General features: G+C 39.3%; 3 protein-coding genes across 4 annotated transcripts; 2 read left to right on the top strand and 1 right to left on the bottom strand.

The window, feature by feature from the left end:
* The first annotated feature begins 20,545 nt into the window (after positions 1-20,545).
* Positions 20,546-43,094, top strand: LOC124383204 (ankyrin repeat domain-containing protein 10-like). Its single transcript, XM_046845662.1, has 5 exons — positions 20,546-20,819; positions 23,137-23,289; positions 24,484-24,575; positions 41,528-41,760; positions 42,071-43,094. Exons 1-5 carry the CDS (start codon positions 20,622-20,624, stop codon positions 42,346-42,348), a joined length of 954 nt encoding a protein of 317 aa, XP_046701618.1. The 5' UTR covers positions 20,546-20,621; the 3' UTR covers positions 42,349-43,094.
* A 1,641-nt stretch (positions 43,095-44,735) lies between these two features.
* Positions 44,736-52,183, top strand: LOC124383208 (ubiquitin-conjugating enzyme E2 A-like). The gene is made up of 6 exons (XM_046845665.1): positions 44,736-44,894; positions 45,419-45,499; positions 49,731-49,756; positions 49,873-49,962; positions 51,367-51,455; positions 51,547-52,183. Exons 1-6 carry the CDS (start codon positions 44,851-44,853, stop codon positions 51,673-51,675), a joined length of 459 nt encoding a protein of 152 aa, XP_046701621.1. The 5' UTR covers positions 44,736-44,850; the 3' UTR covers positions 51,676-52,183.
* Positions 51,559-56,605, bottom strand: LOC124383206 (inhibitor of growth protein 1-like). 2 transcript variants are annotated; one of them, XR_006925238.1, is made up of 3 exons: positions 55,583-56,605; positions 52,978-54,222; positions 51,559-51,694 (listed from the first exon to the last, which is right to left on the bottom strand). XR_006925238.1 is itself a non-coding variant. In XM_046845663.1 (2 exons), the coding sequence occupies exons 1-2, from the start codon at positions 55,722-55,724 to the stop codon at positions 53,429-53,431; spliced, it is 936 nt and encodes a 311-aa protein (XP_046701619.1). In that variant the 5' UTR covers positions 55,725-56,605; the 3' UTR covers positions 52,496-53,428. The 2 variants fall into 2 exon arrangements, 1 of the variants encoding a protein (XP_046701619.1); XM_046845663.1 differs by lacking the exon at positions 51,559-51,694 and having other exon boundaries at positions 52,496-54,222.
* Positions 56,606-72,089: the final 15,484 nt, after the last annotated feature.

Below are 72,089 nucleotides of genomic sequence, written 5' to 3'. Positions count from 1 at the left end.
TATAAATCCTCCCAACAGAGTTTTGGGCTGATGGTATAGTTAAGTTTGTAATCTAGTGAACCAGTGTTTATTTAGGGTATTCACTGAAAGAGACTTTGAAAAGCCCTTTTGTACTGTACATCGCTCTGGATAAGGGCATCTGCTAAATGTAAATATTTTATTCACAGTAAAACATAGAAATTGGTGCATTTCCTTGGTAAACCATTTGATATTTTTGGTTTTCACTCTGGTAAATATTTTCACACCATGGTGAAGATAAGCCAACAATCCTTGGATTAGTTTCAAGAGGTATATTATTTTGCATATATGCAAATTATCAGAATTCTAAATGGACAGAGTTAAATGGGTTTGAGGCTGTTTTCTTTGGGAGAAGCCAGGTGATAAAGAGTTTTGTTTGCAGGGCTCATGGCTCAAAAAAAAAAAAAAAAAATATATATATATATATATATATATATATATATATATATATATATATATATATATATATATATATATATAATATATAGTATGACAAACACTTGTGCTCACTTGGACCATCTTCATTGCAAAATGTAAAACCAAGACAGGAACAATAATTAACAAAAGCATACCAGTTCCAGTACCAGGACCACTCAAAATAATGTCAGAGTGATGACGGAGCAATACTACTGACCAAATTCTGTCCCTGTGACTTATGGTTTGGTCTACATGATTTCATTTCAAGGCAGAAAATCTAATTTAGAAGAAAGAAAGAAAGAAAGAAAGAAAGAAAGAAAGAAAGAAAGAAAATGAAGAAAAACAGGTTTTGATACCTAGACTTCTAGCAATAATGTCAGGGTTGCCAAATGTCATCATTAACATGATTATACTGCCAAAAGAGTCCTCACCCTTAACATACATTGTCAAAAGATCATCTGAGCCTACTGCTGCTAAATTTTTAGAAAGAAATCCACTGTACTCTAGGTCCAATTCATAGTGGGCCTGTTGGGATTATGGACCGAAACTATTTATTTCTTTTCTTAATACCTGTGTTTAAGATACTTTAATTAAATTAATCTGCCCTTGCATTTGCTTGAAGGTTTGCAAACCCTTTAGAATGTTCTATATATCTGCATATAATCCAAAACATCATCAGATTTTCACACAAGTCCCAAATCCAAACAAACAAGTGCCCCTAGAGGACTAATTTCACATGCCCTAGAATAGAGTTTCCTATAACCAAAGCTCTTTCAGGCTTTTTAGCGAGTGAATCACTGAGGAGACCAAATCTGTTTGACAGGTGAAGCTGAGAGTAGTGGTGGTCCCATTGGCAAGCCATAGTGTTAGCTTTGGTTTTGCTAATACGCTGAGTCACTCTAATGCCTAAGTCTGGGGATTGCTAACTCCTGCTAAGGATTTCAGTCCTTCCCCTGTACTGCTCTCACACTCACTAACCCTTTCTATAATCTGAACGTGCTTCTCTAATGCTATTATCTTCTTTATCAGAAAGCTAACTAATTCACATTTCTCACAAAAAGGCTCAGTGTCTATTCAATAGTCTATACTAACAGATAATACAAATAAATTAATAAAATTAGTCTAATAAGACAAAGTACATTAGCATTAAACGTACACATCTAATTTAATGAATGAATGAATGAATGAATGGATGGATGAATGAATGAATTTTCTTCTGAGTGGTGCTCTTTCATTTGTTGTATAATACATAAAAGCTAAACCTTGCCAACCAGTAATGCAGACTGATGACTGATTCCTATTTCCTAAATCCTTTTAAATATTGTGTGCAATTTCTTTAAGATTTAAAACTGTATCTTTATATGTACAGGAAAGTCTGTTACTCCATACAACTAAACTTACTCTGTGAATCCTCCAAGCAGCCAGTGAGCTAAAACATCAGGAGAACAGACAGCACAAGACATATAAAACAAATGTATTAGAAATTGTGATTTAAGAGGTCAGGAGCTACAGATTTATAAAGGATCTAAATTTGTCATTGAACCAAATGTATAGAGCAGGTCCAAGTGTGATGTTCAAGCTTTCAAGTTATTTTTATTTTTTTTTTTGTTGAATGGATGGTGACGCTATTAGGTTATTTTGCATGTGCTTTTAATATATTCAGTCAAACTGATGTCAGAAAGCCGTAAGAGAATTTGGCAGAGATACAAGTAAAGGTTTACAGAGATTAGACGCACAACAACGAAGATGAAATATCTCTTTTTTATTTGGCTCCTGCTTGGATTTTACGGGATGGCTGTAAGTCTGATAAAACAATACCTTTATTTATCACAGACAGTCCCATTTTCTACAGGTCAGGGTTATTGCAAACAACAGTACGGGAATCTGGCTAGCATCACATCTGTAGAGGAACTCGGAAATGCTTTAATTGTTATGGGAGTGAATTCTAATTTAGCTTGGATTGGACTGTATAGAGGTGAACCACATGTAAACATCTGGTACTGGTCTGATGGAGAACAAACAAACATCACACTGTGGAGCACCAATGAGCCTGATGACCGGAGTCCAGGAGAAAATTGTGTTGTTATGAAAAATAACTGGTTTGATACGAACTGTGGGGACAATTTTCTACTCTTTGTTCTCGGAGGTTCCTTTTGGTGAAGGAGAAGAAAACATGGGAAGAGGCTCTCAAGCACTGCAGGAGTCATTACTCTGACTTGGTCTTTGTGGATTCTCAAACACAGCTAGACCTGCTTAAAATAGAGACTGAACAAGCTCAAACAGCCAGTGTGTGGACAGGACTGCGTTTCCTTGATGGAAAATGGTTCTGGGTGAATGGGATGCCACTGGGGAACCTGGTACCACTGCGGTTATGCCCAGTCCAGCCCTATCGCTGTGGTGCATACAACTTCAACACAAACATCTGGGAAAACAGAGACTGCAATGAGACACTTAATTTCCTCTGCTATTACTGAAGGTGAGTAATAACCATCCGAATCAGGATTGTGTACTTTTGATTATTAATATTATAATGGTAATTGATAGGTCTTTGTACAAAAGCAATACATTTTTACATCTCATTCACTTTCGACCTGAACTGTATCTGTTTGTTTCCCTACACAGATTTCTTTCGAATGGAATAAGAAGTATATCTCCTTGATGAAAATTCTTCTAACATAACAGTAAATTACTACTAGAAATTACTACTAATAACAGTAAAATTAGCTTATTGGCCGGGTTTTATGTAATTATATTCATTTAAATAATTTCCTGTTAAAACATTTTTTTTGTGTGTTAGTTTTTGTTTTTTGTAATTTGTTTGTTTTTTAGAAATTGTTAAAAGGTTAGGAGTAGAATTACACTATGTTACATTCATAAATTTAAGCAAGAATGTTTTTTTTTTTCTTGCTGTACTACAATCAATAAACAATTGTTTTCCCAGCAGTCTTTTCATGATTCTTTTTTCAGAAAAAATGTGATTAGCCTAAAAATGCACAGCTTTGTTTACTTGGTAACTGTGTGGGGTTGTGAGGTCCTGGAGAACCCTGAATTATATTTAAATTCACAATCTTTTTGGCAGAGATGGATGTAGATTCAGTTTTTTTCACCTAAGAAGTTTGCCCTTAATCATGGCCTAGGGAATTCAGGGTGTCTGGCTTGTGACCCCCAGCACATGTTAGGGTTGAATAAATCATATGCTGGGAACAGCATCCACCTTAATTGTATCACTAAAGAATTCAAGCCTTTTAGACTTGGTTATTGAGAAAATTTTTTTACCTTCGCTTCACCACTTTGTTTGACCACACCCCAGACTTTGCTTTTGACAACAGAATCTTCCCCTATATAGGGTTTCAAAGTTTTCAAAGAATTTGAGAAGTATGTTTTGCATTTTGTGCAAATTAGTAAAGTAAATCTACAGTGGTACTTAAGTTTGTGAACACTTTGGGTTTTTTTGCACATAAAATCTGCATATGACCCAAAATGCAGCTTTTCTCAAGTCCTAAAAGTAGAAAAATAAACCCAATCAAACAAATTTTAAAACAATTTTATACTTGATCATTTACTCATTGAGAAAAATGATCAAATATTATGTATTGATGGGTGGCAGATGTACAGGAATCTCTCGGGTTAGCAATTATTTGAAAGTTTAATTAGAATACATCTGTTTTCACTGAATTGGATAAAAATCAGATGTCATTGGGTTCCCTGTTGATCTTCACAACACATGTTTGTGGAAGTGCATTATGGCATGAACTGAAGAGATTTTAAGGATCTCAGAAAAATCAGGCTGAGTTTGTACTTCACACATCTGCAGACAGTTTCTGTACCCTCCTTACGAGTGGCTATTCAACAAAGATCAATCCAAAAGCAAACCATGTAATAGTCTCCAAGGTCACAAAGGCACCCAGGGTAACTAAGCAACTAAAGGCTTCGGTTATGTTAGCAGATTATAACATTTATGAGTGCATCATCAGCAGAGCACTAACCAATCTGATTGTGCATGACAGAGTTGCAGGAAGCAGTATCTGGTCTCCACCCTGACCTGTCATTGGTTCTATATGTTCATGGTTTCAAATCTTTGATCACTAATGACCTGTTTTTAGTTTCAGACCGAGGCTACATCTCTCTGTTAGTTTTACAACATCTTAGTGCTGGATTAGACACTATAGACCATGATCTTCTCCTAGATCACTTACAAAATTACATTGGCATTCAGGGACAGGCATTAAGCTGGTTTAAATCCTACCTGTCTGATCGTTACCATTTTGTAGACTTAAATGGAGAGCTATCCAGGTTAATGCAAGTTAATTTTGGGGTGCCACAAGGTTCAGTTCTAGGACCCCAGCTTTTCACAATATACATGCTCCCTTAGGAAATATTATTAGAAGGCAGGGGATTAGCTTCCACTGTTATGCTGATGATACTCAGCTATATATCCCAACGAAACCAGACAATACACTCAATTAGCTCGGATAACTGAGTGTGTCAAAGAATTAAAAGATTGGATGACTCATAACTTTCTATTATTAAATTCTGATAATATGATAATGATAATGATGATCTCTTAAGGTGAATGGTGTTTCTTTGGTTTCTTGTTTCTTGCTCTCATTGTTGTTGTTTCCAATCGCCCAGTCATTGCCTGTTTAATATTTACAATTTTGCGATTCAGATTACCTGCCTGTAGCAGGTAATCTGAGCCAAGTAGCAGGTTTAGACAGGTTTAAGATGGGAGATGTGTAAGCTAGAGTGGATCCTCTGGAAAGCTTAAGACTCTCTGATACTGGGTTGATGACCTTGGAAATTGGAAAGGGTACCATGAAATCACAGGGTGAGCTGCCTACAGGGAGGCTTGAGTGTTAAATCCCAGGTGGAGATGCGGTCTTTCTGGCCTTCTCCACCTAAATTAGCTTGGAGGCCCTATACATTGCAAACATCTCCAGTTCCTGGTTATGATGTTCCAGCTGGCAATTGGTCTGCAGGTGAAAGCCTAAGGACAGACTGTTTGAGATCCCTTGGAGCCAGAAGTTGGCCATAACCTGGGGGCCTTGGTTCAAGACTATGTTAAGTGGAAGGCTGTGCAGGTGGAGGAGCTAGGCTGTCTCCTTGGCAGATGGCAGCTTGGCAAGGGGGACAAAGTGAGCCATTCTGGAAAATTTATAAACCGAGAGGATTTTGGTGTGTCTAGTTAAAGAGGGAAGGCTGGTAACAAAGTCAAGCAATGTGGTTACAGGTGACTAGGTATAGGGAGAGGGGAGCCAGGGCAACCTTGTGGCTCTTCTGTCAAGCACAGGTGGGTAAGGCAGTGACAAATTTGCATATGTCCTTCTGGAGAGTGGGCCACCAGAAGTTTTGCTGGAGTAGGGCCAAGGTGGAGGTGGCAAAGGTGGCAAAATAATGGGGAGTTGTGGCACCACTGGAGCACTTGCAGCTGGAGTGCAGCTGGACAGGCACATGTAGTCTTCGTCATGGGCAGGCCTCCGGGAACAGGTTGGTCCAATTTGGCACACTGCACCCCCCTCCTGATGTCCAAACTATATGTGCAAACCGGAGGAGGGGCATATGCCCTTTTCTTCAGAGGAGTAAAGTGGGGAGAGAGCATCAGTTTTGCCATTCCCGCAATCCAGGCGATAGGACAGGGAGAAGTTTAATTGCCCGAAGACTAGCCCAAGCAGGCTAGTAGTCTCAAGGAGTGGTGCCACTTGCTGGATGGCTCAAAGCTTCCATTTGTCATGTGGACAGACCATTGCAATCTTGAGTATCTGCAGACTGCCAAATGCCTCAACCCCTGTCAGGCCTGCTTGGGCTAGTCTTCGGGCAATTAAACTTCTCCCTGTCCTATCGCCCGGATTGCGGGAATCCACCTGCTTTCAGCTTGTGCCCACTAACACACATGCATGCACACATAACATTTAATATGACATATTTGTAGAATTTGTAGAAAAGATTTTCCCCATTGGGGAGTGGGGAAACTCTATTCTGCCAGGCTAAGGCGATGGGAGATGAATGCACACAAGCAAAGGTAGTTATCTTTGGCACTCTTCTGCATCTACTTCAATGATGAGCTGGTGTGACAGATCTGATAGCACAAGGACAGGGGCAGATGTAAAGAGGGCCTTAAGCTTAGCGAAACCCATTTGGCTTTAGAGTTTCAGAAAAAGGGCCAGTGTGTGAAGGTTAACTGGTGCAGGGAGGTGGCGACAGAGCTGTATCCACGGATAAAAATCTGCCGGAGCACCGACCACGCATGATAGATGTGTTCCCCAAAGGACTGAGAGAAGATGAGAATGTCGTCCAGGTAAACGAATGCAATATAATTTTACTGACAATATTACTTTGCTGACTACATTGATGCAGTGGGTAAATGTAAGATAATATTTATGTCAAAGTTGTTTTTTATCGGAATCCCACAATGGATGTTTTTACCATCCCCACAATGCCATGCTTCGACCACAAAGATTTTTTATGCAATGTCAAGTTTATTTCGAATGTTTGCTGGAGCACAAGCCTAATAATAGCAAATGATTTTCAAGCTCTCTGGCCCAGCTCATCAGTGGACGGAGCTCCTGATAAACCAAGGCAATGTGGAGATTGGCACTGTGACTGTGTTTATCAATCTATTCAGTAGGGTTTTTTGGCAAGAAGGACAGAAGTCCAACCTGATAACCTCAGTGAGGTTTAATCTGCCTGCTATCAATTTTCCACTGTTTTATGAGGTAAGGAGAGACAAGCTTTAACCTGAAGTCAACCAGACAGCCTTCCAAGCTATGATTCATGCCACACTCCAGCCCAAAACTAAGCGCAAACCAAGGGCCCAGAAGAGGACCCCTTAATCCAAGTTCAAGTCAGAAGTCCACATAGAGCCATGTGGAACTCCTTATACCATGTGCAAGTCAGGAGCCCACAAAACTGCTCTCGGGCGAGAGCTTGGCCCCTCCACAACATACTCATGCCATCGGGTAAAGACGTGGCCTCCTTTAAAAAATTTGTCCCCAAAAAGCCTCTTCTAGAGGGTTTTATGTCCGTGAATGCCCTTTCATACTTTATACAAGCCTTCTCAAAATGCATGCTGGCTGCATGCCTTGTCTTTGTTCCCGTGTTTATGTTCCATGTGCTTTTGTTTTGATTACATATATATATATATATATATATATATATGTGTATATACAAACCCGATTCCAAAAAAGTTGGGACACTGTACAAATTGAATGATAAAAAGGTATGCAATAATTTACAAACCTCACAAACTTATATTTTATTCATAATAGAATCTATATAAACTATTAAATGTTAAAAGTGAGACATTTTGAAATGTCATCCCAAATATGGGCTCATTTTGGATTTCATGAGAGCTACACATTCCAAAAAAGTTGTGACAGGTAGCAATAAGAGGCCGGAAAAGTTAAATGTACATATAAGAAGTAGCTGGAGTAGCTGGAGGACCAACTTATTAGATCAATAAGCAACATGATTGGGTGTAAAAAAGATCCTCTCAGAGTGGCAGTGTCTCTCAGGAGTCAAGATGGGCAGAGGATCACCAATTCCACCAATGCTGCGGCAAAAAATAGTGGAGCAACATCAGAAAGGAGTTTCTCAGAGAAAAATCGCAAAGAGTTTTAAGTATCATCATACAGTGCATAATATCATCCAAAGACTCAGAGAATTTGGAACGTCTCTGTTCGTAAGGGTCAAGGCCAGAAAACCATACTGGATGCCCGTGATCTTCAGGCCCTTAGACGGCACTGCATCACATACAGAAATGCTACTGTAATGGAAACACAACATGTGCTCAGGAATACTTCAATCACAATCCACCGTGCCATTCGCCGTTGCCGGCTAAAACTCTATAGGTCAAAAAAGAAGCCATATCTAAACATGATCCAGAAGCACAGGCGTTTTCTCTGGGCCAGGGCTCATTTAAAATGAACTGTGGTAAAGTGGAAAACTGTTCTGTGGTCAGACGAATCAAAATTTGAAGCTCTTTTTGGAAAACTGGGACGCCTTGTCATTGGGACTAAAGAGGACAAGGACAACCCAAGTTGTTCTCAGCGCTCAGTTCAGAAGCCTGCATCTCTGATGGTATGGGGTTGCATTAGTGCATGTGGCATGGGCAGCTTACACATCTGGAAAGGCACCATCAATGCTGAAAGGTATATCCAAGTTCTAGAACAACATATGCTCCCATCCAGACGTCGTCTCTTTCAGGGAAGACCTTGCATTTTCCAACATGACAATGCCAGACCACATATTGCACCAATTACATCATGGTTGCGGAGAAGAAGGTTTCGGGTACTAAAATAGTTAATGTGGTGATTAAAAGTAAATATGTTTTTTATAAGTAAGTTTGTTCCTGATGAGTGAGCCGCTGTGGTGAAGGAAAAACTCCCCGAGATGGCATAAGGAAGAAATCTTGAGAGGAACCAGACTCAAAAAGGAACCTGTCCTCATCTGGGTTGCACTGAATGTATGTGTATGAGACAAATAAAATTTGATTTGATTTTAATGAAATGTCCAGCCTGCAGTCCAGATCTTTCACCCATAGAAAACATTTGGCGCATCATAAAGAGGAAGATGCTACAAAGAAGACCTGAGACAGTTGAGCAACTAGAAGCCTGTTTCAGACGAGAATGGGGCAACATTCCTATTCCTAAACTTGAGCAACTTGTCTTCTCAGTCCCCAGACATTTGCAGACTGTTATAAAAAGAAGAGGGGATGCCACACAGTGGTAAACATGGCCTTATTACAACTTTTCTGAAATGTGTTGATGCCATGAAATTTAAAATCAACTTATTTTTCCCTTAAAATGATTTTGATAATTAATTTTTTCAGTTTAAACATTTGATATGTCGTCTATGTTGTATTCTGAATAAAATATTGAAATTTGAAACTTCCACAATATTGCATTCTTATTATTATAATTTTTTTTCTTCACATTTCACATTTTTTATTAATGTGATTAATTATTTTTGTAAGTTTTTTTACTCTGCCTCAGTCCATTTTAATGAGCTTTAGCCCAGATAAGGCCTAACATGTTCAACATTTAGAGTTGATACAGGGTCTGGGGCTTCTCCCTTTCCTCTCCACAAAGAAGAAGAAATCTATTAAAGCTGGAGAGGTGGATTTATGATATAACCTTAAATTAGGGCTTTCTCTAAGTAATCCTGCATAACCTTTTGTTTTGCCCTAAAGGTGTAAATTTGACCATGCAGAGGCATGAAGAAGGTCGATTGCACCATTATATGACCTGTGAAAAGGAAGGTCTTGAAATACCCCTGCCTTGGTGTTAGAAAACACTTCTCTTTTCCGGTGTTGTGGGGAAGGGGCAGTTTGTCCATGTTGGTCCAGTTTCCTGGTGAACAAAGTCACAAAATATGTATTCTTGCAGAACGATTAAACTTACAGGGAGCAATGCTGTAAAAAAATCTTTAAGTTGAATACAATTTAAGCAAAAATCTTTCTGGGGTGGGAATTGCAGCTGTGTGCTGGTAGACATGGCTTAGTGGCCACCAGTCTTCCTCTTCATCACATCTTTCCACTACTATGGATTATTGCTCTCTTGGTTATCTTTCCAACTCTGTTATGGAGAATTTCTCTTGTCTGATCCAAGAAAAGAAGAGGTCTGCCTTGAGAGCAAACTATGTAGAGCTGAACATAGTGCATGATCTTTAAGTCCCTTATCTAGGACATATTTGCCTTTGCTAACAGACACACTACTGCCACTAGATGTCCCCAAATCCTTTTATATTAGCAGTTCCCAAACTTTTTTGAACCACAGATTTTATGCGACAATTTTTCCATGGACCGGTGTGTGTGTGTGTGTGTGTGTGTGTGTGTGTGTGTGTGTGTGTGTGTGTGTGTGTGTGTGTGTGTGTGTGTGTTGTTGTTTTTTTGGGGGGTCATGGATTCATGCAGGCTTGATTAATAATAGGCAACCTGCACCATTACTTTGCATTTAATTTATTTTTTATTTGTGGTCTTTGCTGTCCATATCATTTTGCAGAGTATAATATAAAATAATTTATTATAAGAATATACAGTAGCGGGCTGTCAGGGCTAGCAAAGCCTTTTCTGCTGGACTATCACTAGTAGCTATCACTAGACTAACACTATCAGAAGCACTGACCTACATTTACAACCTAAATTGTAATATTTGTTCAATGAAATTGTATTAATTTATTCCCAACAGTTTATTCTCTTCATTTTGTAGCCTTTCTCTTGGCTGCACTGCTTCCAGTACGTGTATGTTCTCCCACACCACCCCACTGCTGCGCTCCCTTCACTGGCTTCCAGTAGCTGCACATATCAGATTCAAAACACTATTAACAATCAGGCCATGCTGACATATAAGAGTGGAGGAAGGAGCACACAGGTGGACTATGTTCGATTAAGGAGCAACCTGAAGTAGATTGGACACTGTAAGGTGTTGGCAGGGGACAGAGTAGATAGACAGCATCGGATGGTGGTCTGTAGGATGGTTTTGGAGGTGAAGAAGAAGAGAAGGAAAGTAAGGACTGAAAGAATAATAAAATGCCGGAAACTGAAGGAGGAAGAGTGTAGTGTGAGATTCAGGGAAGAGGTCAGACAGGAGCTCGGTGGTGGTGAAGAGGTGCTGGATGATTAGGCAACTACTGCAGAAGTGATAAGGGAGACAGCTAGAAAAGTACTTGGTGACATCTGGAAATAGAATAGAAGACAAAGAGACATGGTGGTGGAATGAGAAAGTGCAGGAAAGCATAAGGAAAGGAGGTTGGAGAAACAGAACTGGAATCGACAGAGTGATGAGAAAAGTAGGCAGGAGTACAAGGAGATGCAGCAGCAGGTGAAGAGGGATGTGGTGAAAGCCAAGGAAAAGGCATATGGGGAGCTGTATGAGAGGTTGAACACTAAGTAAATGATTTGTACCGATTGGCCAGGCAGAGTAACCGAGCTGGGAAGGATGTGCTGCAAGTAAGAGCAGTAAAGGATGGAGATGGAAATGTGTTGACTAGTGAGGAGAGTCTGTTGAGAAGATAGAGGGAGTATTTTGAGCAGCTGATGAATAAGGACAATGAGAGAGAGAGAAGGTTGGATGATGTGGAGTTGGTGAAGCAGGAAGTGGATAGGATTAGTAAGGAGGATGTGAGAGCAGCGATTAAGAGGACGAAGAGTGGAAACTCGGTTGGACTAGATGACATACCTGTAGAAGCATGGAGATGTTTAGGAGAGATGCAGTGGAGTTTTAACCAGATTGTTTAACAAGATTCTGGAAGATGAGAAGATGCCTGAGGAATGGAGAACGAGTGTGCTGGTACCGATCTTCAAGAATAAGGGAGATGTGCAGACCTGCAGTAACTACAGGGGAATTAAGTTGATCAGTCACACCATGAAGTTATGGAAAAGAGTAGTGGAAGCCAGGCTGAGAGAAGAGGTGACCATCTGTGAGCAACAGTATAGTTTCATGCAGAGAAAAAGCACTACAGACATATTATTTGCTTTGAGAATATTGAGAAGTATAGAGAAGGACAGAAGGAATTGCATTATGTGTTTGTGGATTTAGAGAAAGTGTACGACAGGGTGGAGAGAGGAGTTGTGGTATTATTTGAGGAAGCCAGGTGAGTCAGAGAAGTATGTGAGGGTGGTGCAGAACAGGTGGAGGTTGGATTGCAACAAGGATCAGCTCTAAGCCCTTTCCTGTTTGCAGTGGTGATGGACAGGTTGAAGGACAAGGTTAAACAGGAGTCTCCATTGACCATGATGTTTGCAGATGATATTGTGATTTGTGGTGAAAGTAGGGAGCAGGTTGAAAAGAGCCTGTTGAGGTGGAGGTATGTGCTGGAGAGAAGTGGAATGAAAATCCAAAAAGAAGGAAAGGGGTGATTTTTGATAGAAGGGTATCTGCAAGAGGAAGGGAAAGTTTATAGGACTGTTGTGAGATCTGCTATGTTGTATAGTTTAGAGACAGAGTAAAAGACAGGAGGTGGCGCTGGAGGTAGCAGAGCTGAAGATGCTGAGATTTGCATTGGGAGTGACGACAATGTACAGGATTAGATACGAGTTTATTAGAGGTACAGTGCATGTAGGATGTTTTTTGGGACAAATTGAGAGAGGCCAGATATAAAATGGTTTGGGCATGTGCAGAGGAGGGACATGGGGTACATCAGTAGAAGAATGCTGAGGATGGAGCCTTCAGGAAGGAGAAAAAGAAGAAGATCAAGGAGGAGGTTTATGGATGTGGTGAGGGAAGACATGCAAGTAGTTGGTTTGAAAGAGGCAGATGTAGAGGACGGGGGGGTATGGAAACGTATGATCCGCTGTGGCGACCCCTAATGGAAGCAGCCGAAAGAAGATGTAGTCTCAGTCCATGCATTTTACACCTAACGCTAACCCTAAATCAAAAGACAGGAGGTGGAGCTGGAGGTAGTAGAGCTAAAGATGCTGAGATTTTCATTGGGATTGACGATGGACAGGATTAGATACGAGGGACAGTGCATGTAGGATGTTTTGGGGATAAATTGAGAGAGGCCCGATATAAAATGGTTTGGACATGTGCAGAGAAGGTACATGGGGTACATCAGTAGAAGACTGCTAAGGATAGAGACTCCAGGAAGGAGGAAAATAGGAAGACCAAGAAGGAGGTTTATGGGTGTGATGGGGGTGGACTTGAGGTGGTTGGTTTGAAAGAAGCAGATGTAGAGGACAGGGGGGTATGGAGATGTATGATCCGCTGTGGCGACCCCTAATGGGAGCAACCGAAAGAAGAAGAAGTCGTCTCAGTCCATGCATTTCACACCTAAGCTTTCAGTGTTGTCCCACCTTAATCACTCCACTGCTTAACACACCACATCTAAAAAAACGATCAATTTTATAATGTAATGCAGTAGAACAGAGCACTGCATCACTGACAGGTATCTCATGCAGTGTGAATGAATGCCATTACTACATTTACATTTACATTTGTGGCATTTAGCAGACGCCCTTATCCAGAGCGACGTACAAAAGCCTCTGTTCACTGCAGCCACAGATGCTCCACTCAGATACATCATTTCTAGCAGAAAGCTCAAGAAATTTTTAAAGAAACAATAAGGTCATTTTGAATTTGTTCGCTTTAACATGTCTCATGACAAGTCATGATGGTGCAACAAACGTCTGGAAAAAGATTAAGTGTTATTATAATTAAACAGTTGGAGAAGCATTTTGTAACTAATAAGGTTAATTGACAACAGGTCAGTAAGATGATTACAATTTAGGAATAATGTTGCTCAACATCAAATTGCAAAACAGTTGAATATCATCATTTTCAATGCATAGTATTATCATTAAAAACCCTAATGATTCTGTAATGGAAATCACTGCATGGGCTCATTAACACATTTCTGTGGTCAGACTAATCAGATTTTTTATTTCTTTTTTGGAAACCATGGCCAATGCCCTCTGGACTAAAGAGAAAAGGGATCATCCGGCTCACTACAAAGCCGTATCTCTGATCATTCTCCATTCAGAAAACATCTTTTTCAGGGAAGGCCTTGCATATTTGAGCAAGACAATGCTAACTGCATAACTGCATCTATTACAATAGCCTAGACTTTTGGCATTTTTTTGCTATTGCTATTTTGAATTTGGACTTTCATAGTAAACATCATAAACTTTGCTTTGGTTTCTAGAATGTCTCTGCATGTGGGTTTATATACACCCCTGTGGCAGACCACCAGTGATGGTCCCTGCTGCTCCAGATAACCAGCCTTCTTGGCAGAATTTAGTCTCCTTTTTGACCACCCCAGCAGTCTCTAAGCTCCTGCTGGAGAGGTTGCGTGGTCTCTGAGCACCACTGGTGGCATCACGCAATCTCTGAGTGCTGCTGGGGGTGTTGCCCAGTCTCTAAACACCATTGGGTAAGCTGCCCAGCCTGTCATCTGTGGCAAGAATGGTGCCCATGCAAGATGCCATTCCAAGAACACCGCCCAGCCTGACTGCCGCACCAAGAACTCCATCTGGCCCGCCTGCCACACTGACAATGCCGCCCAGTCTGTGTGACATGCCAAAAATGCCACCCGGCTGGCCTGCCATAGTAAGAATGTCACCCATTGTTTCCATCATTGCTCTAATCTCTGGCCTTGCCGCTATCATTGCTCCCTCCTCTGTCATTGCCATTGACGTTGACCAACAGGGAACTGTGAAGGGGCTTCCGAGGAAGCTCCACCTTAATTGGGGAGGGGGTTGGGAGCCACGCGTTAAGGTCAGTATCCGGAGGATTCTCTGGGTTTTGACTATGGGTTTGTTTTTGACTTTCCTGTTTAATATTCTGTTTTGTTCTTTTTCCTACCCAAGTGCTTCAGTGTAAGTTTGACTTGTGGTGATTGTTTTGTTTCAGCCCTGACCACTTGTTTTTGTTTTTTTGGCATCTTTCAGATTTTTGTTACCAGCATTTTGAATTATGGATTCAAATTTTATTTTGCTCGTTTGCACACTGAATACTATTTTTGCGGGGTTTTTTTTACTTTTGTGGTTTTGGATAAAGATCATAAATTTTACTTTGGCTTTTAGTATATACACTTACATTTATGGCATTTATGGCACTGAGTTACCACCTGCCTATGTCTCTGCATGTGGGTTCACACACTGCCCTGTGGCAGACTCGTGCGTGGCCAGTCTGGGTTTGAGCTGCATGCCTACTGACAAATATCAGCTGCCGTAGACATAGGCCAAATAAAAAAAAAAAAAAAAAGGAGAATAAAGACCGGGTGACTGCACACATGTCTTTCTTCACCCATAATAATCACTGTCTAAAGGTACACTCATTTTAGCTTGATTGAACTTTGGTCCTTGACAACAGCTATTTAAACTTAAACCCAACACCAATAAATATAAATAGCACAGGTTCAATAGCCAAAGTTAGGCAAACTATGATAACTATTAGAGGGTCACTATAAAATACCAGATGAAATCTGGTTGGCTGATGGCAACCATGTTTTTATTTCAAAAGGTCATAGTTAAAAAATAAATTTATAGATTAACATAAAGATACACTATACCAAATTCCAAGTTTGCTCAGACTTGTGGTTATTTAGAGTTTCATGATCTAACCTCTATTAGTTTATGTTTGCCCACACCCCAAATTTTGCATATGACCATGTAATCTACTTCTATGACTTTCAAGTTTTTTGTGAATTCATGCAAGTATTTAACTTTTTAATATTGATTTGATCTTTTCTTTTCTTTTATTTAGGCTCACACTTTGTTGAATTGTCTTAAACCAAAGCCAAAGATTAACCTAAATCCTTGTGCATATGTTTGAGTTGCATATTATGCAAGTTTGCAAAACAAAATCTAAGTGTGCCTAGTTAAATTTTTTGGAGACTGTTTTGTTTGGGAGACGCCAATGAGAAGCCAAGGAAAAAGGTTTTGTTTGTAGTATTCATGGTTCAAATTTTATGGAGCAAAACAAGCTGACCAAGTTTTCTTGTCCCTATAACTTATAGTTTGGTCTGCAAAATTTGTATTTTTAAGTTAGAAAAACTAAAATATATATTAAGATTGCAAATAATAATAAATATAATACGAATAATGATAAAGGTTTCCTGGTGGTCTAGTGGTTAGGATTTGGCGCTCTCACCGCTGCTGCCCGGGTTCGATCACCGGTCAGGGAACCAACCCCAGCCATTAAGGATGCACAAGCCAGTGCACTCTTAGTGCCGGTCCCAAGCCCGGATAAATGGGGAGGGTTGCATTAGGAAGGGCTTCCAGCGTAAAAACGTGCCAAATCGAATATGCGGATCACGAATACAGATGATCCACTGTGGTGACCCCTAATGGGAGAAGGACCCCTAAAAATAATGTCAGAGTGGTTTCAATATCAAGCCATCCTCAATTTCAATAGAAAGCAGATAAAACTGATTTAGGGCCCAGTAATGGTGCTGTCTGAGTTCATCTGAACCTAGTGCAGCCCACCAATATATAACCCAATGCAGAAACAGTGTTAGCAATAAGCCCTTGGTCAAGCAATCAGCAAAAAGACTTCATAAGAAAGATTTTGAATCATTAAACCAGAGGAAAAAAAAGAGATCATTCAAAGGGTCCACGATAAATAAAAGACCTGGTATTTCAGGCTTGTTAAAACATGGGTGATACTTTGCATTGGCTATAAAATATTGTTTCTACTAACAGATAGAACTTAATCAATACAATCAGTCTAATATATTTACATTTATGGCATTTGGAAGTTGTATGACTGAGTAGCTATGATTTTAAGGGCCTTGCTCAGGAGCCCAGGAGTGGCAACTGGGTGCAGGGATTTAAACTCATGACCTTCGGACGCAAAGTCCAATGCCTTAACCACTAAGATACCCATAGCTCTTTGCATGCAAATTAGCACTCACTGACAGAAGAACTGTGACGCTGTAATGATGTTTTACTACAGTGTAAAAAAACCTACTCAGAAAAGGGAGCTCTGCATATTTATTATATCTAATTCAATGAACCTTAAGACAACCATGATAATGGTAATATAATAATTTTTTCCAAAATATTTTTTAATACTAAGAAATAGACAAAGATTTAAAAAAGGTTAAAAACACTATGTTTTCAATCTTTTAGGATTCAAGAGTTCATCGTCATAGGTACAGGAAACATTTCATACAATGAAATTCTTACTCTGTGAATCCTCCAAGCAACCAATGACATAAATAAAGGACATCAGGAAAGCATTTATTACAAATGTCATCATTGAACCAAATTATAATGTATATAGAAAGTCCAAGGATGATGATGTTCAAGCTTTCCACACTTTGGGGATTTGGTGAATGGATGGTGACGCTATTGTGCTTTTCTGCATGTGCTTTAAATATATTCAGTCAAGCTGATGTCAGAAAGCCGTAAGACAATTTGGCAGAGATACAAGTAAAGGTTTACAGAGATTAGACGCACAACAACGAAGATGAAATATCTCTTTTTTATTTGGCTACTGTCGGGATTTTACGGGATGGCTGTAAGTCTGATAAAACAATACCTTTATTCATCACAGACAGTCCCAGTTTCTACAGCTCAGGGTTATTGCAAACAACAGTACGGGAATCTGGCTAGCATCACATCTGTAGACGAGCTCCTGAAAGCTTTAATTGTTATGGGAGTGAATTCTAATTTAGCTTGGATTGGACTGAACAGAAGTGTACCACATGTAAACATCTGGCACTGGACTGATGGAGAAGAAGTAAAGATCACACTGTGGAGCACCAATGAGCCTGATGACCGGAGTCCAGGAGAAAATTGTGCTGTTATGAGAGTAAATAACTGGTTTGATACGAACTGCGCTGGACAATTTTCTACTCTTTGTTCTCGGAGGTTCCTTTTGGTGAAGGAGAAGAAAACATGGGAAGAGGCTCTCAAGCACTGCAGGAGTCATTACTCTGACTTGGTCTTTGTGGATTCTCAAACACAGCTAGACCTGCTTAAAATAGAGACTGAACAAGCTCAAACAGCCAGTGTGTGGACAGGACTGCGTTATTGTGATGGAAAATGGTTCTGGGTGAATGGGATGCCACTGGGGAACCTGGTACCACTGCGTACATGCCCAGTCCAGCCCTATCGCTGTGGTACATACAACTTCAACACAAACATCTGGGAAAACAGAGACTGCAATGAGACACTTAATTTCCTCTGCTATTACTGAAGGTGAGTAATAACCATCCGAATCAGGATTGTGTACTTTTGATTATTAATATTATAAAGACATGGTAAGGGGATTTTAGACCAGCACTAAAGACAAATATTTTACAACGCATTCGCTTTCAAACTAAATATGCTAATGTTTCTTTTTTGTTTTTAAAGACAGATGACTTTCCATTGGAATAAGAAGAAAATTGTCCAACAATTTATTCTGATCTAGATGTTAGATATTATACTTAACCAGAGATCAATACTTTTAAACTGTAATGCAACAGCAAAGTAACTGAAATTATGGCATGTGTTTAATTATATACATTTCTCTTATTAAAACATTGTGTTGTTAAAATGTTGAGAAATTAGTAAAATGTTGGTGGTTGTTTTTTAGTAACTAAAACAGATAGAAAGCTTGTGTTAAAAATAAAATGGAATAAAGTGTATCGGTAAGGCTTGATATCAGTTGGCTTGTAAAAGAATACATTAAAATCCAAGACATTTTTAAAGCTGGGGGTAAAATGTTTTTAAGAGACTCACTTTCTTAGTTTGCATTAAAAAGTTTGAATGGGAAATCTATGCAAATCTACACCTTTAAAGTGCTTTGTATTGATTTTCTATTTATTTTCTCTGACCCAGACGTCTAGACGTCACAATTTGTCAAACTCACTCAAACCCTTACTTTTGTCTTTGGTTTTCTGCTTCTAATATCAACTTTGAGGACCAAATGTTCACCTGCTGCCTAATAAATAAATCCCCCCACTAACAGGTGCCATGATGAAGAGATAATTGTTTCATTTCACTTCATAATGTTATAATGTCATAATGTTCTACCTGGTCAATGTAAACCACAATTATTGTTTTATTGCTGTACTACAAATATCAATAAAACACTCCTGTGCATACACACTTTGCGTCAATTTCCTTTTTTTAGAAATTGTTAAGCTGAGAGTACACTTAATTTGCATAGCTTAATATTTTACACTTAATTTGCATATCTTAATATTTAATATTTAATAAGGTTTTTCAGGTCAAGGTTCCCTTATGCCAGTGGTCCCCAACCTTTTTTGCGCCACGGATTTAATGTCGGACGATATTTTTACGGACCGGCCTTTAAGGTGTGGCAGATAAAGACAACAAAATAAAATGATACGACCATAAAAACTGGTGTTTTCTTAATATAATAATAAACGTGAATCCACTGTGATGTTTTTTGTTCATTTTGCTCTCTTGGGGGTTTGAATTTAGCGGTAATGTATTATGTGTTAGCGGCCGGAGCCCCTTTAAGAAGGTAGTGGATGGAGGAGAGACATGTGACTGAGGCATCATGACATGCATCAAGAGTGAGTCATAGACAGATGTGGAGGAGAGAATCTGGTCATTTTCCAAAATAAAACATCGTTCAGAATCAGATCATAAATAAAACGTAAATGATGTAAGGTATGTATTATTTCTGTGCGGCCCCGTACCAATTGACCCACGGATCGGTGTCTGTCCACGGCCCAGGTGTTGGGGACCACTTATAATCTTACACTCCAGTGCTCATGTTAGTTCTCACTCTCCAGTGTTCTGTAGTGTTGAAAGATTTATGATCAAACTCTTGATGTCACCCAAATGAGGATGGGTTTCCCTTTTGAGTCTGGTTCCTCTCAAGGTTTCTTCCTCATAACATCTAAGGGAGTTTTTCCTTGTCACAGTTGCCCCAGGCTTCATCATCAGGGATAAATACACACCATTCACTTGAATTCTTTATTCTTAAAGCTGCTTTGACACAATGTCTGTTGTGAAAAGCACTATAGAAATAAACTTTAATTTTAATATATCTTTAATGTAATAATTGTAATATTCTTTTTAAATAAAATATTTTATCTGCAAAGAAAACCGGGGTGATGTGATGAGGTGAATATCGACACTTCTGCTGGAGATGATGTATGTGGAGGTGCAGCTGTGGCTCCAGTGAAAGGAGAAGTGTTGAATTGTGTTTATTGTGTTTCTTGCTTCAGTGATGAAGTTCTCACTGTATGAGATCCTGTGTGTGATGCAGCGCTCTGTTCTACTGCATAATACTGATGGTGTCTGTAGTCGTGACGTCATAATGATGGTGTTAAAAACTGGACTGATTCAGGTAGAACATCATTGAAGGTCTAGAGGTGAAATGCACGGCCTGTCACTGATACACACGTGCTTGTGTTTAGTTGTGACACGTGACTCATTGAGATAATCCAGTCCAGGTTTATGTTTTCTCCGTGACTCTCCAACTCCGGTCGTGATCCGGTTCTGGTTTTACTGGAACCCCTGGTCCTGCTGCTCGCCTCTGGTTCCTGCTGAAGTTCCGGGTCTGAGTGCAGATCTCGCGCGCATCTCTACGGATTTATTATCATTTTAATCCCGGGTTCCGGTGTGTGTGGGTCGTTGGTAGAGATCGTTCTCGGTGTGTGTAAGTGTGTGTGTGTGAGTGTGTCTGTGTGTGTGTGAGTGTGTGTGTGTGTGTGTGTGTGTGTGTGTGTGTGCGCGTGTGTGTGTGTGTGTGTGTGTGTGTGCGCGTGAGGGAGACAGAGGGATGTTGGCGCCGGGAGAGTGCGGTTTTTCCAGCGAGGAGGTGCTGAGCGCGCGCTTCCCGCTGCACCGCGCGTGCCGTGACGGCGACGTGCACGCGCTCGGCGCGTTGCTACACGGCGGCGCGCCCCGGGCAGAGCTGCTCACCGAGGACTCCTTCTACGGCTGGACACCCATACACTGGGCCGCCTACTTCGGCAGGGTACACACACACACACACACACACACACACACACAGCTGTAGAAGGCCGAGGACCGTTAGCATGATTTGCTAAGCGCCAACGGTTCCCAAGCTACAGATGTGATTACAGCTGGATTCAATTCCTAATGACGGATTTTCCCAAACTTTAAGAGGATCCACGTTTATAAATTTAACCTAAAATCCAATAGAAACGCTTTTTATTTGTAATTCAGAAAGATTAACCCTTTCAAACCCTTCCATCTATATTATAACATTGTAGTTAAGGCTGAAGATGATGAGTGATGAATGAACACCACAGAAATGTGCTAAATAACTCAAAATAGAGTTTATATGTTCGAGTTTTTCTCAATTCAACAAACTGCTTTAATGACAACTTTGCATTCTCTCAGTCAGCCTCCTGGAATGGTTTTCCAACACTCTTGAGGAGTTCCCAGAGGTTTTGAGTGCTTGTTTGCTGCTTCTCCTTCACTCTCTGGTCCAATTAATCTCTCATTTGGATTTAGATTGGGTGATTATGTAGACCAGATCATTTGTTTCCGCACTCCATTACTCTCCTTTTTGAACAATGATCTTTTAACCTAGAGCTGTGTTTGGGGTTATTGTCCCGTTGGAAAACAAACAATGGTCCTTCAAAGTGTAAACCAGATAGGATGGCATGTCTCTGCAAAAGCCATGCTGGTTAAGTGCACCCTCAATGTTGACTTAATCATCAACAGTGTACCAGCAAAGCCATCACACCTCCTCCTCCATGCTTCACAGTGGGAACCACACATTCAGGAAGCATGCGTTCATCCTACATCAGACGGAGACATGATGGTTATTTGGACTTGTCAGAACAAAGGACACTTTCCCACTGATCTGAGTGCAAGTCTCTAAGCAAGTCTAAGCAAGTCTCTTCTGTTTGTTGTTGTTGCTCTGGTTTCTTTGCTGTTATTTGACAGTGAAGGCCTGATTCACACATTTTCCTCTGAACACTGGATGTTGAAATATGTCTGCCACTTGATCTCAGAAAAGCATTTATGGAAATCAGTGGTTTCTGAGGCTGGTAATTGTGATAAACATATCTTCTGCAGCAGAGGTAGCTCTTGGTGTTTCTTTTCTGGGACAGTCCTTCTGGGATCCTGTTTTATCGTAGCATTAAATGGTTTTGGAGATGTATTTAGGGATACGTTTAAATTTCTAGAGATTTTTCAGATTGACAGACCTTCATTTTTAAAGTAATGATGGATCTTTTCTCTTTATGTAACAATGTTTTTACCATAATATAGACTTGTACAGTAGTTGTAGTAGCACTAATAGGGCTATTGACTCTGTACTCACCCTTTCCTCTGCACAGGACAACTGATGGTCTAAAGCACATTGAGAAGGCCACTGATTCCTCCGTGACACACCTGTGAATTTTATACACTTCCAGGTGTCTACCTTGTGAATCTGATTAAAGAATGCTACGAGTTTGCCAAGCTGGCATCAAAGCTTAACGTAACTACTTTGGATAATCTTAAATATAAAAGATATTATGGGGTGTTAAACACGTTCTAGTTTACTACATAATTTCATACCTGTTCTTTCATAGTTTGAATGTCTTCAGTATTAAAATACAGTGTTTAAAATAATACTAATAAAAATAAAACACTGAAGGGGACGGCAAACTTTTGACTGGTACCATATTTTTTAGGTGTGAAATGAAAAACGAATACTATATATATGCTTTTATTTCTGGGAAAACAAAGAGTTCAATACAAACAAACAAACAAACAAATCCTATTTTCGAACGTAAAATGTCCGTCTGTGCAAATGTATGCAAATGGCGCATCTACATAAGTGTGCATAAATTTGCATACTAACTAAAACAGGGTCGATCCTGGAATGTAAGCGTGTATTTTTTGTTTTTGTTTCCCCAAAGATTTAGCTTTCTTTTGAAAACACTTCAGGACGTTTTAGAGAAATGATCAATGACCTCTGGATGGTAACAGTTACTGTGTTTAAATCCTCAGTTACCATATGTAATTATGTAATTTATGCGTGTTTTTGTTAATTAGTAAAATTTGGAGCTTTATAGAAACACCTTTTGTTTTTTTTTTTTTTTTTAAGAGAGTTTGCAATAAACATACACCCTGGCAGTCGAGTAGTAATGTTGACTTTACACAAACACACATTGGGCGTAGGTGTGCAACATTGTGTGTAAAATATTTCACACATCACAAATCAGACTTCCTGCATGGTTTGTTTTGAACTCGTATCACTTGTACTAAACAGTTTTTTTACTTGCTTCTCTCATGCCATGCTTTTAATGAATCACGTGTCTGATTTCGCACAGCTGGAGTGTGCAGTGCAGCTGGTGGAGGCGGGTTGTGACGTGAACTCCTCGACGTCACGTTTCGCGCAGACCCCGGCTCACATCGCGGCGTTCGGCGGGCACTCGCAGTGTCTAATGTGGCTCCTGCGGGCCGGCGCTGAACTCGACAGGCAGGTGGGTCACGTGTAAAAGCCACGCCCGAGTCGATGAGTCAAAGCAAACTTATTTTACGCAATGGATTCTTTCGAGTTTTATGTCCATTGTTTTTAATGGAATACACACACACACACACACACACACACACGTATATACACATCTGTATTACCCAGATGGGTCATTCAAATAGGGTCTAACAAAAGTCAAATATTTGATTAAATATTTACATTTATTTATTTGTTATTTAATCAATTTAATTTGTGCCAATTTAATCAATTCCTTAATTTAATCAATATAATAAAAATGCATTGCATTAATAATTTTTTATTTATTTATTTATTTTTTTATAAAATATTATTTTGTAGATTATTTATCCGAGGAGGCATTTTCTTTTTAATCGTTTAAAAAATAAAATGTTAATGTTCACAAATGTTAAATAATAAACCAGGTTAATAAAAACAGGACAAGCAATTTAATGTTTTGCATTTTTTCCCTGGACCGTACCGAAATTAAAGCAAACCATGATTCAAATACTGAGATACATTTTATTTTAAAGAGCAGTTAAGAGGTAAAGTGTGGTGAGAAGCTCAGTGCAAATGTGAAACATGTTGAGCACATATTCAGAGGCATTGCACAGAGCAATCAGCTACATATTGTAGATCTGTTATCATCAGGTGACTATACAGATCTTATGTGCTAATTATACGGTAATGTACAAAAAGGCGAGCCAGAGAATGAGGTATAAGGCAAATATCCGTATGGTGGAGCAGATTGACATTTAAACTTAGGAGTTTTCGATAGGAAGACCAATATCTAAACCACTGAGCTACCACTTCCCCCTGATCAGACCCACAAACCCATTTTCACATTCTCTTTCTCTATTTCTGGAAAATCCAAATTTTAGGGTCCAAGTCCCTCAATCCCCAAACACAGGACAGGAGTGTGTTAAATGAACTACAAGGCTTTTTTCTCTTCTTGTTTTCTGCCATTTAGCTGATGGATATCAAGCTGACCTACATGAATTTTTTCTATATATACACTCATCTCTCAGTGAAAGGGCAGGAAAACCTTTCTTCATCTGGCTTTTTATAGCACTGAATAAACAGTAGCATTGGGACATGACCTCTGCTATGGTTTCATCTGTTAAATATCAGAGGTCAATGCTCTCTCTCTCTCTCTCTCTCTCTCTCTCTCTCATCTTGTTGTCCTCAGGACTACGTTGGAGAAACCCCCGTTCACAAGGCCGCTCGAGCGGGTAGTGTCGATTGCATTAACGCTCTCCTGATCCAGGGGGCGAAAGCTGAGTAAGTGTAAACTCAAACTTGCTCCACACTTCATCTTTCTTTCTTTCTTTTTGTTTGTTTTCTTTATTTATTTTTTATTTTTTTTTACGCTGCCCTCAGCATTCCTGAAAACACTCCACTGGCACTTACTTTTCACTCAGGACTCTCATCAAAAACACGCCAGCCTTCACGTTCAACACACTAAACTCACAGCAGACAGTGAGGACCCTCGTGTTTCTCATCACCTGAATAAAAGCCTTTTCATTCAGCTATTATACGTTATAAGAAAAATAACTGGATTATGTACATTTTTATTTATATTAAAACAACATATTTAATTTATATACAGTTCTGTGTAAAGTCCTAGTCAAAGTATTTATGCTATCAATGTGCACATATATCACATTTATTAAATCAGCACAGAAAGTTTCAGCAATGAAGCCTAGCCTAAATGTAAAAATAAGCATTTTCTGTATAAATCTGAGATTACTCCTGTTAATTAAACAAGAGTTTAAGACTATAGTTATTCATTTTATAATAGTTTCTATAAGTTTTTTATTCTTCACAATAAATAGCTGTTATACAGGTCAAATATATCTAGTGTATATATTATATAGGTATTGTATATCTGCGTATCTACCTGTTTTATATAATATACATGTGTAAGCACAAGTCTTTAATATACGCCTGTTTAAACATGCGAATATTAAATACTTAATTTGCATAACACTCACGAACTATTTATAGTTTAAATACATAATTCTTATAGTAAATACTTTGTATAAATGAATAAATATCTCTTTTGCATCATTATTAAAGTAAACACATACATTACAGGTTCTGCATTATTGTTACAATAAACATTCAGTGTATGTATGTTAAATATAATATGGTAAAACAAAAACACACAACTTTATAATTAATTGATAAATAAATGTTATGATTTATTATTATTAATATTAGAAGGAGTACCGTAATTTCCGGACTATTAAACGCACCCATATATAAGCCGCACCCACTGAATTTGACAAAGATGTTTATTTTGAACATAAATACGCTGTTTACACTGAATCTAATGAACTTTACACAGGCTTTAATGAAAGACAGTGTCTGTTACACGGCTTGTATCTAAACAGTAGCCTACTAAGAAAGTCATTGTTCACTGTCTTCCTCCTTCCTTTCACAACTATTTCTCTCTTTATCTTTTGGCATCGTCGTGCGTTTAAAAATCACCATCGGTGAATCTTTTCTCCCGATGCCGTGCAGCTCAGAACACAGGTGAAGTGTGTTTTCATGCCCGGTTGTTTTCAGCGTGACGAATGATTCTCATTTCCTGTAGACAGTCCGAGTGAGCGGCAGGTCAAGCGTCAGAGGAACATCATCCATATTTATGATGTGGTGCGGCCCGATTCAGTGGGAGCGCATCTGATTTAATATAAAGAGTTTCATTGGTTCACCTGAACCCGTTCTGCAATTTCATTGGTCTAATGTTATGGGGCTCAGTTTATTGGCTTGAAGTTTGTGAAACCGGGAAAAACCCAGGAAAAATCCATAAATTAGCCGCTTCATTGTTTAAGCCATGGGGTTCAAAGCGTGGGAAAAAAGTAGCGGCTTATAGTCCGGAAAATACAGTACTTGTAATAACTATCAGCGATCAATTAATATACATAATTCTCAGAACACATTTACATAAAATATATTTATAATATTGTCAATTTTTTTTACTCCCAGACACTTGTCATATATTTATATTTAACTGTTAGCTTTTATATTTATTTACTTTAATCCTTCATCATGTTAAATGCATTTTTGATGAGAGTCCTTCTTGAATCTTTGTCCAGATGAAAGTTTGTGGGGTTTTTTTGCCCCCATTGTGACATTGGCTAACTGTTGATCTCAATTGGAAAATGTGATTGTTTTAATATTGTTTGTTATAATGTTCTAATGTTATACTGCGCTGAGGAAATGCTTCATTTGTTTTCTTTTTTGTTTGCAATTTATATATTTATTTTTTTTATTTTGGTAAGTATGGTGGTTTTTGGTGATGATGAAGACCTGCAGAATGAAGTGCACATTTATTTATGGTTTCATGAATTTCACTGTGTTATTGGCGTTCCATAAAGTAATTTACATTGTCGAGAGATGCAAAATAGGTGGCGCACGCTTGAGCGGTTTACACAAAGTAATGTTTTTTTTTATGCTTATTAATTAAATAATTATTTAAATTAGTAAAAAGTTAATTAATAATGATGGATCAAGATGAATTCAGCATTCAATTCATAAATTAACATAACAATAGATTCATAATAATACATTTTTTATTACTTATATTGTCTTAATTATGTATTTATTAGTTCATTATTATTTTAATGTATTAATTACTGCGGAATTCCTTGTTTTTTTTTAAAAGTTTGCCATTTAAAGTTTTAGTTAAATACTACAATCTTTAAGTGTCAACATTTTCTCCTACTTATGAACTCTGAATGAGGAAGTAAAGACACTTTAGGAAGTATTGTGCCTTATAATTTTTCATAATTGAGCATATGAACGAGAAAACATCCTGCAGAACCTGATCACCTGATCAACCAGATTATTACAATCCAATAGTGTGTGTCAGCAAGGCATCCATTATGTGATGCCTGACACTGATGCATTACAGACACACATGTTTACTGTTGACATTTTAGTGAATTATATGTAGCTCGAGATTTGTCACTGTTTTGTATCTCTTCACAATCAGAAATGACCCAAAAAAGACTGCTTATACATCTCTGTAATACTGTTGGATTTTTCCCAGATATGCTACTTCACAGAAGTGTTTATGCCAATTGGTTGTTATAAAGTCTTTTATAAAAGAATTTCTTCACTTTAACTTGTACATTTGTCCTAATTAATTCACTATAATATAGGCTCTGTTAAATTTCTTAGCACCACATAATTCAACTGAATATGAAATATCACTCTGAACATTCTGCTTTGATTTTATACAAATAATGGCTAATACACACAAGTTTAAACAATAAAAGACATACACAATTCAACATTTCTTAAATTAACCCAAAAAAAATGAGACACAATATATTTAGCACTTACATTATTAACAATAGAAAAATGCATAATAAAAAATTGGAACTAAAATACACAAAATCTTTTACATAAATTTAGAATGAATTGGCAATAATTATTAGGTAGATATAGGTAAAAACTAAATATCTACACAATCTACAATGAGGTAGATTTTTATATTTACTATTTATGACAGAAACAGTATATAGTTTCATAGACTAACATGAATATATACAACTAATCTTAAGTATTTAACTTAAAAAGAAATTAGGAAATCTACACAAAAACTTGATGTATACAAGTGTATAGTGTACATAATATTGTCTATCTGCATGTTTATTATATTCTTTTGAGTTATTACTCAGGGCATTGTACAAAATCTTTTTTTAGATTTACAATGTAAGATCAAATGATTAATAAATAAATGTCAAAACAATGCACATAAAACACACACACACAAAAAAAAAATCCCAATTTCTTACATTAAAAAATATGTGTACAGAATAAAAATATAATGTAAATTATACAGATTTAGTGTGTATCATATTTTTTTTTTGTATTGATATTAATTTTTTTATTTTTTTTACCTAGATGTGAAACCTTGGTCCATGGTCCCATAGTATGGTTGAGATCTTTAAAACTGTTTTTGTTACTTAAAATACAGTTTTTCAAAAGTGGTCTCATTTGGGATTTTGTAAAATGCAACATTAACTATTGTTTTTAATTCACTAAAAAAAAACATTTCACCTCGTTATTTTTTCAGAAGTGAAAATTCATATTATGAACAATTGAGAAAAGCAAATACTTTTTCATTGTACTTTGTTTATTGTTTAATATCATTGATTTTTGTGATGTCATCTGTGAAGCAGCATATATGTGAAAATAAACACTTGGTCCTGATATAACAGTGTTCAAAATTCTTACATCTGCTCAGTAAACTAAACACAAAGCAAATCTTATGCTGACTTTGACTCTGAACGCCAAAAGTTGGTCATTTCTATTTATTTGAAATGAAATTCCTGAGTTTTCTGTAAATGTGTTGGAGATAAGTATAAGTAAAATGCATGAACATTTGTTCTGTAACTCAAGATTTTATCTGGATTTATATTAATTCTATTAATAAGCTTATTATTCTTATTTCTGCTTCGCAATACTCAAGTACTCTCAATCAGAGGTTAAAGTGTGGAATATGGCACAATATTGTAGGCCTCAATATTGGATTGAAATAAACTCAACTAATATACCAATAACTATACAATATTTCTTCCTTTCTTTCATTGAAAATGTTCCACAACATAAAGAAAATTTGCCTAATTCTACTTTTAATATTAATGGCATGCTGCTAAAACGGCCATTGTGTATCGAACAACCTGGCATTCAGACTCACTGTCCACTAAAAAGTTCACTGCTATATCTGTATTCTAAATATTCATTGTGCTGTTGAGGCCATGAAGAAATGTGCACTCTGCTGTCTCTCAGACAGGATGTGTTCAGATTTGTGTTTGTAATTGCTGTATATTTTAGTAGTGCTAGTAGGGTTGCTGCAGGTTAAGGCAGAACTGAAGAATGTTGTAAGTATATTTTCCTGTGACAGGCTTAGAACTTCATAAGCACCCAAATTCAGATACTACTTTAGGTCTAGAAGAAATGTACAAAACCAGGTAGGAACTGGAGGAAAAAAGGGCTCTTTTTGTTTACATTATTAAAAAATATATAAATGTACATATTTTATTTGTAGAGATTTAATAGGCTCAATCTAATTTACAGCAATTATTTTCAAACCAGTAAATTCTAAAATAGGAAATATCATAGCATAAGACAAATAATAAGTAAACATTGATATAGGAACATAAATGTGAGACAAAATATCAATACAAAATTTGACAAGACTGAATTTCTTTACTTAAACTTAAAACCATGCTTGTCTTAACTACACATACCAATAAATGAATATCCAGATATTTCTATTAATTTTTTTTCCTTTTTTTTCCCAAACCTCCATAAATGCATACTGCATCAAATTTGATCGATTTGTTGTTTTTGTGAATTTGAAATAAAAAAAAGAAAAAAAATCAAATGATGAAATTGTTTTATATGAATAGACAAAAGTGAGAGAATATTAAAATAAAAATATAAATGCTAAACATTAACTTTATAGTGCAATCCTTTAAAAACTTAAAAGAGATTATGTAAAAATAACAAACAATATAGATATTTATATATAGATTATATACGGTACCGTGCAAAAGATTATTAATTAAAAAATATTAGCAATCAACAAAATAGAAATTCAATAAAAAGAAATCTAAATTAAATCAGTATTTGGTGTGATCACCCTGGGAGTGCAAAACAGCATCAGTTCTTCTAGGTACACTTGCACGCAGTTTTTGATGGAACTCGGCAGGTAGGTTGTTCCGAACTTGCAAGGAACCGCCACCATGCTTCACTGTTGCCTGCAGAACATCATCATTGCACCACTCTCCAGCCCTTCAGCAAACAACTTGCCTCAAATAACTTTGCTACAGCCAGATATTGCTTATTTTGACTTATCAGTCTGGAGCACCTGCTGCACCCCGGTTCCTGTGTATTCATGCATCTTTGAGTTGTTTATCCCTTGTTTGCATGTCGGCGATGTGGCTTTTTGGCCACAATTCTTAAATGAAAACCACTTTTGGCCAGATATCTCCAGACACTAAATGGGTTTATCTGCATCCCACTGGTTTCTACAGTGTGTTTCTGCTACTTTGAGTTTCCTTGGCCAGCCACTGCATCTGCGATCCTCAACATTGAACATTTCTTTGTACTTCCTCAAAATATTTTAAACTGAACATCTTGAAACCTCAGTCTTGCTGATGCAGTAAGCCTACCATGTCTTGTTGCAGTGCTGAGTCTTTCCTTGGCGAATGACATGTGACAGGAAAAGGTCTCCCACAACCTCACCTTGGTAGCAGTTCTTCACTCAACATTTAACCCTCCTACACACCTGTTTCATATGAAATTGACGATCATCAGAATCTGCTTGGTATCATTTTTTTAACATCCATCTGACTCTGATCCTACAAACGTTTGTGCAAAAGACAAATTATTAATTTAATTTAGATATATTTTTTATTTAATGTATTTTAATGTAATCTTTTTTTTTTTTTATAAAATTGTATTTCATTCACTTTCCATTTTGGTAATTAATAAAAAAAATATATTAACACATTTTTTAAAGCATTCTCACTTTACAGCTAAACACATGCACAGTAGTCTGTATATACAGTGGAACCCGGTTATCTCGCCCTCGGTTACCTCGACAACCCTATTAAGTTGACGTTTTTGAAGTGGAACAGCCAAATTCTCGCTTTGTCTTAGCATTTTTTATCGGTTATGTCGATTCTTTTATGTCGCTGAACCCTGATATCTCGAGACAAGGGGGAAAAAATTTGCCATTTAACGGTTATCTCGGTGCAGCCGCAGAAGAAGTCGCGGAAGTGGCGGAAAAATCAAGGCTTACAGCTGCTACAGGTGTTGTATTGTATACTGGTGAATCTCTGCTGTTAGTTAGTGCACATATGCCTTTTGTTGTTAAATGTTATGCGATGAACGGGAGGCGAAAGCCGCGATTGGCGGTGCGGAACGTGGGATGAGCAGCAAAAGCATAGAATGAAGCAGGATCAGGGGGAATCCACGATGCGCTTTGGGAAGAAAAGAGCAGCCGTTGAGAGAGTGCCGGTGGGAAGGCACATACCGGGATTCACATGAGCGACAACAACAACCACCGTGAATCAACATATACCAACAATAACGGTCAGTGAGAGTGTGGAAGTTTAAATAGGAGCTGGTGATGATGATAAACGAGCACCATATGTGCGCGATTGAAGCCGAGAGCTTCAGAGAAAGCGGCAGAGAAAACACCTGACACGCTGAAGGGGGCCGAAGGGGCGTGGCAGGTGGATTCCTGACAGATAAACATGTACTGTATGTATTTTTATAGCATGCCTTCATCAAACAAATCGCGGCAACGCTGTTGTGTAAAAAACCCTTCAAAAACACGTGCATGTACATTCTCAATTATTAACGCACATCATGTACATAAAGAAATTTCAAGCACGTTAATATTTTGCCGCCATTTTGATTTTCGTTTATCTTGATCATCAGTTACCTCGATGCTTTTTGGCGACCCCCTAGGACATCGACATAACCGGGTTCCACTGTATATAGATAGATATTTAATATAACATTTTTTTATTTTTAAATATTTAAAAGTTTTTAACTTGCTTCATGAACCTGTAGAGAAGCTGAGCCTCTAAAGAGGTGAAGACATGAACTCTTCATGAAAAGGTCCCAAAGAACAGATACGTTTGGGTTTGTTTCTTGTGATAAATCTTTAATTATATTACATTAGATTTTAATATTCAACTTTGAGGCTAACTGTTCTCCACCTACATTACATCCATATCACAACTGGAAAATTTGTCCCTCTACAGAGACAATCATAAAGGAATTTTTATGATAAATAAATATATCTCACTGTAAAGTAATGTTGAAAGCGGCCATCGGTTTTTCTTTATATTCCTTTCTGGATCAGACTTATCTTAGTTGAATTCATTAAGGGAAACATTCTAACGCCGGCTATTCCACAGGTAAACTTATTTACTCTCATACTTATTACTACTTGGAATTTACAGAATGACCTTGATTTCTGTTCTTCTTCACATTCTTTAAAGAAGAGTTTATCAGCAGTGTTTTAGAAACTCATCCTTTCCAGGTCAGAGTCAGACATGTCCTTTTTCTGGTCTGGGCACAACATTGCTGTGCAGGAAAAGAAGAATTAAAGTTTTCCTTTTTGAAAAATACATGTAAAAATAAAAAAGTTTTTTATCACCAGTCCAGCTTTCTCTCTTTCAGGCTCCTCCAGTTCTTGGAGATCCTCATCCTGGTTTTAGTTATTGCACAATTCTTTCCATACAGTTTTATATCATCGATTCCTAAATGTTGTGTCTAAATTTGAACACTCAAAAAAAAAAAAAAAAGTGCAATTTTAAATGTTTAAAGTAGTAGATACTTCAACATGTGTTAGTTATACTAAAGTCTAATTTTTCAAATTAACGCAGTGTACTGTATAAACGAACAATTGTTTTTTAGTAAACATAAATACAAATATGCTAAAATAATTATTTTGTTTCTTTTTTATGAGCCCTTATTCCTCCATGTAATACAATTTAGAAATGCTTTCTTAGTAAAAGCATTAGGGGGTAAAGAAGAAACTCAGAACTGTACGTTTGCCTTAACGCTAATTTATCCTGTCTTCTTTAATTTTTTTTATATATATTTTTATTTATCATAATTTTTGTTTTCATTTGTTTAAAAAGAAAAAAAAATGTCATCTGCAGAGTTATTTTTCTTGATTCAATGGTTTAAAAAAATGATAAGAAAAAAAAATGTTGTTTTGTTAATCTTGTCACTTCTATCCTTAGGAAAGTAACACAGTGACAAGTCAAACCCTGCAGATTGAACAAAGTTCATATTGTTAACTGTTGCCATGAAAAAAAAAAAAAAAAAAAGTTTAGAGAAAATTTACACGTCTCAATGTTTTTCCAGCCATTGAATTCGAATTGACTTGACTTTTTTAAGTAATCCTAGAAAAGGGGGAGAGCATTCCAAATAGACACTGCTGACTCACTCCGAGTTCCCTCAACGAAACTGCACTGTTGTGGCATTAGGAGTGTTCTCACTATCGCTCCCTTCAGTATCTACACTGGCAAACTGTTGAGGTATTTCTTGCGGTGATTGGTTTTACTGATAGGACGTTTTTTGCACATAGACTTTGTAAAAGTTTCGAAAGAAAAGCCTTTTTTTGAATGTAGCTTGTAGTTTGTTTCTTAGACCTGCATGTTTTGCTAAAGTTATGCCCTTAAATCGAAAGCTGTGTTTTTATTTTGATTTTTTTCCTGTGTTTTTTTCTTTCTGTAAACTAACCATAGGACGTTTTTAATGTGTAGAACAGGTCTAATCAGTTTACTTTTTCATGTTCCTGAATAAAAAAAACTAGCATGGTTTAAAGATGCTGCTAGTGTCTAAGGTGCGTTAGGGGCTAAGATGATAACAGCAGGAAGTTTGTCCGAATAGTGAAGCAGACATATTTCTGAACGGAAGAAGAAAAAAAAGAAAAAAAAAAAAACAAATGCGTCCATCATCCAACTTCATTCCAATTCTAGAAATCAAGTTTATTGTTATTAAACATAAACACAGCTTGGTGGGTTTCGTAATCCTGAAATATAGAAAATAATTGTTTTTCATGGTAACATTATATTGCATTAGAAACAAACAAAACAATGTATCTCCCAGAAATAGGAATAAAGATTACTGCTCCATTCCACTTAACCTGCAAGATGATCTATATCCTGTGGCTTGTAGATAGATTAATATCTATATCTATATCTATATCTATCTATATATATCTATCTATATATATATATATATATATATATATATATATATATATATATATATATATATATATATATTATAAAAAGAAAATTCCTCTAGGGACAAGGAAGCAAACCTAGCTTTTATACTTTTATTTTTATATATATAGTATAGTAAGTATAAACGCTGGGTTTGCTTTCGTGTCCCTGGAGGAGTTTTCTTTTATAATATATATATATATATATATATATATATATATATATATATATATATATATATATATATATATATATAATGGTTACAGATTTTTTTCCTCCAGAGACAGGGTAAACCTAAATTCAGTAATTCTTAAGTTAAATTTAAGTTCAAATATTTTACTTTAAAAAATTCAGGCCTTTAAAGTCAGTAGATTTAAAAATCCATGTATTGTACTTCTAATGTTATGTTATGTTATAATTGTAATAGATTAACTGGTTCGTCAGATTTAATTGAAATTAGCGAATTAGTTTATATCTGTTTTGTATTATGCAGTAAAAAAATGGTTGTACAGACATCATGATACTCAAATACTGAGTCTCAATGTACAACTTAAAAAAAAAATAGCTACGAAGTTCAATATTTAATGAATTTATGGCAGAAATGTCAGCAAAAATGTTTAGTTTAATTGTAAACATAGAATAAAAAGAAAATTGTGCCTGTTAATCAGAATTAGGTAGTTCCTTTGTACTAAATTGCCCATTAGGCTTGATGTAAAGCTCTGTTTTATATCCATAACCATGTGGTATAATGTGGTTATTCTAATGTTAGATAAAAGTGTGATGTGTTGTAATGTATTTACCATATTTACATGGATTACACTAAAAAATATTTTTAAATTATAGTCAAATAATTTACATTAACATTAACACAAATTTAGTTTTTCTGTAAATATTTTTTATCTGCTAATGTTGCAGAAGCAAAGATTCAAACCATGCAGAAATGAAAAAAAAAAGTGCTTTAAACTACAAACAAATGAATCCAATAGAACAAGCATCTGTTCAAGATGGCGGAAATCTGAGAAAAATGTGTTCAGTTCATCAGGTTTGTGTGTAGAAAATACACATCTGCGTGTGCAAGACGTGGTTTTCAGAATGATGTGTAATCATTCAGGGCATATTTTGGTTTCAAATGTTTTAGCCGTGTAAATATATGAAATTTAAATGGAAATTGCTTTATTTATATAGATAATCTTAAGTAATGGCTTGCAGGAAATCACCTTGAAATGATAAACATTCAGGTATTGTATCTTGGGAAAGCAATACATTAATAAGATTGTATTAAACATGTCACTGACAAAACAATAGCATGATTTATAATTGATAGCTAGTTCTATTATTTTATCAGTTAAAAAAATATATATTTGCTATGAAATACAATCTGTGAAACAACAAGCTCAAAAATATTCTATTTGGGATTTTAGTTATTAAATGCTTATTTGCATAAAAAAATTCACAAAAAATGTGCAAATTAGATAAAAGAATTCAACAAATTTTCAATTGTCAATATTTCCATGTAATGGACAAAATATACTATAAAACGAAACACAACCTGTGTTTTAATATTCAAAGTTCTTTAGATAATATCCTGCGTTATCTAAAAATGATACATTCTAAAGCGGTATATAATGAATTATTTTGGTGTATTATTTTAACATTTCTTATTTTAAAAATGATATTTGTTTATTAGTAAAAAATAAAAATTAGTTGAAATTAATTATATTTCTGATACAAGTAAATCACCACTAAATTACCTAAACTAATAATAATAAATAATAATAATTCTGAAATTAAAATAAAACCAGCTTAATAATATGGCCTGTTTTTTGTTTAATGAATGATTTATGATTAACAGCAACTTGTTATTAATTACCTTGAATTTTTCAAATAATGTTCTGTATTATACTCACACCTACAGGATTTCAAAGTTCATTAATTAAAAAAAAAATAAATATTTAACTATAATTTTAAATTTTATTAGCTGAAATAAATAAATAAATAATAATAGGAATGAATGCTTATTGATGCGTTTATAGTTGAGTGGTTGGCGTTGGACTCATCTTGCACAGCACATGTTCAATTTAAACAAACAAATGCATTTAATTTAGTAAAACAATATTTTCCTCGGATTTCTCACATCTATGAATCTGCTTTTAAAATGAAACCCACCTCATGAAACTCTACACCTTTCAAAGCTCCCATTTGATCTCTCTGTGGACGCATTCGTTTTTTTGAATGATTGTTTTTTATTTTGTTTCTCACCAGACGTGTTAGGAATCGAGTGGGGAAAGACTAATCAAGTGAACAATGTTTAAGGTTTTTTTTGTTTTTGTTTTTTTTAATTCCATTCCAAATGTTTTTTGTAAGATTTGTGTGATCTGATGATGCGCTGGTGTGTGTGGGTGTGTGTGTGTGGTGATGAATGTGTGAGATGAGGTTTTAGAAAGATGGATATTTTTTAAAACATAAACAAGGATAAAAAATTTGGATAAATAAATTCATGAATGAGCAAACTTTCCTTTTTTTTAAAAAAAATCTGGCTTTTATCATGTATTGAAGTGTCGCTGAGTGGTTGCGCTTCACAGATGTCCTTTATTTAAATTCTTAAATAATTACCAAAAATTGTGTGTATTAAAACGCTAATTTCCTCGCAGAAATTCTTCTCGTCCACTTTCCATCTTCACGGAGATAAAATCCTGACACGTTGGTGTCACAACAATGAAACTTTTGTTTGTCTCGCACAATAAAACAATAACGCAACCTTTAAACCGCAAGAGCCGCACGGTTGAAATGTTAGACATGTCACAGCCAATCTGTTTTAAATCATTTACTTGATTCATGTACATTTTTGAGAGGAAAATATCTTGGATACGCATTTTATTTCTGTAGTCATAGTATTCTGGAATGGATTCCAACGTACAATGCTTCCAGAAAGCAGACAAAAATACGATTAGATGAGCACTCAGGCAAAAAAGGGCAACTAGAGTCCAACAAAAGGGGTTACAGAGCTTACTGGCTGAAATCTGAGAACTTGTACAGTACAGACTTTATCATCATCATCATCTGTTCTTCATGGATATCGGAAAGCAGCAAGCAAAATCCTGATTCAGAGAACATTTTGTGGTGGACAACATCCACTTCATCCACTGGAGAACATAATATGGACAAAAGGTTGTACCATAAGTTTGGTATGTGAATACATTTTTGTAGATCCCCTTCCACATTTGATCCCCTTTCGCTGTTATTTTAACCTTCCCTCCTCTGGGAAGATGTTCCACTAGATTTGGGCGTGTGCTTGTGTAGATTTGTGGGAGATTTCATTCAGCTATAAGGGGGTTAGTAAAGTCAGTTGCTGATGATGTAGAGATGAGGAGGCCTGGGGTTCAGTCAGTGTTTACGTTCATCCTAAAGGTGGTAGTATTGAGGTCAGAGTATCAAAGTATATCTTCATAGAGCTGACCAAATATGTCTGGGAAAGTCAGGTGTCTCAAAACTTTTGTCCATATAGCATGTTTGGTGCAAACCAACTCCAAACTGACACCCAGGTAACATGTTCCTGTGATGAAGCACGGAGGTGATGGTGTTGGTAGCTCCCTGTTCTGAAATGGCTTTTTTAGCAGGAGGAAATGGAACTCATGTTACCATCGCATAAAACATTGATGGTGCAAATTAAAAGCAAGACCAGACGTCTGCATTTATTTAAATAAATGATCTAACAGGACAAATAAAACAGGAGGAAGAGTTTGGGAAATAAGCGGCTGAGACAGATGTAAAGATCATTTGCACCAAAGAATGGAAGACGACACAAAGCAAAGAGACTCACCCAAGAACTCAAAAAATCTCACCTGAGAGACAAACCAAAACAACTCAAATCTCGCCTGAGATACACAACCAAGACAACTCAAATTCAACCGAGAGACAAACCCGAGACTACTGAAATCTCACCAGAGAGACAAACCAGAGACAACTGAAATCTCATCAGAGAGACAAACTAGAGACTACTGAAATCTCACCAGAGAGACAAACCAGACAAATAAAATCTCACAAGAGAGACAAACTCGAAACTACTGAAATCTCACCAGAGAGACAAACCAGAGACAACTGAAATCTCATCAGAGACAAAGATGAGACAACTCAAATCTCAGCAGAGAGACAAACTCGAGACAATCTCAAATCTCATCATATAGCTCACTATAAAGCTGCAGTACAACTAAAGGAGAAATAATCATTGGGGTGAATACTTTCTGAAAGCACTGTATATTGATTATAATAAAGAATTTTGCATTAAAAAATTGCATTCATAAAACTCAGTATCTGCATATTTCATAATTATATTCTCATAAATAAATAAATATTTATATATATATATATATATATATATATATATATATATATATATATATATATATATATATATACACACACACACAAAATGGCTGTCAAAATAATCGTGTTAACACAAATTAATTTCAATGTCACCTTTTTACTTTTTGACCATTTTTATTAAATAATATCATTATTCACGATGTCCTTTTCCTCAGATAAAAAAATTAAATTGAATAAACTTCAGTAAAAAATTATTTATAATCTCTAGTTCACTGAGAAACGTTTAGAAAAAACTACGCTGAATAGTCTCAGCGTGCAGAAAAGTCTGTGATGCGTAACCATGGACGCGTGACCTTTTATGGCTCAGTTTTGGATACTGGTGAATGGTGGGGTCAAACCCTGGAGTCACTGAGTGTTGGGGTAAGTGAAGAAACTGTACAGTTTGTTCATTCATGTGTGGTCATTTGTTCCAGGACTGCAACAGAAAAAAGTTTTTATTTTAATTACAAGCCTGAACCATGTTCATTCTCATGTCCTTGTTCCAGACACATCACAAAACCAGACTCATCAGTAATCACTTCACATGTACCTTGTTTCTGCCAGAACATTTTCCACCAGACACATTTAGTTTTTTTAGATGAAATTGTCCTTGAAGTTTATCCTTCTTCTTCAGCAACTCTTGTTCAGTCCATTATACTATTTTTCTGAAGTACTTTATATTTATATCTATGGATATTCTTATGCTTTTATTTATTAACCCGAGCTGTGAGGACTTCAGCCAAGACACAGCTATATCTTATTTCTTTATTACTTGGTTCCTTTTTGAAGCCCCTACGTCCACAATAGCAAGTGATACCAACAGCGTTCATATCTAATTGGATGTAGCATGGAATATTTTTCTGTCGCTTGAACTAGGAGACCGAAACTTCTGTGCCCAAAGCCAGATCCATGAAGATCTGCTTTACATGGGTTATAGAGCTCCAACCCTATTGAACGCCTTTGGGATAAACGCTGACTGCACTTCAGACCGCACCTCACCCACAGTATTCACATCGCTTCACTTTTTCCACATTATATGTTACAGTCTTATTCCAAAATAGATAAAATTCATTATTTTCCCCAAAATTCTACAAACCTCATCTAGGACTAGTGATCAAGGATATCTTACACCCAATAATGACAACATGAAAGGAGTTTGTTTAAAATCTTATCAAATTTATTAAAAAATTAAAAATGAAAATATCACATGTACATAAGTTTTCACAGCCTTTGCACAATACTTTGTTGAAGCTCCTTTGGCATTAATTACTGCCTCAAATGTTTTTGAGTTTGATGCTACAAGCTTGGCACAGCTGTTTTAGGGCAGTTTCTCCCATTCTTTTTTGCTGAACCTCTCAAGCTCCATCAGATGAGAAGTGTAGGTGCACAGTGATTTTTCAGGTCTCTCCAGAGATGTTCAGTCATGTTCATGTCTGGACTCTGGCTGGGCCACTCAGGACGTTCACAGAGTCGTCCCGTAGCCACTTGTTTGTTATCTTGGCTGTGTGCTGAGGGTCGTTGTCCTGTTAGAAGATGAACCGTCCCACCAGTCTGAGGTCCAGAGAGCTTTGGAGCAGGTTTTCATCTCTGTACATTGCTGCATTCATCTTTCCCTCGATCCTGACCAGTCTCCCAGTTCCTGCTGCTGAAAAACATCCCCACAGTATGATGCTGCCACCACCATGCTTCACTGTAGGGATGATATTGGCCAGGTGATGAGCGGTGCCTGGTTTCCTCCTGACATGACTCTTGGCATTCAGGCCAAAGTGTTCAATCTTTGTTCCTCATGCTCTGAGAGTCCTTCTGGTGTCTTTTGGCAAACTCCAGGCGAGCTGTCATGTGCCTTTTACTTCCTTCTGGCCACTCTACCATAGAGGACTGATTGATCAAGTGCTGAAGAGATGGTTGTTCTTCTCGAAGGTTCTTCTCTCCACAGAGAAATGCTGGATCTCTTTCAGAGTGACCGTCGTGTTCTTGGTCGACTCCCTGACTAAGGTGCTTCTCACCTGATCACTCAGTTTGACCGGGCAGCTACACTCTAGGATGAGTCCTGGTAGTTCTAAACTTCTTCTATTTATGGATGATGGAGGCCACTGTGCTCATTAAGACCTTAAATGCTGCAGAAAATTTTCTGTCTCCTTCCCCAGATCTGTGCCTCAATACAATCCTGTCTCGGAGGTCTACAGACAATTCCTTAGACTTCATGGTTTGGTTTGTGCTCTTACATGCCTGAAACTGTGGGACCTTCTATAGACGTGTGTTTATGTCCAAATCATGTCCAATCAACTGAATTGACCACAGGTGGACTTCTATCAAGTTGTAGAAACATCAAAACAAAATCAGTGGAGACAGAATGCACTTGAGCTCAATATTGAGTGTCATGGCAAAGACTGTGAATACTTATGTACATGATTTAATTTTTTTTTATAAATTTGCCAAGATCTCAAACAAGCTTTGTTCATGTCATTATCCTGGGTTTTTTTGTAGAATTTTGAGGAAAATCTTTGTCACTGTATTAATATTACGGTACATTACAGATATGGTACATTGGACTATGTCCTGAAGACTATAAAAATGCTGGATGGAAGATGAAGACTTGAACGATGGAACTCCTTTTATGACTTCAGAAGAAATTCCACTTCACATGCAGCATTTCTGACAGAACCTTGGATCAGAACTTCAGCAATCCACCTCCTCCTTTACAGATCTTGGAGTTCATACGTTCCTATTTGGAGAATGGAGGTCTTCTTGTTCATATTTAACCTCTAAAGGTACACGACACACCCTTCTAGGCACAAGACTCATATTTTAGGTACATATGGTGTTGTTATTACACCCATTCTCGTCTTTTTTTAATACATTTTCCCAGTTTCGACTTGTTCGTGGTTTCAGGCTCAGTGTGAACATTTCTGTTGCAGTCACAGTTCTTTATTTGTTCAAAGTTTTTTTTTTTTTTGAACCTCCATGTTACGAAAAGGCAGCTAGGATGTGTGTATGTGTATGTGTGTGTGTGTTTGTTTGAGTGTGTGTGTGTGTGATTGAGTCGCCTGTACAGTAGATCAGCACTAACACATGAATTTTATCATTGTGCAGCTTGAGGAACGCTAGTGGACTGACCGGAGCTGACCTAGCCCGTGCCCAGGGTTTCCCAGAGTGCGCTCAACTGCTGTCCAACGCCCTCAACCAGCAGCAGTTTGGACGTTTCCTTGCCGCCTCCACCTGTAACTCTGTGGAGCAGAGGCGTGGCTTCCTTAACAGCACACCCAGTAGAAAGCGCTCGCTCGATTGCATCCAGTCCGGTCAGCTTAAAAAGGCCAGAACCAGTGGTAGGTCTGAGGCAGATCGTGAACGTTTTGAGAGCCGATGTCTGATTACAAACCAAATTGATTAGACTGTCTGTTTCAATATATTAGATGTCTGACTCTCCAGCAGTCGGAACACATTAACATCAAATTTACAGAATTTGTCTCTTTTCCCTTTTCCATTATTGTTTACTTTGGTTGTTTATCGATGCTCTTTACCCTGCTTATTCACTCTGGTTGTTCACCCTGATTGTTTACTCTGGTTGTTTACCCATGTTGCTTACCCTTATTTCCTACCCTGGTTGTTTACCTCCACACTCTGTTTGGGCTGCAGATCTGGACCTTCAAATGATGATGATGAACGAGATGAACGGCTCTGGCGGGAAGAACCCGATGGACACCGGGCACGCCGGGCTCGGACCGGTGGCGAACAGCACCACAGGTGGGAACGGATCCATAACCCTCCCATTTGCTCCCGTTGGCTTTGTGGAGCAAGACGATGGGCTGCAGATGGAGGATTCCTCGACCTCGGCTCCTAAAGAGATGGAGATCTTCACCGTGGCTGCAATGCAGATACCCTGCCGCTGCACTAACTCCTATGCATACCTGTAGTGGCCTTGGAGCTGTGCGTGTGCTCGTGCGCGTGTGTGTAACACTTCTGCTAAAAGGGAAAAATGGGTTCTTTTTATTTTCATTGTATTTTTTCTATTTTACAATCGTCAGTCCCGCACACACGAATGAGTATTGAGAGAAAGACATTGTAAAACACACACCTAATTCTGACACAAACCAGACGAGCTGATCAAAGAGTACAAACGTATCGGTGCTCTACAAAAAGACTCGAGGCTTCTTTAAGCTTCATTAACCCAGAACGCCAATAAAACTAATAGCACCCATTAACTGTGTAGGAGACCATAGGAGGCGCTCTTTCACCTTCAAGTTCCCATTTAGTTGTATTTTGTGGGCGTGGCTATTCGTAAATACAGAGAACTTGGGTTTTAATGACAAATTCTCTTTAGCAGAACATCTGTATCTTTTTTTGCTTTTTTATAAGTCTGTGTGTGAGGAAAATGTGTGCTTTTATAGCTTTAATCGTCATGTAATTCATATACAGTATATATATATATATTCCTATATAAGGCTAATTCCAGATTGTTCCACAAGGTCATAATAATAGATGATTTGTATGTGAGCATGAGGTTCAAATGGTAGATAAATATTTGGTACCATTAATGTGTGTGTGTGTGTGTGTGTGTGTGTGTGTGTGTGTGTGTGTGTGTGTGTGAGAGTGTCATATTTAATGAACTCTGTTTTCTCATTAAAATGTCTCAGCCTGGTGTGGGACACTTTACACCCCTTTTTCTGCCCATCTTTGTCTCCTTTGTTTCCTTCCTTCCTTTTCCACCATCATGGTGTTTTTTGAGAAAGCGAGAAAGTGCTGATTGAAAATTGCAATGAAATATTTCTTCATTCGATCACCGGGGAGCTCTGGTGTGAGCGAGAACGTGGCTGTACGACTCGCTGGGCTCGGAGACACTGAGGACATGCAGGACGAGAAGTCCGGCGGTGCTGAGGAGAACAACCACAACACCTCCTTCCACAACGTGTACCTTTTTTATGGGTCAGAGAGAGAGAGAGAGAGAGAGAAGGAAGCATCGACACTATTGTCTGATACCTCCAGATGTCTCACTTACAAACAGATGACAGGAACGAATGGAGGACATCAATGATCCAGATGTGTTTTTATTTTAAATGAATGAAGTACAACAGGGCCTGAGGGAGTGTAGAACAGTGTCCCCATCAGAGAGCAGTTCACATCAGCAGACACGGAGACTCTGAGACACGGAGACTCTGAGACACAGAGACCCTGAGACACAAAGACCTTGAGACACAGAGACCCTGGAACACGGAGACCCTAAAACACAGAGACCCTGAGACACAGACCCAGAGACACGGAGACCCAAAGACCCTGAGACACAGAGACCCGCTTCACCTCGTGTACTAGTAAGACTCATCATCGTCATCGATGCGTCTTTCTCTAAAGTGCGCCCTTTCTTTCTTTCTTCTTACCCTGTCTCTTTCTTTCTTTTTTCTTTCTTTCTTCTTACCCTATCTCTTTCTTTCTTTCTTTCTTTCTTTCTTTCTTTCTTCTTACCCTGTCTCTTTCTTTCTTTCTTTCTTTCTTTCTTCTTACCCTGTCTCTTTCTTTCTTTCTTTCTTCTTACCCTGTCTTTCTTTCTTTTTCTTTCTTCTTACCCTGTCTCTTTCTTTCTTTCTTTCTTTCTTTCTTTCTTTCTTTCTTTCTTTCTTTCTTTCTTTCTTCTTACCCTGTCTCTTTCTTTCTTCTTACCCTGTCTCTTTCTTCCTTCCTTTCTTCTTACCCTGTCTCTTTCTTTCTTTCTTTCTTTCTTTCTTCTCACCCTGTCTCTTTCTTCCTTCCTTTCTTCTTACCCTGTCTCTTTCTTTCTTTCTTTCTTTCTTTCTTTCTTTCTTTCTTTCTTTCTTTCTTCTAACCCTGTCTCTTTCTTTATCTCCCTCTCTGTGGATGAATAAATGGGGGAAACCCAATCTCCATTTGTTCCTCTTTTTCCGCTCTGTTTCTGTTTTCTTTCTACCTTTTTGTTCCCTTTTCCTCCCTCTCCCTCTCCCCTCCTCCCCATCACTTCATCACTGTTTGGAACAGAAGCTGAGCCCCGTGGCCTTTTCCTCCACAGCACTTCCGCATTACCAAAAGAGAGAAAAAAAAACACATTGGAGTACACGTCACTCCGGCGTCGCCCATACAGACTGTACCAAGCTGAAGCGCAGGGGTTTGGGCCTCGCAACTGATATAATATCAGGGATAGCTTTTACTAATTTCTGTTGATAAAACTCACATATACAAAATTTACTATATTATACATTAATATAAAATCGCTAACATCTGATTAAAGGAACAAGTTATTTATTTATTTGACTACAGTCGCCTCGAGCACCTCTTTGTAAACGCTATGGTTCAGTCCGACCTCTGACGTTCGCTGGTCAGTGTGCGTGTAGCGGCTGTAGTTTTCTCACACGGTTATTTATAACATACCGTATATATTTATTCATTTTATTGAATCTTCGTCCTTAATCATGTCTACTCCTGCCAGACGGCGGCTCATGAGGGATTTCAAACGGTAAGATTTATATAGAATTGTGTAAAGCGAAACCGGTAGAGGTATCCGGCTTTATTTCAATACGCCACTACCCGTATTCGGGCAAAATCCCGCCTTCTTTCTAGTGATTAGTCAGGCCGGAGAACGCAGCACCAATCCGGAGCTCGTCTATGAAGTACTAGCCTATCCTAAAGCAGAGGGCGGGACTTGCCGGAATAGAGCTGGGAAGTGAAGTGTAAATCGAGCGAGCTTTATAATGAGAGAAAAAGAGGTATATAGTGATTATAAGCAGGTATATCATGTTCATAGGATGAATCTGAGATCTGTGGTGTGATGATGGAGAATAAGTGCACTAGACAGTCTTGTACCCTGATATAGTATTGATCCTGAAACTTCATGAATGTGGAGACTTGATTTTATTTAATATCTAATACTATAATATTTTAACCCAAATGAAGATATTTAGTGTTAGTGAGAGGAACTGTAATGGAAAGTGTGTGTGTGTGTGTGTGTGTGTGTGTGTGTGTGTGTGTGTGTGTGTTCAGGCTCCAGGAGGATCCTCCAGCTGGTGTGAGCGGAGCTCCATCCGAGAACAACATCATGGTGTGGAACGCCGTCATATTCGGGTACGAGACACGAGAGCAAGAACTTAAATCACAGAGAACCTCCATGAAGGTGGTGGTGGTGATGATGATGGAGTTGGTGGTGATGGTGGTTAGTGGTGATGATACTGTTGCTGGTGATTGTGGTGGTGATGATACTGGAGGTGGTGGTAGTGGTAGTGGTGATGATACTGGAGGTGGTGATTGTGGTGGTGATGATACTGGAGGTGGTGATTGTGGTGGTGATGATACTGGAGGTGGTAGTGGTGATGATACTGAGGTGGTGATTGTGGTGGTGATACTGGAGGTGGTGATTGTGGTGGTGATGATACTGGAGGTGGTGGTGGTGGTGATGATACTGGAGGTGGTGGTGGTGATGATACTGGAGGTGGTGGTAGTGGTGATGATACTGGAGGTGGTGATTGTGGTGGTGATGATACTGAAGGTGGTGATTGTGGTGGTGATGATACTGGAGGTGGTGGTAGTGGTGATGATACTGGAGGTGGTGGTAGTGGTGATGATACTGAGGTGGTGATGATACTGGAGGTGGTGGTAGTGGTGATGATACTGGAGGTGGTGGTAGTGGTGATGATACTGGAGGTGGTGGTGGTGGTGGTGATGATACTGGAGGTGGTGATTGTGGTGGTGGTGATGATGGAGGTGGTGATGATACTGGAGGTGGTGATGATACTGGAGGTGGTGGTGGTGGTGATGATACTGGAGGTGGTGATTGTGGTGGTGATGATACTGGAGGTGGTGATTGTGGTGGTGATGATACTGGAGGTGGTGATGATACTGGAGGTGGTGGTAGTGGTGATGATACTGGAGGTGGTAGTGGTAGTGGTGATGATACTGGAGGTGATGATACTGGAGGTGGTGGTAGTGGTGATGATACTGGAGGTGGTGATTGTGGTGGTGATGATACTGGAGGTGGTGATGATACTGGAGGTGGTGATGATACTGGAGGTGGTGGTAGTGGTGATGATACTGGAGGTGGTGGTAGTGGTGATGATACTGGAGGTGGTGATGATACTGGAGGTGGTGGTAGTGGTGATGATACTAGAGGTGGTGATGATACTGGAGGTGGTGATTGTGGTGGTGGTGATTGTGGTGGTGATGATACTGGAGGTGGTGGTGGTGATGATACTGGAGGTGGTGGTAGTGGTGATGATACTGGAGGTGGTGATTGTGGTGGTGATGATACTGTTGCTGGTGATTGTGGTGGTGATGATACTGGAGGTGGTGGTAGTGGTGGTGATGATACTGGAGGTGGTGGTAGTGGTGATTGTGGTAGTGGTGATACTGGAGGTGGTGGTAGTGGTGATACTGGAGGTGGTGGCAGTGGTGATGATACTGGAGGTGGTGATTGTGGTGGTGATGATACTGGAGGTGGTGATTGTGGTGGTGATGATACTGGAGGTGGTGATGATACTGGAGGTGGTGGTAGTGGTGATGATACTGGAGGTGGTGGTAGTGGTGATGATACTGGAGGTGGTGATTGTGGTGGTGATGATACTGGAGGTGGTGATTGTGGTGGTGATGATACTGGAGGTGGTGATGATACTGGAGGTGGTGGTAGTGGTGATGATACTGGAGGTGGTGATGATACTGGAGGTGGTGGTAGTGGTGATGATACTGGAGGTGGTGATGATGGAGGTGGTGATACTGGAGGTGGTGATTGTGGTGGTGATGATACTGGAGGTGGTGATGATACTGGAGGTGGTGGTAGTGGTGATGATACTGGAGGTGGTGATTGTGGTGGTGATGATACTAAAGGTGGTGATTGTGGTGGTGATGATACTGGAGGTGGTGGTAGTGGTGATGATACTGGAGGTGGTGATTGTGGTGGTGATGATACTGGAGGTGGTGATTGTGGTGGTGATGATACTGGAGGTGGTGGTAGTGGTGATGATACTGGAGGTGGTGGTAGTGGTGATGATACTGGAGGTGGTGATGATACTGGAGGTGGTGGTAGTGGTGATGATACTGGAGGTGGTGATTGTGGTGGTGATGATACTGGAGGTGGTGATTGTGGTGGTGATGATACTGGAGGTGGTGATGATACTGGAGGTGGTGATGATACTGGAGGTGGTGGTAGTGGTGATGATACTGGAGGTGGTGGTAGTGGTGATGATACTGGAGGTGGTGATGATACTGGAGGTGGTGGTAGTGGTGATGATACTAGAGGTGGTGATGATACTGGAGGTGGTGATTGTGGTGGTGGTGATTGTGGTGGTGATGATACTGGAGGTGGTGGTATTGGTGATGATACTGGAGGTGGTGGTAGTGGTGATGATACTGGAGGTGGTGATTGTGGTGGTGATGATACTGGAGGTGGTGGTAGTGGTGGTGATGATACTGGAGGTGGTGGTAGTGGTGATTGTGGTAGTGGTGATACTGGAGGTGGTTGTAATGACGATGGTGGTGGTGATACTGGTAGTGGTGGCAGTGGTGATGATACTGGTGATGGTGATTGTGGTAGTGGTGATACTGGTGGTGATGGTGGTAGTAGTAGCAGTGATGATACTGGAGGTGGTGATTGTGGTGGTGATACTGGTGGTGATGGTGGTAGTAGTAGTGGTGATGATACTGGAGGTGGTAAATGTGGTAGTGGTGATACTGGTGGTGGTGATGTTGATGATAGTGGTAATGATACTGGTGATGGTGGTGGTAGTAGTAGTGGTGATGATACTGGTGATGGTGATTGTGGTAGTGGTGATGTTGATTGTGGTGATGGTGGCAGTGGTGATAATACTGTAGGTGGTGATTGTGGTGGTAGTAGTAGTGGTGATGATACTGGTGATGTTGATTGTGGTGATGATAGTGGTGGTAGTAGTAGTAGTGATACTGTAGGTGGTTGTAATGACGGTGGTGGTGATACTGGTAGTGGTGGTGGCAGTGGTGATGGTGATTGTGGTGGTGGTGCTAGTAGTAGTGGTGATGATACTGGAGGTGGTGATTGTGGTAGTGGTAGTAGTAGTGGTGATGATACTGGAGGTGGTGATTGTGGTAGTGGTGGTAGTAGTGGTGATGATACTGGTGATGGTGATTGTGGTGGTGATACTGGAGGTGGTGATTATGGTAGTGGTGGTAGTAGTAGTGGTGATGATACTGGTGATGGTGGTGATGATAGTGGTGGTAGTAGTAGTGATACTGTAGGTGGTTGTAATGACGGTGGTGGTGGTGATACTGGTAGTGGTGGTGGTGCTAGTAGTAGTGGTGATGATACTGGAGGTGGTGATTATGGTAGTAGTGGTAGTAGTAGTGGTGATGATACTGGAGGTGGTGATTGTGGTAGTAGTGGTAGTAGTGGTGATGATACTGGTGATGGTGATTGTGGTAGGGGTGATGGTGGCTGTGGTGATGATTATGGTAGTAGTGGTAGTAGTAGTGATGATACTGGTGATGGTGGTGATGATAGTGGTGGTAGTAGTAGTGATACTGTAGGTGGTTGTAATGACGGTGGTGGTGATACTGGTGGTGGTGGTGGCAGTGGTGATGGTGATTGTGGTAGGGGTGATGGTGGCTGTGGTGATGATACTGGAGGTGGTGATTATGGTAGTGGTGGTAGTAGTAGTGGTGATGATACTGGTGATGGTGGTGATGATACTGGTGGTGGTGGTAGTGGTGATACTGGTGGTGGTTGTAATGACGGTGGTGGTGGTGATACTGGTAGTGGTGGTGGTGCTAGTAGTAGTGGTGATGATACTGGAGGTGGTGATTATGGTAGTAGTGGTAGTAGTAGTGGTGATGATACTGGAGGTGGTGATTGTGGTAGTAGTGGTAGTAGTAGTGGTGATGATACTGGTGATGGTGATTGTGGTAGGGGTGATGGTGGCTGTGGTGATGATTATGGTAGTGGTGGTAGTAGTGGTGATGATACTGGTGATGGTGGTGATGATAGTGGTGGTAGTAGTAGTGATACTGTAGGTGGTTGTAATGACGGTGGTGGTGGTGATACTGGTGGTGGTGGTGGCAGTGGTGATGGTGATTGTGGTAGGGGTGATGGTGGCTGTGGTGATGATACTGGAGGTGGTGATTGTGGTGGTGATACTGGTGGTGGTTGTAATGATGGTGGTGGTGATGATACTGGTGGTGGTTGTAATGACGATGGTGGTGGTGATGATACTGTAAAGCAATAGCAGATCACATCGCTGCCCAAAATAATCCATATCTAATACTTTACGATTTGTTTTCCATTTTGAATGTAGTTTTCTGAATTTCTCATTTTCTCTGTTGAATTTTTCCACCTCAGCCCTGAGGGAACCCCTTTTGAAGACGGTGAGTGTTTAACATCCTGTTGTGTAGAAAATATGTTGAGTTAATTAACAAAGGAAAGTGAACATGGTGCGTGTGTGTGTGTGTGTGTGTGTGTGTGTGTGTGTGTGTGTTTGTAGGGACGTTTAAGCTGACGGTGGAATTTACAGAAGAATATCCCAACAAACCTCCGACAGTGAGATTCATCTCCAAGATGTTCCACCCGAACGGTGAGTTACACCTCTGTCTTTACACACACACACACACACACACACACACACACACACACCTGAACATCTCCAACCATTTTGAAGCAAAGTCCTGCTTAACATTTATTCTATAATAAATCACTGTGTGTGTGTGTGTGTGTGTCTGCTGTAACACCTCAACTTCACCTCCCAAACACATGTGGAACATCTCACTGTATCTCCGTCTCTCTCTATTAATGCCTCTTTTTTTATATACAGTGGTGTGAAAAAGTGTTTGCCCCCTTCCTGATTGCTTATATTTTTGCATGGTTGTGACACTTTAATGTTTCAGATCATCAAAATAATTTAAATATTAGTAAAACATACACAAGTGAACACAACATGCAGTTTTTAAATGAAGGTTTTTATTATTGAGGGGAAACCAAATCCAAAACTACATGGCCCTGTGTGAAAAAGTGTTTGCCCCCTAAACCTAATAACTGGTTGCAATCAAGCACTGGAGGGTTTTTTCGAGCGCGAACCACCTTTTTAAGGTCATGCCACAGCATCTCAATAGGATTCAGGTTAGGACCAGACGTAACGGGACACACACCTTCCAAAAAGTTCAACGTTTGTCTCGTCAGTCCACAGAGTATTTTCCCAAAAGTCTTGGGGATCATCAAGAGGTTTTCTGGCAAATTGAGACGAGCCTTCATGTTCATTTTGCTCAGCAGCAGTTTTTGTCTTGGAAATCTGCCATGCAGAGTCATGAACCAGTGTTCATGTTCATCAGCTTTTTCCAGACTGATAGATCTCCATTACTTTCTTTCTCATTTGTTTCTGAATTTCTTTGGATCTCAGCATGATGTCTAGCTTTTGAGGATCTTTTGGTCGACTTCACTTTGTCAGGCAGGTCGTATTTAAGAGATTTCTTGATTGTGAACAGGTGTGGCAGTAATCAGGGCCTGGGGGTGTGGCGAGAGGAATTTAACTCAGGTGTGATCAACCACAGTTTTAACAGGGGGGCAAACACTTTTTCACACAGGGCCATGTAGTTTTGGATTTAGTTTTTGCTCAATAATAAAAATCTTTATTTAAAAACTGCATGTTGTATTTACTTGTGTATCTTTACTATGATATAAATTAGTTTGATGATCTGAAATTTTAAAGTGTGACAAACATGCAAAAAAATCAGGAAGGGGCAAACACTTTTTTACAACACTGTATGTGTGTGTGTGTGTGTGTGTGTGTGTATATACATATACATATATATATATATATATATATATATATATATATATATATATATATATATATATATATATACACACACACACACACACACACACAAATATTTATCAATTTATTTAACGTGTTGAAGAGAATTGGAACCTGTGTTGTTTAAAAAACATTTCTGTGTGTGTGTGTGTGTGTGTGTGATATCAGTGTACGCAGACGGAAGTATCTGCCTGGACATCCTTCAGAACCGCTGGAGTCCGACATACGACGTGTCCTCCATTCTGACCTCAATTCAGGTGTGTGCTCACTCACTTCATGTCACAGCACGCTAACAGAAAACACTCTACACACACGCATGTGATGATCAGAACGTTCCTCTTCCTCCAGTCTCTACTCGACGAGCCGAACCCAAACAGTCCGGCCAACAGCCAGGCGGCTCAGCTGTACCAGGAGAACAAGCGTGAGTACGAGAAGAGGGTGTCGGCCATCGTGGAGCAGAGCTGGAGAGACAGCTGACCCCAAACACACACACACACTCGTGCTCTCTCCCTCCCTTCCTCCCTCTCTGACACTTCCCTTTTAAGGAAGCAAAACAAATATTTACTCCTCCTGGGATCGTTTTTTTTTATGCACTTTATGGATCACACAGAATCGTGATTTTTGTGTTTCTCGTGCACGATCAAGTCTGAAAACCCTGCACGTCTCAATTCCTCACACACACACACACACACACACCTCATTCCCATTATAATCTGATCAGGAGTTTAAACATCAGTGTTTCAGGATGAGATATATTATATCAAAATTATATATATATAGGTTTTTTTATTGGTAGTGTTCACTATTCTGTGCATGCACGAGAGAGAGAGAGTGTGTGTGTGTGTGTGTGTGTGTGTGTGTGTGTGCTCCAGCAAGCTTGTATATAAGACACATAATGGATTATATATGTACAGATTTTGCACTGGATGTCAGTCTTTTTTCCCCCCTGCAGTTGTAAATAATGGAAATAAAAAAGGAAAAGAAAGCATTGTTTTTTTTTTCTCCACTGCTCCCTCCTTCTTTTACCACTGATCCAACTGTCCTCTGCTCCCTCTATTATCTACCATTGTTTGTCTGGTCCTTCCATCTCTCAGGGTATAAATAAGACATGATTGATGACTCTTTCCTATTTTTGCACTGAGAAGTGGAACAATCACTTTTTCTTGAAAGAAAAAAAAACCCTTGCTTTTGTAGTGTAGACTGATAGTATGATTCGTCTGTGTCCTAATGAATCATTATTGTATGTATGAATGAATGTATTTATTAATAGAGCCTTTAAAACAAAAAGCAGCAGGAATGCATTTTGCATAAATCTGGTTTTATTGGAACTGTGGCTACTATGTGAAGTGAAATACAAAATAATACTAATTACACAAAAATGTAATGTGTACAGTAGGAGTTCTGAGAAACATGCATGTCTGAATAGAACTGGAATCAAATGTAGTAGAAACTTTAAACAACTCCAGTCTGTCGTATTTATGGAAGAAAAAAAAAGTCATTAAGAAACACTGATGATAAACGTTCAACACGTATAACGAATACCTGTTACGCTCAACAATAACACGATCACGTAGAAAACACAGAACACCAAATGATTGCTTATTTCGTTCCCACGCTCGCTTCAAAGAACTTGGGAAGTGACATCTCAGCGAATAAGACGTAGAAGTCCAGAGTTTAAATCCCTGCTACTCATGCACTACTACTGAGTCCTTAACCATTAACTGCTCAAATCTCTGTAAGTCACTCTGGATAAGGATGCCAGCCAAATACCATAAATACCACACACACACACACACACACACACACACACACACACACACACACACACACACACACACACACACAAGTGAGCAGGGAACTAACAAAACGTCACACCTTGAATTCGTTCAAGCCAAGTGTTTGGATTTCCTCACTTCTTTACGTTGGGAGAAAAGGGTCCGTTGTTGGTGAAATCTGTGTCGCTTCGTTAAGGTGACGGAGTAAAACTACATTTTACTTTAAACGAGGAAACAGGATTTCTTTCCTTTGAAGTGAAAACTCAAAGTTTTGTCCAAAAAATGTCACACAAATGAGAGATGTGATGTACAGTTACAGGATTACAAAATAATAAAACAAAGCTGGTGATTTCCATTAATGCTTCTTCTCCAAAGTCTAAAGTGAACTGAACTCTTGGTGGAAAGGCACAGAGAGAGGAGAGAGAGAGAGAGAGAGAGAGAGAGAGAGAGAGACTCTATCTACTGTAGGCTCTCTCCTTTTTAGCCCTCTCAAGGGTTTTGTCCATAGTCTTCTCGTTGTCTCCTCTGCACTTTGGGCAGTACCACTTCCCCTTGGGCTTGTGGTGTAGGTCCACGCAGGAGAAGTGGAACCACTCGATGGGGCACTTGTCGTTATCGCAGCAGATCATCTCTCCGTAGGAAACCTGCTCGCACAGGCAGTACGTGGGCTCGTTGGGGTCGATGGGAAGGTCGGTCGGAGACGCTTCTCTCTCCTTGGCTTTGGATCTCTTTTTCTTCTTTGACGAGGATGTAGAGGACAACCTGGCCTTCTTTTCTTTCGGCGTGACGACGTTTGTCGTGTCCTCGATGTGCTCCAGACTGTAATTGGAGTTGTCCCGGTTTTCCGAGCCGCTCTTCTGCCTCCGTGATCGCTTCCCGCTCGCCTTATCGCATGACCCTGGTGTCTCCTCACGCTTTCTCTCCGTCCCCGCTTTACCCAGAGACATGAGCGGCGTGGCCAGCGGCGGCACGTTTACGGCGGTCACGACCGGGGAAGCCGTGCTCCCGACAGACACGGTGCTCTCCGGAGAACTCTGACAAGCCTGGAAAAGCTCCACCTGCCACTCGAACTGACGAGTGCGGTTCTCCACCAGCTCAACCATCTGGCCCGCAATCTGGAGCTTCTCGTCTCCCAGCTCTTGGGTGCGGATCAGGGAGCGCTGGACGTGCTGGAGGAGACGCCGTCTCTGGGCGGGATCCGGTTCCTGCTTGTGCTTCTCGTAAACATCATTCAGCTCCTTCAGGATCTCTGCAAACAAACCAAATGGATGAATTTGATTCCTAAAGACAGAAGTGGACCAAATAGGATCATTCGGCCGTATCAGGACGCGACAAGGAAATAAAATAGTAAGAGAGATTTTAAAGAATAAAGTGCCGCCGCATCAAACTCGTCAAAATATAGATGACTTGAACTGCATTGTGGGTAATATAGGACATTGTTAATCAAGGAAAAAAAAAAAAAAAAGGAGAAATGGATCATGGATGCTACTGAAGATCGGCATCAGGGTGGATTTTTTCACCTTCTGGTATGAAGATCTGAAACCTATCAAATATATCTGCTACATTTAATTGTATATGATAAATAATTCCAAATATATGTTTAGAGAAGAAGTATGAACAATATCTCAATGTAGGAGATAAAACTTTATTTTTTTTAACAAAATGTCAGGAAAATATATATTTTATAAAAAACAAATTAAATTTATTCCTGTTTAAAAGTTTCTGACGGCAAGCTAATTATAATAACCAATAAAAGATATAAAACATTTACTTAATAATTATGAATACAAACATTTATCCTTTGATAGCACGCGAATGCTAATTTCACCTTGCTAGCCGCTAGCATAAACATCTAGCTGCTATTTGTGCTAATGCTAACGCTAGGTAGCCGAGTTAGCTTTCTTTCCTGACTAAGCCGCGGAATGTTCCAGAGCTGCGCGCGGCAATTCGAACTCGTTGCCATGGCGACGGCTAACAGTCATTAGAAACGCACACAGGTGAAGGATGCTAGCTCGGCTAGCTTAGCCTAAGTTAAGCGCACAAGCTAATAGTTTTACAAGAAAAAAAAGGTGTTTTGCTCGTAGAAATTGCGAAGTACATGTTTATTTATTTATATTGTATTTCCGTAGCTGATTGAGTACGTGTTTAAAAAAAAGAGACGTATTTAGTTAGCAAAAGACATTTTGAACTGATTAGCAGGCTAGTGCTGGAGATGCTAGCGGGTAGACAGCGCTAGTTTCCTAGTGATATAAATAACAATTATTTGATTAATGGTGTCATTACGTTTGAATAACGTTAAAGGTGAATGTTTTACAGGTAAGTCATGATTAAATAAGGGGGAACCCTATAAATAAATATTATTATTACCGTACAAAAACAATGGTGATTTAAGTACAATAATAGAAATGCAGTTTAAATATTCATAATAAAAGTACACTATTTAGGAAGTGGTCTGATCTGTACACTGGTGTATTTCAGAGTTAGTGTTTTAGTGTATTTATATATTTTAGTGTATAGTGTGTGTATGCACACTCTGACCGGAAATCCGGAGCACGTGGATAAAACCCTGGAAGATGGTACTGGTGATAAGTGTATGTTAATGCACCAACCTTGATACTTGGCGTCTATTTCCCTCATTAGAGAAACAGATCTCTGGAGGTCCAAAGGTAGAGCCTCCACCATCTCCAGGTATTCCGCCACATAGCTGGAGAGCACATGCACAGAGTCTCCGTTTGCAGCAGGGTTCAGCATGCTGATCTCTCTCTATCCCTCTATCTCCTGTATCTGTCTCATTATTCCGGGATTAATCCGAACTCTGTGAGCTGTGTTCCAGACCAAAAAACTTCCTGCAGAACCACAACCTTGTCCTGTTCCTTCTCCTGCTCCTCCGTCTTGTTTTCACGCTCTCTGAACCGATTCCTTTAAACGACTCTTTCAACTGAGTCGACCTCGCGAGTCGATTCCCATCCACACCCCAAACTATCTAATAGATTTCATACGGATTTTGTGTTTATTTATTAAAGTGCATTCAATTCCAGAAAAAAATCTAGACCCAGGTTTCTTTCATATCTATTCTTTATCTAATTAATTTTAAGGGAAATCTATGATGTTACTTGAGAGTCATTCAAAACATCATCACCATCTATCATCACCTGATTTCCACTCCGCGTCTACACACAATTCAGTTTAGTTTTATTCTGTATGACATAATTGCAAAACAGATTTACAGAAAAACATGGGTTATACAACTTTTATTTAGGGCTGAAATGATTCCTTCGAGTAACTTGAGCAATTTGAACACAAAAAAGCATTGAGGCAAATTTTAGTTTTGTTTGTTCAGTCCATTTAACTATACACAGAGCACTGTTTCCCCACGTACCATTCTTAATGATGCACCACCTGTAAACCCTGGAGGGCTCTGGACAGGTGAACACAGAAGAAGCTGCAGAATGAAGAAATGGCAGAACGGCTAGAAAACAATAAGGGGCGAAGAGAAGATTCAGGCCGAATAAAAAGAGAAGATATGAGCAAATAGATTATAAAACACTAAGGTGGTATTTTAGAAATCCTTCCAATAAGACTGTAAACTCTGATGTGACTGTTGGAACATAAATGCAATGTTTATTTTATATAATTATTCTTTATTACTATTATTTTGATGTTTGCCTTAGTTTTAGTTTGTATTATGATTATCTCCTCTAATTTAAAATTTCTATATTTTATTTCTATATTCATAATTGCATTTTAATGTAATATTGGCAATTCATTTTCACAGATATTCTTGTATGAAATTTCAGCAATAAAAATTTAATTTTTTCTAAAAAGAAATCAAATTACTTGTTCATATTAAGCGACCATCTTATTTTCTCTTGTATATTTAGCATTGCTTTTTAATAAAGAAAATTACTTCTTATCCGAGGAATCCATGTAATAATCAGTAAAATACTTAATCACTAAATTAATCTATTACTGCAGCCCACAATAAATCTTCAATAATCCCAAATTAAATCTCTAGTAATCCCAAAATAAATATTTGATAATCCCAAAATAAACCCCTAATAATCCTAAAATAAATCTTCAATAATCCCAAATTAAATCTCTAGTAATCCCAAATAAAATCTCCAGTAATCCCAAAATAAACCCCTAATAATCCTAAAATAAATCTTCAATAATCCCAAATTAAACCCCTAATAATCCCAAATAAAATCTCCAGTAATCCCAAAATAAACCCCTAATAATCCTAAAATAAATCTTCAATAATCCCAAATTAAACCCCTAATAATCCCAAATAAAATCTCCAGTAATCCCAAAATAAACCCCTAATAATCCTAAAATAAATCTTCAATAATCCCAAATTAAACCCCTAATAATCCCAAATAAAATCTCCAGTAATCCCAAAATAAACCCCTAATAATCCTAAAATAAATCTTCAATAATCCCAAATTAAACCCCTAATAATCCCAAATAAAATCTCCAGTAATCCCAAAATAAACCCCTAATAATCCCAAAATAAATATTTAATAATCCCAAAATAAACCCCTAATAATCTATCTATCTATCTATCTATCTATCTATCTATCTATCTATCTATCTATCTATCTATCTATCTATCTATCTATCTATCTATCTATCTAGAGTTCCTTTTCTATCCTCAGGAGGTCGCTGTTGCCGTAATAATAACTCACTCAACACATTTCACTTCTCTCTCTGTCTCTCTCTCTCTCTCTCTCTCATTGTGTGTGTGTGTGTGTGTGTGTGTGTTCTGCTGACACATGTAAATGTTCTAAACTGCAGTCCCGAGTGTGTTATTAACACCTGCAGTGTTTCATTTCTGTGTAATTGCCATCCTGTGACTGGGTGAAATGTGGACACACGTCATGTCTCCAGATACTAATGTTTAAATAGAATGCAGGTGCAGCAGCTGTATAACATACCTGAGAGTTTGTGACCTTATCAATCTTCTACCAAGATTGCTTTTGCTCTCTCTCTCTCTCTCTCTCTCTCTCTCTCTCTCTCTCTCGAGCAGATTGCTGTCTTCTCATTTCTTTATTCTCAAAACATATGACAATCCTACTGCCTGCCATTCTTAAACCACGAGTCACGTAGCTGTGTGTGTGTCTGTGTGTGTGTGTGTGTGTGTGTGTGTGTGTGTGTGTGTGTGTGTGTGATAGATGCAGGTTTAGCATCGGTGCTGAATGGATTCAGTGAGAGAGCGACAAAGAGAGAGAGAGAGAGAGATGTAGAGAGAGAGAGAGAGAGAGATAGATGGAAAGAGAGAGAGAGATGGGGAGAGAGAGAGAGTGATGGAAAGAAAGAGAGAGAGAGAGATGGAGAGAGAGAGAGATGGAGAGAGAGAGAGAAAGAGAGATGGAGAGAGAGAGAGAGAGAACGAGAGATGAAGAGATGGGAGGGAGTCTGTCCTGATCCTTTAAGTACTTCAGTGAAAAGCCAGAAATGTCAGGAGTGTGACGGATGTGCTTAAGTGCGTCAGTGAGAGTTGAATGAGCGCTGACGCTGATGTAATGACCTCTCTCATACACACGCACACACACACGCATACACACACGCACACACACATTGCTCTATGGAATACATACTGTATGTGATGAAAGAGTGTACACCTTCCTTTCTTCTGTCTTTTCCTTCCTTCCTTCCTTCCTTCCTTCCTTCCTTCCATTCTTTTGATTTTTTCTTTTCTTCTTTATAATAAATAATAAGTGTTGTTTTTGTGTTGTTTGATTGAAATCACATTACTGATGTATATCTGACTGCTGAGCTTTACATTAAAACCCTCACACACACACACACACACACACACACACACACACACACACACACACAGGCTGAAGATCAAATGAACACGACGTAGTATTGTGTCGTGTTTAATATAACTCTAGAGAACCCAAATTCAGGGTGTTTACGTATAAAAATATACTTAAAAATGCAAAAGCCACATATCGAGTTAAACTGAAAGTGCTGCTTGTCGAGGAGTGCGTGGGGATTTTCAACAGATTCACTCGCGCTCGGATCTTTCTGTAAAAATTCATATAAATATATACATAAACATTTGAGTGTGCAAAGTGTAAATTGTGTGAATCAACATTTGCGTTGTTTTTAATGATAATTGCAGATTGCAAGTTGACAAGCATACTTTAATACACAGATATAAACATCTCGAATATATCATTTATTTTATTTTGTATATTAAATAATAAGTGCATACATTAAATATACAAACATTAAAAACGAGCATTTGAAGGCAGAAAATTCGCAGTAAATCATGTTTGAAAACAGATCAGTTACTGTTGCTGCTGTTTCACCTTCATCCCTCACACCGGTGTGTTTTCGCACGCGGCTGCGTTTCTTACCATCACGCAAACCGGGGACTTGAGCAGCCCAACTAATCAATCATTTATTGACGAAGAGATTTATTATCGATTTCATCGATTAGTTGTTGCAGCCCTGGTGTGTGTGAACACAGAAGCACACAGTGACATTGATGATATGTGTCATCGCCTGAGAATACTGAAGTCAGTGCTGATGTCATCATCGAACACAAAGTTTGTGTGTGTATGTGTGTGTGTGTGTGCCTGAGTGTGTGTGTCATTTGATATCCTTGCTCTGCATTTCATCCTGTATGAGTTTATGAAATAGACGATTAACAGCAGAGAAGCTTCCAATCACTATCTCTCTACATATCCATCCATCCATCCATCCATCCATCCATCCATCCATCCATCCATCTATTCTCCCTTCCATCCTTCTTCTATCACACACGCACACAATTGGGCTTTACATTCGACAAATGACCTTGGCAGAAACACCACCAGGTCACTCTGTGTGTGTGTGTGTGTGTGTGTGTGTGTGTGTGCACTCATCACGACACCGTGAGCAATTCCTCAAAAAGATGTGGACAAAACAAAACCCTGCCAGGCCTTACACTGACCTCATATCACCATGTCAACACAACACACACACACACACACAAACACACACACACACATAAATATTCACTGAAGCATGTCTACAAACTAACACACATATACACACACATGCATACTGTAGACACAAGTACACACAAACGCACACACACACACTGTTTTTTAATGATTTACACACATTCCTTGAGTCACACACATCCACAGAGGCATGGAAATATATCTACTGAGGCGTATATAATTAAAATTAACCGGACACACATGACCACACATATACACACACACACACACACACACACACACACACACAAACACGTCTGCATCATCTACTTTCATCAACTCACTGTGACTCATTGGCAACTGAGTTTTTGAATTGGCTTCATGGCTAGTGACATCATCTCTCTCTGTCTCTCTCTCACACACACACACACACACACACACACACATACACTTACTAAGCACAATCAAAAGGTTCATTTGTGAAGCAAACGTTTAGTTCTGCTCTGAAACCGAGACGATCTTCCTGACATCGACCTGCGGTGTCTTCTCACCAAACGTTTCCTTTCTGACCTCAAGTTTGACCTTGATTAATCTTGTAGCTCAGGGTTTGCCCAGTTTTACTTTCAGTGCTTAAGGTTCTGGGTTGAGGATTAAAATCTCCTTCTTTTGAGCTCCAATCCGATTAAACACCATTGGGATGAATGTGAACGCTGACCCAGGCCTCCTACATCAGTACCTGACTTTACTAACACCTAAATGAAATCTCACAAATCTCCAAAAAATCTAGCGGAACATCTCCCCAGCAGAGTGAAGGTTATTCGGGACTAAATGTGGAATGGGATGTTCACAAACAGCACATAGCAGTCGTATAGTCATGTAATGTTTATTGTGAGCTAAAAACATTACCAAACAATTCAGGACGACGGAAACAATGTGTGTTTGCAGACATCATCTGAATCTGAGATGTGTATCAGCATTTGAGGTTAAGTGGGTGGATTTTACCACATGGGCCTACCCCGAAAACTCAATTCTGCTGTATAGAAACTTCACATGAACACACACACACACACACACACACCCCTACACACAGTTTATTAACAGTTTGTACTCGCAGTATGGTTTGTTTTCGTTACATCCTGGATTTATTTGGGTTAAAAGATCAGGTAGGTCTCGGGTTTGTTCATCCTTCTGGCTACAAAGAACAAAACAGTTCTTGTGTTAAAGAACTCGAGAGATACAGTCTGTACTCAAACATCATTGGGAGGATGTGCTTTTGCTTATTCAGGACGTTTGTAAGGAGGGACGGCTGAACAGTTTGTGCAAACAGCCGCATCTTCCTCGAAAAGAGCGATACAGGAAATGCTTGCTTTGTATTCTGCTCCGGTTTCACACAAATGTTTTGATCAGAAACAATTGATTGGAGTGGAACATCTCACCAGATCAAACATGTTCATTATTAGGTAGTCACTGTTTGGCTTTAATGATGGCATGCACTCAAACTTTGCTCAAGTTTGTGTAAAACCCGATGATCAAATCCATTGGTGAGGAAACAGAATTGAAAAACATCTGACTAAAAATAAGATGCAAACTTTTAAATGAATCAAAAAATCTCTGGAAGAACTTTGAAAGTCCAAAGAATTTGGGGTCATGAGTATTGCTGAAACTCATATCTAAATTTATATCTACTAGACAGAGGCTGAAAAGTCCTGCACCAGATTCTATAAGGGCCCAAAATGTATACTGCATTCTTCTTCATTCATCCATCTTCAGACTACCTTGCCCTCTACATCTGCCTCTTTCAAATTAACCACCTGCATGACCATTTATACTGCAGTATTCAGAGAAAAACAGACTCCAAAGAACTGACTGTGGATCTCTCTGCAATACAATTTTGGCAAGACAAGGCTATAACAATTTCTTAAAGATTTGAGCGCTTTCAAGACTGCAGAGGAGTTTTGTAACCTTAGAATAACCTTGAACCTTCTAGAGTCGGCTGTATGTCAAATTTGGTCTGGAAGGTAAGAAAGACATAAAGCTCTAAAAGTCCTGTACAGATATGGGAGAAGCTTTTGGATGAACAAGCATGCTCTTTGGTGGACTCCATCAAGAGTGACAAAACAGAAGACACTGTAACAACATAAAGAACTCTGGCCACATCTGAAAAAAAGGATTCTCTGGTTTGATGAGATTAAATTTGAACTAAGCAAGCCATATCTCTGGGAAAAAAAACACATCCCCTGCCTATTACCATCTTTACAGTGAAGCATGGTGGTGGCAGCATCATGCTATGGGGTGCTTCTAAGTGGGGAGAAGGAGACTAGAAACAATTAATAGATAGATGATTGCAAACCTCTTCCAAAATGCACCCAAACTGGGGCAACAGTTCAACCTTTTTATCCTGACTATGACCCTGATCATAGACCAAAAACAACACTAGAGTGGATTTATGTATTCAGTGGCTGAACCAAAGCCCAGGTTTAAACCCCATTGAGATTAAGGGGATCTGCCATTAAGACTGTATATATAAATGGTCCTTGTAGAGATGTATCCAGGATGACTTGTATCTGTTAAGCTGGCCAAATGTGAGATCCGTGGTCAGGGACCTGAAATCAGGGAAGGTCAAAGATATAAGTCCTGGCATCGCCAAGCTGCCACTCTTGGACCCCTTGAGCAAAGCCCTTTAACTTTCTGTGCTCCAAGGATGCTGTATTATGGCTGACCTCAGCTTCCTAATGTTGCTGAGATATGGGAAGAAAGAATTTCAGTGTGTTGTAAAGTGCATGTGACAAGTATAAATCACTTTTTTTTTCTCTTCGAAACCAAGTATTGAATTAATTGTCTAAACACTTTTCATGAACAAATACACAGTGTACATGCTTGCTCCCCTTCTGGCCTTGTCAAAGTTGTCTTTCCACCCAAGAATTCTGGCCCTCCTAAGATTCAGGAACCTTGTGTTAATTTTTGGGCGTGTGGGGGAAGGGTGGAATCATGTGATGGCCAACAGGAAGAGTCTATTTAGTCTATTTCACCTGTTTTTATTTTTTCAGTCATTAGTCATCCTATTTAGATTTTGTGCTTCCCCCTTTACATACCTGCTTAGTTTGTGTTCCTACTTGCACTGTGAACAGCTTTTACTTTCATGTCCTAGCTTGCCTTGTCTAGGCTTAGCCTTGCTCTTTGCAGTCTGTTTATTGTTTTTTTTGCAAACTTGTATTCTGCATTTGCCTCCCTCGCACCTTGGATCTCCTCCGAGACGACGGATATCAAAAATGTAATTTTGTATCACTGTATTTTTCTTTGTAAAAGACCTGCTAGCACCCCTGTTCGGGAAATCCGAGACGGCATGGCCACGTACCAGGCGTTCGTATCAGACATTACCGCACACTCGGCTCAGACATTACAGCACACACCCTTTCATCCCGGCTCAGCAGTGCGAGTGTGTGAACTCTCACTGTCAATTGCATCGTATCAGCAGGCTGCGCATCACCACGCCGCTCTCGGGTCTCAGTAAACACAACGAATGGACAATGCTTGGTTTTTCTAACGCATCTTGTTTTTTAAACTCATTCTCCCACGGCTCTTTTCCGTCTCGTCTTATCTCTACAGCGCACATGCTTCAGAATGAGACTTCAGTTAATGACTGCAGGGAAAGTGCAGCTCTTTGGTACCTACACACACACACACACACACACACACACACACACAAACACCTGACTTTCCTCTTACACAGAGGATTCAGTGTTCAGAAAGAAAAAAAGCAGCACACACTCAAACAGTCAGAGAGGCAACAGCATGTTCAGACGACATCAGCAGGGAGGAAACGCGTCAGCGAGGCAGCAGAACTGATGGGAGTGAAAGGGAAGGAGTGGGAGAGGCAGGAAGTCTGTCCTGATGGCTCGCTGCTCCAAACACAGCCCGATCCAATTACATTTGATGAACTAGCCTCCATATTCCCTCCGACTGCAAAATAATTAAAGTCCACGTTGTAGTTCTGCTGCTTACTAAAGCTAATACCATGTCTGCTCATAGTCACATTTTATTGCTTTGTTTGGTTTGTTTTTTTTGTCCTTATTTCATATGCAGTGCTGAGAAATTCATTTCGTAGTAATAAAAGTTGCATAAAAGTCACTCAAAGGTCAAACTAACTTTGTGGTAGTCTGATGCACGATATTCATGCGAAGCACATGTATAGTCTTTTCAATATAATCTGAGTTTCATCAAACCACTGCATTTTGAAATACACTGATCAGACATAATTATGACCACCTGCCTAATATTGTGTTGGTCCCTTTTTTGCTGCTAAACAGTTGTGACACATCGATCATTAGCATGAACTTCTTCAGTGTCCTCCGCTCGAAACACCTCAAACGACTCGTTGCAGTATCGCCGTATGTCGAGCGTATGTCCTGTCAAACGTCTTTGTGGCAGATTTGGTTTAATTTGTTCTAACTTGCTGTCCATGGAAACACACGTGGTCCGAATTCCACCAGTTACACCATAAATCTCTTTTTGATACGGCCTTGTATAATGTATGTTTGAAAGCTGGTAGCTTAGTGGTTAAGGCATTGGTCTTTGGATCTGTAGGTTGGAGTTCACTTCCCAGTCACACCAAGCTGCCACTGCTGGGCCCCTAAACAAGGCACTCAGGTGTATAAATTATATAAAAACTAAATTGCTCTGTATAAGGGCATTTGCCAAATGCTGTACATGTAAAAGGTGTGTGTGGAAGGCCTGAGTGTATCTAAACACTATATAAATCTCAGATTATGTCCTTTATTAAGAGTAGTTGGATATAAGCCCTAGATAAATCTTTGTTCGTGGTCAGAACAGGAAAAAGGCAAACTGAAAAACCAGATCAAAACAACAAAGAAAATTTTAAAAAGCTTTTTTTAGCAAATTAGTTCTGATTCAGTAAAGAGGCAAATCCACAAGACTGGCTCAAAAATTACCACAAAACAATTCCATGTTTCTTCAGATTCCCAATTGCAAATTTTTATTCCTTCGGCCAACAGTAGCCCAATTTCCACCAGTACCCTGTTGCTAACGATACCCGGCGGTCGTTGGTAACCCGGGCCTCGACCGATCCGGTATGAAATTCTCTTTCGTGATCCACATATTTGATTTGCCACGTTTTATGCTGGATGCCCTTCATAACGCAACCCACCCCATTTACCGTGTGCAACACTAATGGTTTAGTAAAAGTCAGGAGGTGGAGCTGGAGGTAGCAGAGCTGAAGATGTTAAGGTTTTTGTTGGGAGTGACAACGATGGACAGGATTAGAAATTAGTTTATTAAAGGGGCAGTGCATGTAGGACTTTTGGAGACAAGGTCAGGGAGGTGCAATTGAGATGGTTTGGACATGTGCAGAGGAGGATGCTGAGGATGGAGTCACCAGGAAGAAGTAAAAGAGAAAGACCAAGGAGGAGGTTTATGGATGAAGTGAAGGAAGACATGCAGGTAGTTGGTTTGAAAGAGGCAGATGTAGAGGACAGGGGAGTATGGAGACAGATGATCCGCTGTGAGGACCCCTAATGGGAGAAGACCAGGTCCTGTTTGATGCACAATGGCAGGTATCATTTACAGCTTTAGGCAGAGAACCTTTTCCACAGTAAATTACATTTATTTTATTCATACAACTGAGCAGCTATGAAAGTTGTTCAGGGGCCCAAGGGTGCAACATTGGTTTGGCTGGGATTTGAACTCACACCCTTCAGCTCCAAAGTCCAATGCCAATGCCTTAAGCTACCACCTCCCTCACACCAAAAGAATGCCTGTGAAAAGGATGGAGACACTGAGTGTTTTATGTTTTTTAGAGACATGTGCATGTTCTTTTTGTTTCTATGCAACAGAATCTGTAACGTAACACTCTAAAGATTTCCTTTGGCCAAATAAATCTATAAAATGTCCATTTTCATTATTTCCAAATCATCCTGTAGCATTTAAAACAGCTTTACACATTATCCAGACAGTTCGTTTCTCCAAACGTTCAGCTGAAATACTTTGTACCCCTTGTAAAACTCACCAAAGAGGTTCTTCACTAGTTGGAGATTTCTTACGATGCAGTTCATCCCAGTTCTCTTCAATTGGATTTAGGTGTATTGACTGAGCAGTCCACTACATGACAGATACCACTCCAGATGACTGTTTGCATCTCCAAATAATGCTTACAGAGCTTTCATTTACTGTCCAATTCTTGTGTAAAAGACTTGTGTAAAAGACTCAGTGTTCCACAGGCACTGCATGAAGATGACTATGAAACGTAAAGCAAACAATTTATTTTCACACAGATTGGTGTGTTTTTTTAATTTGTGTTTGTGTTCTAAAGTTGTATAAATCTATTATCAGAGAAAAAAAACATCCTCTGGAAAGACCATGACCCGTTGCCAAAAATGACACCAGCGGCCGATGTTACACGCTACAAACTACAACCAATACATGTGCCTGGATAAGTGTTGGCTTAGCAGTTTCAGCTTTGAGTTACTGATCAGAAGGTCAAGCCTCAACACCACCAAGCTGCCACTTTTGGGCCCTTAAGCGAGGCCCTTAACCCTCTAGGCTTCAGGGGTGCTGTATACTGGCTGACCCCATTCCCTGACCCCTGCTTCCTAACAAGCTGTGTATTTGTGATAAAATAAAACTGTCTCTCTCTGTTCTATTTGTCTGCTGCCAGTGTGAAGCATAGCGCTTATCTCCGGTTCCTCGAGCTGACAGAAGCGCGTATGAAAAGAGAAAAATATGTTTTTTTTCAGGTCCTCTTGTTGAGCCTTAGCAGAAGCTATTTTTGGGGTGTGTGGACAGGTCTCAGGGTGAAGAAACCCAAAGAGGTGTGAATCATATGTAGGCGTGTGAATCATATGGATATGAAAGCCAGGTGATTCATGCCTATTTGTAGAGGGCATCAGATCTATATTCACACACGGCCATGACTCAGAGTCTAATCAGATTTCACCTTTAGCGCCCGTCGCCGGGACTGCGTGTGTGTGTGTGTGTGTGTGTGTGTGTGTGTGTGTGTCTGTTTCTGTAATAGGCTCCGATTAATTTATTCTGCTCCATAATCTCATTTAGAAGATCGGAATTGAATGAGAACAAATACACGTTGATGAGAAATGGAAATAATAGATGAGATTGAGAATTTCCAGATGATCTGTGTTTTATTAGCACAAGCTGCTGGATAAACGAGGTGCCAGACACACACACACACACACACACACACACACACACACACACACACACACAATAGAAATGCAATTAATCTGGATATACAGTGTGTGTGCATGTGTGTTAAAAATATGACCGTGGGCATCAACTTAACCAGCCTGACAGTCCTTTATTTGCAATAAGTTTAAAAGTAAGCTGCAAAAACGTGGTGCTTGAAACTTTCTGCACCCCCCGAGATTACATCTAAACATTTACATTTATGGCATTTATCTAGGGTGTCTTATAATTACTTAATGGTAGTGCTGGGTGTTGAACTCATGACCTTCGGGTCCAAAGTCCAATGCGTTAAGCAGTGAACTAACCCTTCCCAACAAACATCACCTTGCTTATATGCTAAATCTGTAGAAATGCGGTATGGTGTGTGTGCCAGCAGTGTGCGAGTGGGGGGTGGAGCCGGAGGGAACGAGCGGTTAGAAACACCTGCAGCTGATGAGGCTAATAAGGTTAGTCTGGCGACGCCAATAAAGAAGAGAAAGATGTGCCAGCGGCAAGTGCACTTGGGCAGAAAAAGGCAAGGTCCGCAAGGAAACTTGGGTGGGCACTAAAGAGAGAAACCAGGCTGATCTGCGAGTCGGTTTAGAAGTAGTGGGGGAATGAGAGAGAGGGAGAGAAGCTGCCTGTCCCTGGGTACACCGCCATCTGGACTACCCTGACGAGCCGTGGCAGACGATGGAGTGCCAGTTTTCGCTGCCAAACCCATCTCCCCGAACAGTACACAGGTGGCGGCTGCAGCACTCTTGCAACACCTCCTTGGCCTGGTCCCGCTCCCTCTGCGGCATTCCGGCGTCATACCTTTCTTCCAGCATGGGGTTTTGGCACCATTGTAACAAATCTCATTGGCTCTGTGCTGGAAGAAAGAAAAACAGAAAAAATTCACCAAGCAGAGCTTTCTTTATTTACTTTCATTTGGTTGAGTGTGGTGAGCCCCGGTGTGAGTATTGAAAAGAAAAGCACCAGGGCTCACCCACACTCTTGCGGTTCGGGACAGCTGTTCCTTTTTACTCCTGCCAGTGGCTGCTCGCGGATTGGCCCGCCTTCCTCCGGTGTCCGCCTGTCTCACTCGCGGATCGGTGGCCCTTCCACTCATCTCTGCTTGTTTGCACTCTCTCCCCGAGGCTGGTGTCTCTCTCCTCTTTATTGGCCTCGCCGGACTGAAACAAAGTGCACTGATTAGTTTCATCAGCTGCAGGGCTCCACTCGCTCAACGCTGGCACAATGTGAAAGCTAGCTCCTGCTGCAAGCTACAGTATAGGGAACCTGACTTTTCCAGGTATATGTGGTTCTTTCAAAAAGCTGAAGGCACACAATTGTATCGGGTGTCTTTGGATGCAGTAGCATGAAATGTTCTCTTCACTTGAGCTAGGAGACCCAAAACCAGTTTTTCCAAAAACCAAAACCCCTGTGTTTCAAAAGGGAGTTTGTGCTTTGTTAATTGGTCAGTAGTATATTGATTTGTGTCTGGATCTGCTGTACAGCAACTCAGTGGATAATTTACCAGACCAATAGATATATCATAGATGTTATGTTATGATTGTTTTATCAAATTGGAGGTGGTAGCTCAATGGTTAAGACGTTAGCCTTCTGTTCAGGAGGTTGTGAGTTCAAATCCTAGTACCACTAATCTGCCACTGTTGGTTCCTTGAGCAAGGCCCTTAATCCTTAGCTGTGTACATGAGATAATTAAAAGTTGCTTTGGTTAAGATCATGTGCTAAATAATGTAAATGCAATTTGTATAAATTGACCCATTGCAAAGTCTTGCCAATTATAGTATGTGCAAGATTTTCTAACTGACTTTGTTTCTCATCTTTTACCAGATAATAGATCACGATTTTGAATTGCGTTTCAATTGTATGAGTGGCGTTCAAGTCAAACTGAGACTTTTAATGTTACAGGTTGCAGTGTGGTGTTAATACACATGGTAGTAAGTAACAATCACGGACCGGTACAGAGACATGTGCATTAATCAAGATGGCAGACAACAATGTTATTGCATGGAACATCATGTGGTACTGAAGTTTCTTGTGAAATCTGGAAATTGGATTACCTCACAGACCGACCACAGTATGTGAGGACTTGTGACTGTGAGTCTGACATGATTGTCTGCAACACCGGAGCCCCACAGGGAACGTTTCTGGCCCCGTTCCTCTTTACCATCTACACTGCATACTTCATGTTCAGCTCAGCAACTTGTCAACTGAACAAGTTCTCTGAGGACTCTGCCTTCGTCGGCCTGATCATGGATGATGATGACAAGGAATACGGAGGACTGATCCAGAACTTGGACTGGTGCCAATGGAGCTGCCTTCAGATAAACGCGGGGAAAACCAAATGAACTGGTGGATTTACTTAGGCAAAAACAAACTTCATTATTACCAGTGTACAATCAGGGAAATCCATCTTCTACGGTGTGGTCTGCTTCTGATCAGGAAGGCCAGCTCAGTCCTGAGGATTCCCCCTGTACACTGTACAGGAGGTGGGAGAAAAAGGATGGTAGCTAAACTATCATCATTGCTGGAGAACGACGCTCACCCCCTGCATGAAACAGTTTCCTCTCTGAGCAGCTCCTTCAGCGAGTCCTTCTTCTCCTTTAGCAGTTACATCCAGAATGTTTGAAGTAGCGGTAAAGAAGGTCTTTTCTCCCTGCTGCTATTCGACTGTACAATCAGAGCTGCTCCCAGTGAACCAGTATAATGATTTCATGTTATGTATAATAATACCATTTTAAACTGTGCAATAATACTATGTGCAATTTGTTTCAAACTATGTCTCTAGTTTATATACCGTATCTGCACATTTCTGTTCTTGCTGATGTAACATGATGAATAAAGGTATATCTTTCAGGCCATGAGAAACGGAGGCGGAAGCAGTAGTAGGTTTAGCGAGTTTTAATAAGGAAACACAACAATAGCCATGAGTGAGCATGAAATGCGCAGGTATATCCGTGGTACGCCTGAAAGGAGCAAGGTCTGCATAGTCTGAATGCGATACCGAAGCGCTGAGGAAATATCCGTGTTACGCCTGGAAGAGGCGAGGTCCACACGATCCAAAAGAGTCCGAAAGTTCTCCTTGCATAAAGTGCAATAACGAACGAAGCCCTGAAGGGGCAAAGGCCTAAAGTAGGCTGGGTGGAAAGGGTTCAGGTGTTGGTAGTTTGTATGATGGAGAAGCGCTCCATGCAGGCAAGGGTGCGCAGAGGAGAGGTGTAGCCGGTGGTGCCCTGACATTATCTTATCTCAAGCACAGTTTGGTTATGAGACCCTCAGTCGCAGTACAACATTTGAATGCTGAAAACATTTCAAAGATGGCTGTAAGTGACTTTCCTGTTTGTGGTGGTTCCCATCCCACAGCCCAAAATGTTCCTGTGAACATTTATGTGTGGAAAGCCTGACCCTGGATAATTGACGATGTCAGCATTTCAGCACTGATGAAGTGAAGCAGGCTCTCCTAGGATGGTTTGACAAATCTTTCTATGCTGAATCCAGGCATTAACATATCTGTACTTTACTGAAGTACTTTCATTTGGGAGACTTTTACTGTAAATTTACTACATTTCAATGTCAAATATCTCGCCTCTTATTCACCTACATTTTGTGAAATCAGTCGTTCCTTTCTATTTATGAAGATAAAAATGATCAGCACTTGGTGCCTCTACTAATCAACAACATACAGTTCAGCACCAGTTCAACATCAAGCAGAACATTTAGAGAGGAATAAATGATGAAGTCGCCTCGAACTCGCCACAACACACGTGACCTCATTTAAGTGATTTTTATTGAAGTAGATGAAAAGAAGGTTTGTGTTCATGATGATTGTAATAGAAATCAATCAATGTTTGAGTCATTAATATCATTCTATTAATAGATCAGTGTGCTGAGAGTCACATTCGAGTCTTTACACAGAAACTGAGGTGATTAAGAAAGAATCTTGTGATAAAAATGATCATAGGAACATTATAGTTATAATAAATCAGTACTTTGGATACTTAAGTACATTTAAAGACATGTACTTTTGTACTGTCAAGTGAAAGTTCAAAGGGACACTTTTACATTTACTGGAGTCACATTTTACTCAACTACATTGTTTGTGTACTTGGATACCACCACTGTCCTACCAGCTTTGTTTGTGCACATCCTCATGGTGTAATACCAACCTAAATATCGGGGGCAGTATAGAGCCATGTGACTCTGTGTTCATTACTGAATCAACAAATTAGTGTCGTGTCTCAACTCAAACAGATGCTGGTTCCCATTCCACTGGTCTGCCTTGTGTACAGCTCTTCAGGATTTTCCGGAATGCCCTGAATGAGTCACAGATGAATGAGTTTTTGAGTCACAGATCATGACAACAATCACAATGACCAAAGAAAGATTCATGATCAGTTTAATGTCGCTGTGCAAAAGATCTTGCAATCCTTCTGATATCATCTTAATTGCAAAACATGATAAGATAAAATCTGGTAACCTTGTGAAAAAGGTATCCAGGCTATCAGATTATATTCCCTCGTACCGAAAGGAAAAAAATCTATTCTGAAATGTTCACATTGAAATTGAAACGATGAATCATCGACTGTAATATTCTCCAGAAGGGCGTTAATAATTATGAAGTCGGCTGTGCTGCATTGATATTACTTTTTCTTTAGTGGGAACAAATGATTTTGTTTTGTGTGTGTGTGTGTGTGTGTGTGTGTGTGTGTGTGTGTGTGTATGTGTGTGTTTTACTATATGTGTATTGTATTCTCTGTACATTAGGTTTGAGATGTGTGTGTGTGTGTGTGTGTGTGTGTGTGTGTTCTTTATTATTTAAGTATGTATTGTATTCTAACCTGTACATTAGGTGTGTGTGTGTGTGTGTGTGTGTGTGTGTGTTTCTACACTATATAAGCATGTATTTAAATCCAGCCTGTGCATCAGTCTGTGTGTGTGTGTGTGTGTGTGTGTGTGTGTGTGTGTTTTACTATAT

The sequence above is a fragment of the Silurus meridionalis genome, chromosome 3 (assembly GCF_014805685.1).
Source record: "Silurus meridionalis isolate SWU-2019-XX chromosome 3, ASM1480568v1, whole genome shotgun sequence".
NCBI classification, from domain to species: domain Eukaryota; kingdom Metazoa; phylum Chordata; class Actinopteri; order Siluriformes; family Siluridae; genus Silurus; species Silurus meridionalis.
This window is presented reverse-complemented; position numbering and strand designations above follow the sequence as displayed.

Bases quoted from the DNA above. Each gene is read 5' to 3' on its own strand.
- LOC124383206 (XM_046845663.1), bottom strand. From the start codon at position 55,724: ATGCTGAACCCTGCTGCAAACGGAGACTCTGTGCATGTGCTCTCCAGC. The intron at 54,223-55,582 runs GTTGGTGCATTA...GTTTGTTTGCAG, and splicing joins AATAGACGCCAAGTATCAAG to AGATCCTGAAGGAGCTGAAT.
- LOC124383204 (XM_046845662.1), top strand. From the start codon at position 20,622: ATGTTGGCGCCGGGAGAGTGCGGTTTTTCCAGCGAGGAGGTGCTGAGC. The intron at 23,290-24,483 runs GTGGGTCACGTG...TGTTGTCCTCAG, and splicing joins GCGCTGAACTCGACAGGCAG to GACTACGTTGGAGAAACCCC. The intron at 24,576-41,527 runs GTAAGTGTAAAC...ATCATTGTGCAG, and splicing joins ATCCAGGGGGCGAAAGCTGA to CTTGAGGAACGCTAGTGGAC.
- LOC124383208 (XM_046845665.1), top strand. From the start codon at position 44,851: ATGTCTACTCCTGCCAGACGGCGGCTCATGAGGGATTTCAAACG. The intron at 49,757-49,872 runs GTGAGTGTTTAA...GTGTGTTTGTAG, and splicing joins GGGAACCCCTTTTGAAGACG to GGACGTTTAAGCTGACGGTG. The intron at 49,963-51,366 runs GTGAGTTACACC...GTGTGATATCAG, and splicing joins CAAGATGTTCCACCCGAACG to TGTACGCAGACGGAAGTATC.